The sequence below is a fragment of the Nymphaea colorata genome, chromosome 6 (assembly GCF_008831285.2).
Source record: "Nymphaea colorata isolate Beijing-Zhang1983 chromosome 6, ASM883128v2, whole genome shotgun sequence".
In the NCBI taxonomy this organism is placed as follows: domain Eukaryota; kingdom Viridiplantae; phylum Streptophyta; class Magnoliopsida; order Nymphaeales; family Nymphaeaceae; genus Nymphaea; species Nymphaea colorata.
Genome location: NC_045143.1, coordinates 20740386 through 20812474, shown reverse-complemented (window position 1 = coordinate 20812474; position 72089 = coordinate 20740386). Strand labels below are relative to the sequence as shown.

At 37.5% G+C, this 72089-nt stretch overlaps 4 protein-coding genes across 11 annotated transcripts; 3 read left to right on the top strand and 1 right to left on the bottom strand.

Moving 5' to 3' along the window:
- Positions 1 to 3169: 3169 nt before the first annotated feature.
- Positions 3170 to 4693, top strand: LOC116256740 (transcription factor MYB123-like). The gene is made up of 2 exons (XM_031633207.2): positions 3170 to 3865; positions 3976 to 4693. The coding sequence occupies exons 1-2, from the start codon at positions 3534 to 3536 to the stop codon at positions 4691 to 4693; spliced, it is 1050 nt and encodes a 349-aa protein (XP_031489067.1). The 5' UTR covers positions 3170 to 3533.
- Positions 4694 to 26216: 21523 nt separating this feature from the next.
- LOC116256898 (glutathione S-transferase U17-like) lies at positions 26217 to 29087 on the bottom strand. Its single transcript, XM_031633439.2, has 2 exons — positions 28626 to 29087; positions 26217 to 26818 (listed from the first exon to the last, which is right to left on the bottom strand). The coding sequence occupies exons 1-2, from the start codon at positions 28953 to 28955 to the stop codon at positions 26432 to 26434; spliced, it is 717 nt and encodes a 238-aa protein (XP_031489299.1). The 5' UTR covers positions 28956 to 29087; the 3' UTR covers positions 26217 to 26431.
- A 9575-nt stretch (positions 29088 to 38662) lies between these two features.
- LOC116255778 (uncharacterized) lies at positions 38663 to 65775 on the top strand. 8 transcript variants are annotated; one of them, XR_004172960.2, is made up of 6 exons: positions 38663 to 39743; positions 40868 to 40981; positions 57220 to 57504; positions 64975 to 65253; positions 65348 to 65425; positions 65512 to 65775. XR_004172960.2 is itself a non-coding variant. In XM_031631779.2 (5 exons), exons 1-4 carry the CDS (start codon positions 39255 to 39257, stop codon positions 65218 to 65220), a joined length of 1134 nt encoding a protein of 377 aa, XP_031487639.1. In that variant the 5' UTR covers positions 38663 to 39254; the 3' UTR covers positions 65221 to 65253; positions 65348 to 65775. The 8 variants fall into 8 exon arrangements, 4 of the variants coding, with proteins under 4 accessions (XP_031487639.1, XP_031487637.1, XP_031487638.1 ...); XR_004172958.2 differs by having other exon boundaries at positions 65339 to 65425; XR_004172959.2 differs by having other exon boundaries at positions 65320 to 65425.
- Positions 65776 to 68650: 2875 nt separating this feature from the next.
- LOC116256337 (uncharacterized) lies at positions 68651 to 71003 on the top strand. Its single transcript, XM_031632681.2, has one exon. The coding sequence runs from the start codon at positions 68881 to 68883 to the stop codon at positions 70606 to 70608; it is 1728 nt and encodes a 575-aa protein (XP_031488541.1). The 5' UTR covers positions 68651 to 68880; the 3' UTR covers positions 70609 to 71003.
- Positions 71004 to 72089: the final 1086 nt, after the last annotated feature.

Genomic DNA, 72089 nt, shown 5'->3' with positions numbered 1-72089 from the left:
ACATAAGTGCATCAATCATATCATGTTTCCACATGAAAAATGGTTTGATTCCTATGTTTCTTATGATAGATGAACTACCTTTAAGGAAAACAACACTGAATGTAACATTACTGGTAAATGAATTATAAAAAATAAGATGTTTGGAGCAGTGAGGAAGATCAATGAGGCTTAACATGTTCCAGATTCTAAAAAAAAAAAACTTGATATTTTTGTTGTGCTAGCTGATTGCAAGTACACAACATTGAATGGTTCAATTGAAGTCTCAAATGGAGCATTAGTTGTGATCATAGAACAGAGAAAAGACATTTTATACACATTAATATGAAGCACTATGTTAGGCAAAGCTGCAACCGTAGTATTGACTGATGACCAAATGAATGATAGTACTAAAGTATAGCATAAGAGACTCACACATCTAGGAGGAAAAAGTATGCAAGAGATTCACAAACATAAACTATTAAAGGGACACAAAGCTCATGCTTTTATTTCTTGTGAAGGGTGCATACAAGGAAAGTAAGATCAAGTGAGTTGTGAGTATGGGACTCACATAAGCAGAGATGTCTTAAGAATATATCTATATAGATGTCCAGAGCCCAATGCAGCATGCTTCTCTAGTCAGATCACACTATTTCTTAAGCTTCATTGATGATTTTTCTAGAAAGGTTTGGGTTTAACTTATGACACAGAAAAATCTATTTTGAAAATTCAAAGAATGAAAAACCTTTGAAGAAAAGCAAACAAAGCAAGTGTCTATAAAGTGACAATGAAACGAAATTCAAGAACTTAAAGTTCAATGAGTTCTACAAGGCAGAAGGTGTTATAAAGCACTTCACATGTAAAGGAACAACACAATTGAATGGCATGGCAGAAAAGATGAATTTGGCCTTAATAGAGTTTGAATTAATGAGAAGGGCATCAAACTACCCAATTGAATAATTATGAACCTAGCAGACCAAAGAATGAAGATTTCATTCGACCACCCACAATATTAGTGGATTGGCCAAGAAGAGTTAGGAGACCACATCAAAGGTATGGTTACAAGGATTCGATTCATGTGCCTAATTTGGAGATATTGATGAACCAACAAGTTTTGTGGAGACTCTCACTAACAAAGAGAGAAACCACTGATTGATGGCTATGCAAGAAAAATGAACTTGGGATCTAGTGGAGTTTCCCAAGGGCAAGAGATCTATTGGTTGTAAGTGGGTTTATAAGAAAAAAAAAGACAACATCTGACAAAGAAGTTGAGAAATATGAAGTCAAACTTACCACAAAAGGATATGCATAGAGAAAGGGTTAGATTACAATGACATTGTCTCTCACTATATGGGTGATACTTACATTAGTTACATTGCTTAATTTAGAAATACATCAACTTCATGTAAAACAGCTTTTTGTATGAAAAAATAGGAGATCAAATTTATATCTAGCAGCTTAGGCAAAGAAGATTGGGTCTATAAGTTTAAGAAGTCATTCTAAGACCTAAAGCAATCAGTGTGACAATGGTACAAATGTTTTGATTCTTTTATGGTTAGTTCTGATTATTTACATTATGACTATGATTGTTGTGTGTACTTCAAGGTGTTGAAAGACAATTCATACATGTTTTTATCCTTTTACATTGATGACATGCTTGTTGCTGCTGAGAACAAGTATGAATTTACAAGGCTAAAGTCATAGTTAAGTATAGAATTTACTATGAATGATCTTGGAGAAGCAAAGAAGATTCTTGGCAGGGAAAAAGGATAGGATGACAAGTTATGGGTGAATAAGGGAAGTTGTGTGCAAAAGATTCTTTGCAAGTTCAACATGATGATACTCAACCGGTCTCAGTACCATTACCAACTGACCAAAAATTGACCAAAGGTGGCAATCCTCAGTCAAAAGAAGATGTGGAGCAAATGACAAAAGTAACTAGTAAAAATGCTATAAGTTGTGTGTGGTGAGCAGATTCATGAGCAATCCAGATAAGATGTATTGGTTAGCAAGTAAAATATTCTCAGATATCTTGCAGGATCACCAGTTAAGTGCATCATGTTGATCAATCGATATTGGCATGTAAGGTAATCGGTTACTTGGATGCAAATCATGTGGAGATGTAGACACCAAACTATCAATGACTAGATACATGTTTTCCTTGTGTGGTGGACTGATTTCATAAAAGTCTGAACCACAACTCTCTCTATTATAGAACCTACATATATTGCTGTAATAGAAGCTACAAAAGAAGCATTATGATTGAAGGGACTACTACGATAACTTGATTTTAATCAGAAAGGAAAATGCAGCAGATATGTTCAAGAAGTGGTAATTCAAAGTAAATTCAACAAAATGTTTAAACTTGATCAACGTTGTCGATTCTCAAGGTCAATGAGTTAACTCGTGCAAGCCAAGGTAGAGAATGTTGAGATTAGCTTAAACGTGAATGCAGACAGGTCAGTGAAAGAAGCTTGCATAAAGTAGGTGGCAAAGCAAAAGGTGGTGGATCCTTCACAAAGACAAAGAAATCAAGCCCTTAGTGGCATTTTCCTTTTGTTGTTTATCCTGATTATTTTTAATAATGGTTTAAGGGTTTGTCTGATGGAAAGCCTTTACTATAACCTCATAGTGAAGGCTTATATCGTGTGCTTCCAAGAGAGAGAAAGAGAAATAAAAGGTTTTTCTCCTTTTGTTTGATGGTGGATATCGGTGTTTTGAAGGAACCACCGTAATTTTTGTGTGTTTATTTTTCTCTTCTCTTCATTTACCTGTACTTGTTCTTCGGCACTCATATTTTAAGGGATGCATAACAAGAAGGAACATGGGCACTTGTTGGCGGTGGGGCCTTCTCTCTCTCTCTCTCTCTCTCTCTCATTTTTGTTGCTGTTTATGTACTTAAAAAATGTGTCAAACATGCATGCAGGTAAATTTATTACGCTTCACTTGCGATTTTGCGGAAATGTTAGATCTTTCTCACGCTTGTAAAATCCATCTTTGTAGCTTGATGGCGCTCTCGGCTGCTGTCTAGTTCCTCACTACCCAAATAACCTTTCTTTTTTCAGATATATATGTAAAATTTTCCAAGAAATGGGTTAGTTCTTTTTAACATGAATTAACTTTATCGTAAATTGAAATTTATAATGACATAGAACGTTTAAAATATTACGTCCCGCCGTGCCCCCACTCGTATGGAACCCTCGTATCTCGTGTGCGTGCGAGCGTATTTCATATATATATATATATATATATATATATATATATATATATATATATAAAGAAAATGAAATTATCCATGAGCTGAGGCGGGGCCCATTCTCTTGAGGCGATAGAGTGGATCGACGCTAGTTTATGCTCGTACGTGGTCCCCACCCTCCACAAATACAAAAAGGAAGAACTCGCCTTCTCGCTCTTTCTGTCCTTTAACTCTCTCGTTTCTCTCTCTTCGTTTCTCCGTCCAACCTGATCCCTATCTTGCCCTCATCGTCTCCGATCGAGTTGCACCGCGGCCTCAACTGGACTGAACACGGAAGAAAGGTCAACGTCGGTTCCTGTGGATGAGGAATCCGGTGAGATCGGACACCGTCGGCGGAAGTGGCTCCTCTTCCGGCAGAGGAGGAGGCGTGAGCAAGACGACGCCGTGCTGCAGCAAGGAAGGGCTGAAGCGAGGGCCATGGACGCCGGAGGAGGACGAGCTCCTCGCCACCTACATCAAGAAGGAAGGCGAGGGCCGGTGGCGGACTCTCCCCAAGCGTGCCGGCCTCCTCCGCTGCGGAAAGAGCTGCAGACTCCGCTGGATGAACTACCTCCGCCCTTCAGTCAAGCGCGGTCCAATCGCCCCCGACGAGGAGGACCTCATCCTCCGCCTCCACCGCCTCCTCGGAAACAGGTTTGCAGTTTCAGTTTCCGCTCTCTCTCTCTCTGCCTCCCTGCCACCCTCTCTCTCTGTCTCTTTCTCGATTTCCATGAGTGATGGTGGAGTCGTGAAATGAATTTCAGGTGGTCGCTCATCGCCGGAAGAATTCCTGGACGGACTGACAATGAGATCAAGAACTACTGGAACACCCACCTCAGCAAGAAGCTCATAAGCCAAGGGATAGATCCAAGGACTCACAAACCCTTACCAGATGCACCAACAAACTCTAGCCCTAACCCTAATTCCAAGTCAGATGCTCAGCCCACACCTTCGTTCCTCACTCCCATCCCTACCCAACTTCCGTTTCCCCCCACACACCTCCCAGTTCCTTCCAATCTGGTCCTTTCCCCGCCGCAGTCGCCGCTTCCACCTCCTCCTCCACCTCCACCTCCACCTCCTCCTCCTTGTTCTCTTCCCTATGCAGCTTCTCTCCCCCATGATCATCTTCACCAGAACCAAAACATGCATCTGCAGATGAGTGGTGACCATTTCGGATCCGCCCGAGGCGAGATGATGATGCTGATGATGAGTGGTGCCCCTCCTGGAGACAAGAGTGATGACAGAGGAAACAGTGATGATGTTGACGAAGTAGATTACTGCACGGATGACATATTCTCTTCTTTCCTGAACTCGCTCATAAACGAAGACGTGCACATTCAACAGCAGACGCACGGCCATCTGATTGCGCCAGTTGATGATCCTCTAGCTTATCATGCCCAGGATGATAGCGGTGGAAAGAAGTGGTCTCATGGAGATCATAACCACTGTGAGATCCCTCCACGTAGAGATCATGATGTATAAAGAGCTTGGTTCCTGAGAGATTCCTGCACCAAGAGATGATCTTTCAAGAGAAGAAATGAATAGTTCCCCAGTTTTTTGGTTTCATGACAGTCTTCCACTGTTATTGTTGCTTCTATTACTGCTACTGTGATTACTACTACCACCACCACCACCACCACTACTAGTAGTGATGATAATGCTGTTGCTGCTACTATTATGATTGTTGTAGAATAGCATGAGTATGACTTATGCTTTTAATATGGGAAGCAATGCACACGAATTTTCTGTTGTTTGCATTGCAACCTGTATGTAGTTTGTATTGGAATTGCTTCTTTTTTGTTGTTTAATGGGTACTTATTATTAATAAGGAACTTCTGTTGTTAATTACGTGAAGCAAAGAAGAAAAAGAAACTGCATAACCAGTTTCAGGTACCGAACTTGGCATTGAGTTTATGGGATGGTCACCCAGAATTGTTTCTTCCATTCATCCTTCCTCTATCGACGAAGAAGAAAAGAAATATAACATCGTAAGAGAAGACGAAACATGAATATCTAAAATTTCCCCTCGATTTGTACATCAACGGAGCTGTTTTTCTTGTCTTCTGCCTTCATTTTGTTCGAAATCATGGTATCAGCAACATGCAATAAGTCAAGTTGCACGTGTACCTGTGCTACAAAGGAACGAACAGCCTAGTAACATGAAATCTCATGTAGAGTAATCCCATCGCTTTCACTGTCAAAAATTTCCATATAGATGCACACTGACTTGCTTCTTTTGAACTGAAATCCCTCGAAGAAAGGTTGTTTTGAAAGTGAATTTTAACTAATCAGAAAAAAATTGCTCTTCAATTGAAACTTCCAACGATCTGTGGGACAAAACAAATAGGATGGTTGTTTGTCCACTGCCGTGAGATTTGTTACTACTACTAATTAGAATTCTATGTGAAGTGAATTTCTCTTTGTGAACATAATTGGCATAACAGTTAGCTCTACATTAAAATCTTGCATTATATGGGAAACGACCTTCGGCAACAATGCATCCGGCAATAATAGACAGCGCCCCAAAGTGATTTTCGGTTGACAAGTACTCAGGGAATGTTCTTTGTGAAATTTAACTTGTGAAGTTAGAGCAACCCCTAATCACTCCAAGAATAATTCATGCGTGGATGTTTACTATATTATACAACAAAAATGTGTTAATTATATTATACAATAAAAATGATAGTCAAATTCTATGCAGTCTAAACACCCATTGCAACATTGATTCACATAAGATCCCTTTTTTTATACAGTCGGATCGAATGTACTTCACTAAAGACATAGGAAGGCAGATCTAGGAGTAAAGTTTTGGAATGAAGAAAGAACAAAGGAGATCTTTTACATGTTCTTGTTCGTATGGATAGGATATCTTAATGTGGTAAAGATCGTGACAATGAAGTATCTTGACCATGGTTACCTATGTTAGCTGCAGTTGATAAAATGCTCTTCTAATTACATATGCATGAGAAAGCAAGATAACGTGCACTTGACTATGAAATATTTGCCTCAATGACATTATTACTCATGAAAGGTTGTTAGAAAAATCGTGTAGAATGCAAGCATTATTTGAAAGCTGACGTTTTGATCTACAATAAGTATGTTCTCAACTCATCAACACTGAATAAGCACAAAACATTTTGATGGATTTTCATGTTGATCTTATGGTATGATACAAGAAATAGCACATTAAATGGAATACCTCATGAATCCTGGTGGGTTATACATGGATTGCAGGATGTCTTACTCTACTTTTCACATATCTACACCTTGTAAAGACTCCTTTTTACAGTTGACAGTCCCTCACATTAATGCCTTTTGTTGTAAAGAATGTACTTATGTAAAAAGTAAATTAAACTAATCAAACACGAGACAACAAGTTTCACATCAGTTCATTGAAAAGCTTCCATAAAAGTCACAAACTCAAAGTACAAACATTTTCAGTGCCATGTTGTCTACAACTAAAATTGAACATTAAATTAACAACATACTAATTCACTCTAGGGCTTGACTATTAATATATCATAGTTTACAATGCTTTAGAAAATCTAAAATTGCAAGTACATGGTGTAAGATATGTTGGCTGCAATGGATCTAATGGGAGCTATCCATGTACAACTATTAGTGATCATCTAATTCTTAAGCTTGTTATCCGTGTTGGGTTTCTCTAGGTGAGCTTTTACAAAATCATCTAATGTTCTTAAAAGAGTGTTTTATATTGGTATCTAGTCGTAACCATGATGGTTGTGAGAATGTTTGAGAACAAACTCGAAGATATGGTATTAGCACTTGACCTGGGGCAAAACTACCCACTGACCAGGCTTTAAAATGAAATCAATCTGAAAAGGGAACATATGGTTACGACTGAATGTTGACCTGGGTGATTTCTTTGTGTAGGCTCCAAAATAGACTGACAGAATCTAAAAAAAAAAAAAAAACTCAAGTCACGGCTAAGTTGAAGAATTCGAGGCCATTAGGATTTAAAAGAAGGCCTTTCATGAAAAAAAAAAACAAACACAACACACATTCATATATACATGGACGATGCAAATTAAATCAGCCTTGTTTTGTGCTATGTTATCTCTAGAGTTCAAATATTTGCTATACTAGTTGGAACTAGTGATATACTAGTTGGAACTAGCAGCATGTGTGAAAGTTTATGTAAGAATATTACTCAAGAAGTGTCATATTGTAGTTTATGTGCCAAGTAATCTTGCTATATGCTCCTGTGGTCACTGGTAGCATAAGAGTACTCTTGCAAGAAGCAGCCACAACTCTAGTGCTAAGTTGGGAGTCGTTTTGGGCTTAAGTTGGCTATTAGGTGTGTTTTATATATTAGGTCTATTGAAATGCAAAAAAAGGAAGTGATAAGATTATCAATGCTAATTTTCGCACAATGAAAATATTGGAAAGGAGTAATTCCTCCACAGTATATTGATTCATAAAAGAATAAATGCATCAAAAGTAATCAAAGTTATCTTAATTTATGCAACTTTATATGTGTGGTCATCATTGACATGATAACCAAAAGTCAAGAAGAATGTATAATTTCTTCAACATATTCTTGTCTTCAACTTGAAGTTAAAAAGAACATAAACTACTCTGGTTGTATATTGAATTTCCAATTCACCATCCAGAAGTGTATGTATGTGCCTATGTGTGTGGCGGTTTGGAATGTGTAGTTGCTAATCAAAACTAGTAAAAACCATGATTGTATTTCAAAAGTTATTGGTAATTTTGGTAAAATTCCTCATCCAAAGAAACAGATTACCAAAATTATGATATGTAAGTACTACATCCTTATCCATTTTTCCAATGACAACTAGTGATCAAGTATCTTATAGTCTATTCCTTGTAAATGATGAGAGAGTCACCTAAAAGTCCTAAATTAGAGGATTCTCAAGAATCATTAATTCCATAGTGAATTACTTTCCATAAGATACATAAAACATCATATATAAAGCTCTGAGTCACCAAAGATCCACAATTTTAGGCTAGTGTCCCTTAGTAATTCCAGAGAAGTATACTTTTTCCTCTCTTAGCATGCCTTCCAAAGGATGAAATCCTGAAAAAGGTCACACTATTGATATAATTCTTGACAGTTAAATGTCTAGTTTCTTCTTTTAAAAATCAAACAACCCTCAATCTCTTTATGAATTGGCAAAGGAACATATATATGATCTAGATAAATTCTGGTTTGTTTATATCTTCCAAATTGATGTAGTTAAGTGTGACAATGATATTGCCAAATATATATGTTGTGAAAACGCATGCATTTTACATTGACAAGACAATTCATCATCAAGTTCACCTTACTTAAAGAAAGTATAAAGTGCAAGTCATCTTGGGCTTGTCTACTAGACCATTTGTCTAGATATGAAAGCCCTTGCTCAATGTTGATAATCTCATTAATAGAGTTTGTAGTCTCACAATGTGCTCAAGTCTAGTAGATGAAGTGGTGTCTGTAGCTCATAGAGCTTGGGAGCAATTTGTGTGACTTCATGCGAAAGAGAATGAATAAGGAAATAGATTTTATGGTTTTTGTAGATCATCTCCATGTCAAGACATTCAAGTAGTTATTTATTCATAAACAATTGAAATTGTGCACGCAAGTATAAATCACAATAATTCTTCTCCTTTTAAAAATCAAACAACAACTCTTAATCTCTTTATGAAATGGCAAAGGAACATATATATGATCTAAATGCTGGGTTTTTTTATATCTTTCAAATTAATGTGCCAAATGTTGCTAAGTATGGCAATGATATTGACCACATATATATGTTCTGAAAACATATGCATTTTACATTGACAAGAAAATTCATCATCAAGCTCATCCTACTCAAAGAAACTATAAGTGCAAGTCATCTTCAGCTTGTCTGCTAAACCCTTTGTCTAGATATAGAAGCCCTTGGTCAAAGTTGATAATCTCCTTAATAGAGTTTGTGGTCTTACAATGTGCTCAAGTCTAGTAGATGACATGGTGTGCTTAGCTCATAGAGCCTAGGAGCAATTTGCGTGACTTCATGCGGAAGAAAATGAATATGATAACAAATTTTATGGTTTTTGTATATCATCTCCATGTCAAGACATTCAAGTAGTTATTTATTCATAAACAATTGAAATTGTGTAGGCAAGTATAAATCACAATAATTCATCATAGCATAAATGCCTGAAAAGGAAAAGTAGTAGATACAGTCACTACTCATGCATCTTCAATCATAATGGTTGAGCCAATCTTAATTTGCTAATGAAAAAATAAAAATTGACATAAAAGCCTTTGAAATTTATCCCTTTGGCTACAAGCTTCCTTCATCTCCTTGTTTGTTAGATGTGAATGCCTTTTGTGATTGAGATCTAGTGTTCACCACTATCTTCATTTACTACAACCTCTTTCATTAAACATTGATTTCTATCTTTATATATAAGGTATGAGTCATGGCTAACATATGCTTGTACCTTTGTAGACATGAGTCACGTCATATCGAATGCATGCACTCTTTTATGAGTTTAATATGCAAAACGTGCACTTTAAACTTTAACTGATTGCTACAAGTTTGCTCATGAAGATGTTAGACCTATATTTGGCCTTACTTGATGATTGAAGATGATGTTGGATATTGTAAAGACAAAGGTGTTTGGATAGATAAATCATCATACACATTTGTTTTTATCCTCTCTTCATCTGGTGGTCTGCTTATTCCACCACTTTAAAAGAAGGAATGCATATTAATCAAGAAATATTGTTAATTCGTTCTATGAAAATGGGTCACAATCAACTCACGTGTTATCATTGGTATCTCTTTGTTTTCTCCTCTTCATGTTATCTCAATTGTTAATGATCTCATACATTAATTGTGAGTTGGTCCATCTTATGTTACATGTAACATGGTATGTACTAGAGTATTTGCATCCTTCTCTGAGTGTTTCTTATTTTGTTCTTTTTTTCCCTTTCCATTCTTACGTCTGAAAATCACTTTCCTAATCTACCTAGATGGTTTAAAGCATCCACCAAAAATGGATGTGTAGGAACAAAATAAGTGCACCAAAGTTCACCAGGGTTTCATCCTATGGACCTAACTGCTTGAATTGGGCTAAGGCAGTCAATGGCAAATTGAAACTTGACTGCATCAATGGGAGACTCAAATAGTTAAGCAAAATGACCTAGACTATCGAGGATTTTTGTTTCTTGATATTGTTCTAAAAAAATCTAGGAATCTATAAAGGATGTTTGTGACGAGCAAAACAGCAACTCTAACAAGATATTGCTGCTTCCAAAGTTGAAGCAAAACCATTTAGAGAATACTTTGGAGCATTGCAAGGTAAGTGATCAAATGAGTTATCTCAAACATTTTTCCGTAACCTTTGAAGTTGATGTTCTTTGGTGATGATTGCAAAAGGATCAAATTTTCAAAGTTTTAGCCAGCCAGGGTGAAGATTCAAGTAACATCAAATGCTAGGTATTGATGACTATCTCTCTTATTTCCTTCCCTAACATTTGTTCCATTATGTAATGTGAAGAACTGGGTCACAAAGTGACAAGGAGGGAAGACACATGACTGGTCATGAATTAACAAGGTTATGTTCTGTACTGTCTTGTCTTCTAAGCAAGTATTAATAGCCAATGACAAAAAGGACAACACGCTTTTGATAAAACTAAGCACTAGCTAGGCTATATACTTGGCCACACGAGCAAGAAATGTTATGAACTTACGTGGCATCCAACACATGACAAAAAAGCAGAACTCCAAAACATAAAGGTGCTCATGCTGTCTCTATGGATGATCAAATAAAGTTCTCTTAAGCAAAATCAGCAAAAATATATATGGTTTCTGATGATTCTTCTAATGACACTAACATATAGTCATCATGCCCTTATCTCCAGAAATACTAATGATAGTTGGGCTTTTGATACAGGACCAACCAACCATATGACCTAAAATCCAAAACAGGTTACATATTTAAACCACCGTGAAAATCTCCATCTACATAGCTAACAGCTTACCACAAGGAATGGATGCTGGATACTACCTTTCCAATTAAGCAATACCCAGAGTTTATTGTGTGCCTAAGTTGCCATATATCCTTGCTAATTATAGAATTGAAGTCGAGAATTAAAGAACCTCTATAATCGATTGTTAGCATCTTCCATATATATTTGTTTCTATTATTTCATATCGTCATATAGGGCTGGTGTTTCAGGTACTTTCACAGAGTACTGCACAAATATAGGTTTAGGCCTCCTCATAATTAATTTGCCTTTAGTCATACTATGCAAGCATCTGAAGAAGAAGCGAAACCCATTGAGAAAGAGCAAATTAAGTACCCTTCTTCAGTTCATTCGATTCACATGCTAAACTAAGTGTGATCACAGAGTGTCCAATGAATTCCCTAATATCATGTTCCCTTTAATATGGGCATTCCATGAGACCAACCGCGCAATTTGAACTTATAGTTGTTTTCAGCGTTTGTATATGAAAAATATTTCGAGCTTACTCATCAGAAATCACGGCCATTGTTGGCATTCAAGACTGAGGCTTCATACGTGTGGGATGGGCCAAGACAGATTACTAGCTTACTAATTGGTCGAGTACATAGGGTCGTTTATTTTTATTTGTTGGGAACAAAGATACATGTACATGTACATATACTTTCAGTATATAAACTTGAAATTAATTAAGAGTTAAAAGTTTTACAATATAGTAGTAATATGTAAGACAGAACATGAGTGTTTTATATATAAAGCAAGTAACAATTTATAGTTTCCTATGAAACATGGCTAGTCAATCAGGCTGATCAGTGCACATGATAAGTTAAGGCCTTTTGGCTAGGCCAAGTCACTACAAAAAACTGAGGAATCACCGATGCCCCAAACCCGAAACCATCAGTAAAACTTGAAGACGCGTCAGTAAAAGTTTTACTGACATCTGTGTTGGTAGTGAGTGAAAAAAGTATTGGTAGAACCTATCAGCGACATTCAAACGCGTGTTTCGCTCCACGCGTCGGTGTAGACGCCTTCACAATAGTCTAAATATTGATTCGGATGTTTTTGGTTCTAATTAACTTGAGCCGTCTTGGGTGAGTCACAGGTTGAATCAAGGTAAGTTCAATCATGGACTTGACCCGGTGACCATATATTATTGGGCTTTTCATGAGAAAGAAACTCTGCTCCACAAAAAACCGTGCCATGTTCCGTTCGAACTCGGACCAGCCAGTACATAACAAAATCGGTAAGTCCAAGTTGAACACAGAACTACACAAAAGTAACGTAGATGTAGGAGAAACCGGTGTTTTCAGCACTCTCTTTGGAAGGCATGGATAATTTGCTTAGCTGCTCTACCATTCCTACTTGTGGCCATGGCTATGAAGCTTGGTTATTGGTGCCCATATTTTCATATTCCGGTTCTTGGGAAGGTAGACCGTTTGGTGGGACGAGCAGTTTGGGCGTCTTCCATGGATGCTTTAATTGTTTGGTAAGACTTTTCCTTCTCCCCAAATAACATAAGGACTGGTGCTCCTTTTTTTCTAATCAACCTCAGTCTCTTTTATCTACATAGAGGTACGCAGACGTGAAAACAGCATATATATATATATATATATATATATATATATATATATATAATTTGTGTACAGTTTCTTATATTTCAAGAAGTGTAATGACTAAAATACCCATGATCAGTGAAAATGATTTAGACGTAGGGAAAAAGTTAGAAGTTTAATCAAAACTGTTTTTTTTTTAGACATCCCAAACTCCCTTTTTTTCACGTGCATATCTGTTGACTGCTAGGTAACGAGCAAAACTGAGACGGTTTAACGGTGATTATTACGGGTCTTTTTTTTTCAATCAAACTAAGAAAACCAATACGCAGGCATCGGCCCGTATTGGATTTTATTGGGTCGGTTTCTGAACCGATCCACCGAGTCAGCAACCTCGCCGATCCGGTTTCTGAACCCATTTTAATAACATATATTTACTATGTTCTTTCACATGTCAGATTTTATTTTCATTGGAGCCCGCCTATTGTGATTGTGACCTGGCACCGTCAACCTTAGTAGTGGAAACGAGAAATCTAAGGCTCACGTTTGTTTCAAAGATCTAGGGTCTTGAATCAACGGTCTCGATCCGCCTTACACGATTCTGTTGCCCCACCATTTCAGAAGGGACGGAGCCAGAAATTTTTGACTGATAAATTTTTTAAAATTTTAAGGCACGTCAATATATAAATGAAAAAATTTCTCAAAAACATCAATACAAAAAATTAGTATTTTTTGTAGCCCGGTGTAGACTGCCTGCTGGATGTCCTACCTCTATATGGCCGCTGGAAGTAGAGAAGCCACCATATTTGAGAAAATCTCATTCAAAACCTAATATAGTGATACCTTGAACTTCAATTTTTATGGGAAATTGAAAAAGGAGGGCTGTGAAAGTCAATGACTTTCTGGTCGATAATGTAAAAACTGTAAGACAAAATGCTATCTATACCCACTTTATTGTAAGAACATACAGTTGAAATAATCACGCTGCTTCTCGTTGCAAGAGTTGTATTTCCATTATGAACAAGAAAAATAGAACGAAATCCATCAAGGCTCCACTCAGTAAGTTCAAGTTTCAATGGGAATTGCCCTTTGCCAAAGCAATGCATAAGAACTTTGGTGGCGAGAAAATGGCTTTGGGGGTTTTAAAATAACGATTGACTTTTGCAAAAATACAACATTGAAAAGAAAAATATGAAGAGAATGAAAATTTAAAGAAGGGAAAAGAAAAAAAAAAGAGATAAAAACCTGCAAGTCCTTCTCACGAAAGACTTAGAAGTGGGTCCCAAAAAAAAGAAAAATGGAAAAAGTTGTAGATGGAACCTTCCTCTTCAACATGTTGCACCTTCTCTAACTAAGCTTTACAAAAATTTCAAACGCCACTTCTTATTACCAATTTGGTTTTTAAAGGGCTGAAAAATTTAAGAACCAAAGAAGGAAACCAGTTCATTGTTCTTGATTTCTTGTTCACGGTTATTACATTAATGAGACTCACAAATTTTGTCAAAGATGTTAGCTCTACTTAACAAGGCGATTTTAGAAGAGGTTGAAGTTTTTCTTTTCTTTCTTCAGATGCAGGGCTGCTATGAAATCTGAGTAATAAGTGGTATCAATTAGAGTGTCGTGCATCTACCATCTTTAATACAATACAAAGGAATTTCACTTGTACTTAAATTGTACAGCAAAAGGCCTAAAGACGAGGCCCTTGCCAAATGAAAAGTTGCCTGTACTCTCGATGGCGAAGACCGATCGCCGTCCCCACCTAATCAGACCGGCGCTCTTCTCCTTCTGTTGGTAGGACGCGCTTATGGTCCTACCCACAAAAAATGGCGCTCCGATCATCCGCCATCTTCAACGATGAACGGTGAAGATGGGCCCTAAACGCGCATTGCTCCTTTGCAGTTGAATCGAAATATAGAGTACAGAATAACTACTCCTGAGAACCAAACATATCAGGAATATAGACACAGGATACATAATACGCATATATTTCAACGTATAAATACTCGTAAGCCAGCCATCTCACCAGGGGCGGAGGCGGGGGCTTGTGTGTGGGCAATTGCCCACACAAACCTACACAAATTGCATATTTTGTTTGTTAGTACTTCGTAAAGATTTTAGTTATTTGCATGCTGCTTGCCCTTTAATAGACAATTTGAAATATTGCTGCTCCCCAGACTTCACTACCAGGCTTTTAATTTGCCTTGCGAAAATCAACGACATATTTTCTCTTGTTAGAGCAAGATAAACTGGTAAGCTACCATCTTCATGAAATTAAAACGATTGTCGGTCAAGCCGTGAAAGCAAAAGCCACGTTTTAATGAACCAGAAGCACATGTCGACATCATACCAAGAAGCCAGAAATGGAATTTCGTGATATGCAGTCGAGAGATTTTACTTACCGGTCCGGCGACTCGCCTGACTCCGGCAGCCTTCAAGGCTGCAGCATCCGACGACGGCATACTCCGCAGCACCGCCGGCAGCTGCATTGCACAAGCTTGGTGCAGAAGAAGAGGCAGAGAGTTCAGCGGGTGATTGGAGGCCTCCATGGAATCAGGGCTGAAGCAGGGGGAGGAGGGAATTGCGCAGAGAAAGAGAGAGAGAGTGGTTGTGCGTTTTTAGTTGAGGGAGTGTTCGCCATCGTTAACGCAAAGAAGTTTGAAAAATGGTGTTCTTCTTCCCCGTTTGTTTGTTTGTTGGATTGACCGGTAGATCCAGTGAGAACGAGTCCCTGCTGGGGGCTCTGTTTGCTTGACCAGTTGGGCCTGTTACCGGACCGGTCGACCAAACATTCCACCTGGTCCGACCAAACTTTCTTCCTTATTCACCATCACCCCTCTTTCAACTCCTCTAATTGATGATCAGTTACGTCACAGCGACACGACGTGTCCTGTAGTCGTTATTGTCGAGACGAGCAACGACACGGCAATGCGATTCGTGTCAACATTTTAAAAAAAAATTAACACAAACGATAGTTTTTATTTAAAAAAAAGAAAAAACAAGAAATTCTATAATTTCTACATACACCTGTTCTTTTTGTCTTTTACGCTCAATTGCTGATTGAACTGCCCCAGTGTCGTGTTGGAAGTCATTGGTATGTCAACGGATATGGATCTGAGTCTGATATCTGGTAGAAACTAAACCTGTTTGCAGTAGATTAAGAACCGATGTGCAGGAATATCCATATGATAAAAGCGATCACTTCTTTTATACTTTTTTGGATCTAGTAGATGTTTAATTGTCGATATTGGTCTATATGGGTCTGGTTGGAATCTAATATCGTATCCAAGTCCATTCTGCGAGAGCCGGACCCCTTCTCCTCTCCATTCTTTCTTTTTGTCTCATGGTTCAGGGCTGCGGCGGGACCTGAAGATTCTGACTCACTTAGATTCTGAATGTTGGTTATTGTTTCATTATAAACTTTTCATTCTTCCAATGCACATGTTTGGTTCGGTTCTTTCAGATTGTGGGAAGGGGTATGCTGATTAACTATCGAATTTTGTTGAACCTGAAGGTCCGGAGCTAGCCCACCTACCATTAGAAGTGATTTATTTTTTATATCGTTTCTTTGATGTCACATATATCTGTCGGTCCTAAGAGAGGGTTAGGACCGACAAGCTGCAAATGTCCTTTAATTGAGATTCATGAGTTGTTGGATCTGGATATAGTTACGATCAACAAATTCAAGATCCTGTAATTATATTGAAACGTTTGAAATTCTTTCATGAAACTTGCTTTTGTAAATTATCCTATAAATTCAAGCTGTATCACGTTTCAAACATTGAGCAGTTATATATGAAAACCTAAAAAGTCGAGCGGTTATTTACAAATTTTGACATTTCTAATTCAACAAAATTATGCCTAGCTTTTGATCATACCTTGCACGGAGCGTGGGGTGATTTGAAACCACGAAGGCCCACAAATCAAAGGTACCTTTGAGGTCAGACTTTCTTCCCATCTAAGGATGATGGACTGGATTTGAATCGCGTATACTCTTAAAGATATCGGTCTTTTTGGATGTTTACATGTTCTGATTCAAATTCATATTCAAATATGAACGAAGAAAAATCGTACGTGAATCTGAACCCAAAATTGATTTCACAATTTGGATCCAATCTGAATCTGATTTTTGCATTCACATCTAAATCCAGATCCAAATGTTGTACCGAATCTGGTCAATTCTTAAAACACAAAAGGTGTGTTGGATATAAGATATTTGTCTGAAACTAAATCTCATGTGAATCCGAATCTGATGTTGGATACTTGTGTATAGCGGAATTTGAATCCAAAACTGATCATATGTCATTTCTTAAATCGAATCTGATCTGATTCCTTAATTGGATTTCAAATTTTTTTTCTACATCCATCTTTTTCCGATGGTTTGGTAGGATATCTGGTCTAAATTAGATTGGTCTAAATTAGATATGTTGACATCCCTATTCTCATCCAACCACAAGTCTGGTGCTTTAGTTACATGATAAAGATTTCTGCAAATACCAGCTGGAGGTTTTGCCTTCCAACGTTTGTTGCAAAAAATTGAACTCTAAAAATTAACAAATCAACACAACAGGATCAAAACTTGCATATTCTAAGGATCCCAAACTCTCTTTATTATACAGTGGTAAAATACGGTATTTATTTACTCTGTAGGTCTCGTATAATTAAAAGGAATTTTTGGTCAATTTTAGGTCTAAAATCTGAGACTATCAAACGTACCATGTGGACCAGTTTGTGTCAACATGATTGAGATCTCCTGCTCATTTGAAAGGACCTATTGTTTAAACAAACATTAGATTTTGTCACTTAGTAAAAACTTTGTGTAGTTATATTAAGGGTGCAGGGGCCATGCTTCCTAAGAGTGATGATGCGACCAAAAGGCAGAAGATCGGCCCACAGACCTAATGAGGTAAACAAACATTTCCTAAAAGAATCTCGATCCAAAGGTTCATAACCAGTTTCAATTATCCGCCACTTCCAAGTTTTTTTTTTCTTTTCTTTTATTTTCTTAGGAACTTTGAGGTTTGCCGCGAATGTAATGCTTTTTCTAATGAAATTTTGTTGTAGGTGGGAACAGTTAATAACGGTAAGGCTGGACCGTGCAGCTTAAGGCTTGACAAAGTCCCAAAGCCCTTGGCAGCAGTCCAAGCCCGGCCAGCTTAGTTATCGGTTTGGGCTTGTCCGTCAACATCATGCATGTTGGATACCCGGTTTAGAAGTCTACCCTTATTTGAAACTCTTAACATTTTATTTTTTTAATATATTAAAAACAGATATCAATGTATCAAGTGTTTTTAATAGGAACCATGCACCAAAAGTTTGTATATATATATATATATATATATATATATATATATATATATATAAAATCTCTCCACTTCTTTTATTTTGTTTTCTCTTTTCTTATCTCTCTTTCTCAACACGTAACGGGCCCATTGCCCACCCTTAGTTAAGGGTGGGCATTGGGCCGAGCCGGCCAGCCTCACTTTATTTTTAATAAAAAAACAAAAAATATATATTATATATATTCATAAAGAAATCTATATATATATATATATATAGTTAAAAAATTATAGCACCCAAGCCCCGCCCAATTTAATTTGGAGCACAGGCTGGGAGCCTGAAAGCCCAACAGGCCTCCAGTACCGCCTACCCTTGAGAACAGTTGTAGAAAATGCCTCATGTTTGTCTCACGGATAAAATTTTAATTTGAAAAAAAAAAAAAGAGTCTGCAGTTTTAGTTGAAAATTTTAAAGGCCAACCTTAACATACAGGAAAATATTTTTAATAATTTGTAATAGTTTAAGCACACGGATGAAATATTTTTCATAAACCTCGTGGTAAATTTTCATTTTCCTATCAAACACTCCCCAAGAGGACAGTTTCGTAAGATGCACATTGTCTTCTTAAGCACGTGTTCTTATTCCAAGAACACCTTCTTGTTGTTCTTTCAGGAACCATGATTTAATTATATTATGTGTTTAATTGTTGGACTTAAAGGCAACATCTATTATTACCTGAAACGGAAACATGCTTCTTAACTATCATACGCTTATCTATTATTACCTGAAACGGAAACATGCTTCTTAACTATCATACGCTTTGAGAATCTATGGTCCTACCCTCTAAAATTTGTAATTGTAGTTTACCTTGGTCCTCGCACAATTCTTGACCCCGAGGAAAGGGACAGCTTTGGTTTTTTACTTGGGTAGTAGAATTCCCTCCGTTCACTCCCAATAGGGGTGAACAACCTCGGCTTATAAACAAGTTTGAGCTGAGTCATTTGCTTAACGAGTCGAGTTTGCGTTCATGAGTCGACTCGTTCAAATAATCCAATTGAGTTCGAGCTCAATACGTAACTGCCGAGTCGAGCTCAAGCCTTAATCAAGTCAATATATTTAAACGAGTTTATGAGTTTGTCGAACCTTAATTGAATCGAGTTCAAACTCAACACGTTGTTATGTCAATTCTATTCAAACAAGTTTGTCAAGCAATTGGGAAAAACTCATTAGCCCCAATACTATATTTACCGGCTGATAAGCTCCGATAAAAATGATAGCGTGGTGTGGTAACCGCTCCCAAGCATGGAATGGTAGAGATGAGAGTAGGTGGCAATCTCCAAATTTAGATTATTCAAATACATTAAAAATCAGACGCGGTAGAATTAAGTTTGGTGAAAAGCATCTCAGCCCACGTTGCCACACACACGAACACATGAATCATTTCTCAGGGGTTCGATTGGTGGGCTTTGTCTATTCCTGCCCAATCATTAGACTGGACCAGCAGAGTTTACGATAAAATAATCAAAGACGAAGATTCCGATACCCCACACAAGGGCCTTTCCCTTCATCCCCACAGGCGTTTAGAACTTTAGGTTTAGTTCTTCCTTTCTTAGAAGCACAAAGAGAACTGTTACCAAAATGAAGAACACGCCAATTAGTTTTGTTTAGAAGTCGGTACTTTCAAAAACTAATATCTTGGGAAAACAAGGTTTTGTGAAATCTGGTTTTTTTTTAACCAGTTTTTGAAACTAAGTTTGTATATTTGATAGACGAGTGACAAAAAAAAAAAAAGGACATTCCCTTGATGATGTTCATGGAAATTATTTTGTTTAAACCAATATTTAACCATCACCCAAACACACTTAAATGTCATGTTAAAATTAAAATGATATTTTTGCCTCCAAAACAACATTTAAATGTATCGCACCGATATATCAATCATGTATCAGATTCACAAATACTCACAAGCACATCTTTAAGAAACTTAAGTAAGACATGAACAAGCCCTAATGAGGTAATAATCAAATTAGGGTAAAACCTTGAAACTCACTTAAGTTTCAAGAGAAACAATCCTACAAATTATATTATTTTCTTGTTTCAAACATCAAATCTTTACTTTTTTCCAACATACTATTTTCAAAACTTTTTCAATATTCGAAAGTCATTTCTTGTTGGGCTATGATGAATCCATCTAATTCAAAAACTTATTCTTCCAAAACAAAGTTTGGAAAACTTGTTTTTACAAAGCATAACAAATTAAATTCATGTTTTGTAAAACAAGTAATTTACAAATATATTTCAATCATATTTTTTCAAATAAGTTGAAAACTATGACTTTCAAGCTATCTTCTAGCATAAATTATCTCTTTACATTTGAGCTCTAATCACAATATTCTAATAACTCAAATGATCTTAAAGTATATCTCTTTGAACAATTTATTTTCTAAATTATTTGTACATTTCATTCTTGACTTTCTAAAGTAGCTATCATTTGAGGTTCATTAAATATCCCTAATACCACAGTTCTAAACCTAATGCCACTATATTTCAAAACAAACTCACATTTTAATCCTTCAAAATCTCTCTTAGACTTTTGAAAATGTTACTTAAACTTGAGCACACATGCATTTAAATTTAGAACAACACTTTCAAATATTTGAATGTGCAAAGCAAAAGACTAGTTCTTGGTTTGGTTACCCCCTAATAGAGGTGTTGAGAACAGTCAAACCTCACATCAACGGGCGAGTCCCTTCCTCTCTTTAAAACAAAAATCTTTTTTTTTTTCCTAAAACACTCCAAAAACAATTTTGGAATGCAAACACTAAGTTTGATTGTGTTAGGACTAGTCTTAGCCATGGAATAAATATAGTGCTAGCAAAGTTTATTTTATAGTTAATAATTTGAGTTAGAAACTATCAGATTTTCATGAGGAGGATGTGATTGGATACTTTTTTTTTTTTTAATTCAAACTCATGAGGAAATAAGACTGCAATTACAAGCAATTTAAGCATAAGAAATTATGCTGAAACAAAATCTCATATTTACTAGTTGAGAGAATGAAATGGTATTAACTCATTTTGTCATCAGTCAATTAAAAGTAGGTAGCACAAGAATAACATCAGTCGAATAGCAATAGATGAAAGCAGATTTGAATATCTAATTGAAATGCAAACTACTTATATGAGGCATTTCAAACGAAATTCTAAAGATTACTCTTCTAGCTACAATCCAACATGCATATGGGAACGCTCGAAAGTTTCAATTCCTCAAAAAAATATTTGATAGTGAAATGGGGCACCAATAAGGTGATCCTTTTTAACTATACTTGTTTTTGGTGATTATTGAGATCTTTCATAAGAAACCCTTTCAACAATCATGAATTGATGCATTGAAGTGCCAATATTAGGCAAGAATGTAGCTGGTTTTCCTATGTTAGGATATGCAGGTAATGTTTTGTTCTTTTAAGAAAATTTTGACAAGATTTCAACAGGTTGTGACTGATTTTATGGAATCCTTTGACTTGCAAACTAATGAAGAAAATCACATTGTTTTCCTTTTTATTTGGATGACTTTCTTGTTCAATGGATTGTAAGACAAGTGAGCTTGTCCAAAGATTTATTTCTCTCTTAGTATTTGGGGCTTCCATTTTCACCTTGACATGAAATTATTATAAGGGTCCAAAATAGTCTAAACCATTGGAAATGAACGTTATTATTTTTTGTAGGGAGACTTTTTCTCAAAAAACCAGAATGCTATGTCTTCCTATTGGATTATGGTTTTAAAATGTCTTGTCAAATTATCTAATATTTTGTAAGACTTGTTTGGTAAACTTATGTGGAGGATGGATCTCGTAAGGCCCATGTCATTTTATGCAAGACTTTATCAACATCCATTGAGGAAGGAGGGTAGGTGTCAAGGAAAAATCATGAATCAAATGTCGCATACTTGTATTTCCTTTGATGCAAATGCTAATTAAAGGGCTTTTGGTTGCATATGAAAGTATTTTGGCCATCTTAGTGCTTGGGAAGGGAAATTTGAAAGCAATATGCCTCCATTATATAAGGGTATTATGAAATATTGAACATGATTGGGCGATGATATATGTTGGCTTGCAATGCAAGATTTTGAGTGGGTTCATAGTCTGGGAATGCCTTGAGCAATGAACTTCCAATTAAAAAGCTGCATTTAATGAAAGCTGATATTGAGTTATCAATTAGTTAAGGAATAGCCAAATATATAGATAATCCAAGGATTCAAACCAATGGTAGGTGTACAACAAAGATGTAGATACCAATCGTGTCAAGGTAATGATAGGTTGATATGAAAAGCTGATGGCTGAATTGTTAACTTTAGAGCTCAATTGTAGCAAAAAAGTTAAAGGTAGAGGTACTATGGACAAATGGGGTAGGGGGCTTTGGAATTCTCATTCAGTTCCAAAGGGCACGTTGATTTTCTTACATTATGAGTGTCAATTGACTTCCAACTAAAGTCAAATCTCAATGATTGGGATTACTCTTGCGTCAAGGTATGATTTATGTAGAAAAGGTGTTGACAGTCAGCGACATCTTTTCTTTACATGGTCTTTGGTTGCAAATATTTGGATTTGTGGTTTCAACTGGTTTGGTGGCTAAAGAACTTGCTGTGATGATTTTTGTTTAGAGTTTTTGAGATAAAATACAAGAAAATTTCAATGTGAAGAGCATAAAAGATGTTGGACCCTTTATTTTAACATTGTATTATGAAAATTAATCTTTTTTTAACCAAACTATTTCATAAATGAGTGTCAAGTTTGCCCCAATATGATTAATCTAAAATATGACACGTTGCTCTGAGTTTGTCCTGAAATAGGAGTGGTATAATAACATGAAGAGAGCTATTCAATTGTGGTTGAAACCGTACATCTTTTAACTTTTTTGACAATTCAAACCTGGCCTGGTTTTACTATGGAGGTGGCTACTATGGTTTGGAAACAAGTTGTCAAATGTGCTCCAATTTTATCATTGAATGGTGAGATTCAAGTGGAAAGATGCCTTCGGGGGAGGTATTGTTCAATGGATCTTCTTTATTGAATTTTGTTTTGTCTCATTCTTTGATTGTAATTAGAACAAACAATGGGAAATGGAAGAGTTGTTTGTGTCATTGCACTGATATCCCCTAGCTTTGTGCAAGGAAATTTTCTCACATCTTTGTTAACATTAGGCATGTGTTAGTTTCCAATGATGTGTCTTTGAGGAGATCAGTGCGGGGGGCTCATAGGCCATGACCTATTTCATATTTTACATGTCAAAAACAACCACAAATTAATACAAATTTCAATAGGTCCCTTCCAAGTTTCTTTGCCCTTTCAAAATGATCACATTTTGATTCTTCATTCAAAAATTTCAAATGACCAATAATCTAATAAAATAACACCTACAACTTGTGATTTTCAGCATGATTTGGAGGACAGAAAGAAAGGTAACACAAAATAATTCCTTAAATGCTAAAATCAAACTTTATAGCTTGAAACAACTTGAAATCCAAAAGAGTCATAGTGCTGAAGACCCTCTGTTTGAACCCACTACTTCCTTAACTTTTGAAGCACCCTTTAAGAAACGGGTTTTTTATCGAGCTTCCCAAACAAGACGTTGTATCTACCATACCCTTATCTTGGCCATCCTGTCATTAGTGTTCTTTGTCCACTCTTTGATGGTTTTAAGAACAAAACAACAAGTTCTTTCTATCCAACATTTGTTTTCTCTGCTATTTGTCCTATTTGTTCTATTTTTTCTATCCGAAGTTTGATTTATGTCATGTTCATTATGTATGTTTTGTCATGTGTTTGTAACTTGTACAGTTTGTTTTGTCTGTTGTTTATAGCATGAACACTTTATTTGTTGGTTTTACTTGTTTTGTCTACTATTTTTAGAGTCTAGAGACATCTACAATGTTAATGCTTTTAAAATCATTCAACCATACTTATGTTCAATAAAACAAGAACATATTATATCAGTACTGTTGCAAAATTTATAATAAAAACCAATTATGAAAAAGCAACATCAAAACCAATCCTTCTGTTCTCGCTGATCCACCTAGAAAAAGCAATATCAAAGAATTGAAATTTGATTGTCCTTTGCCAATAGGAATCCTTAAGTATAAAGTGCTTTTTTTGGTTTTGATTTCTTCATCTGCAACTATGGAGGTGTCTAACAGAACTTTCTTTGCCTCCATCAACAATGGTCACCATGAAGACTGCACTTTCTCATCTGAAAAAACCCCAATGAATCAAGGTTTTTTTATGTCCTTTTTTCATTTGATGTTGAACGTCTTCTAAGAGCAGCTTCCACCGTCTCTATTGCATGATCAACCAACATCAATGAAAAGAACCAGCGGTGCCAACAAGAGAAGGTACATAACCCTCCCTTCATCTGCCTTCCCTAGGTCTGAAATTAAAGTTTGCTTGAGGGACTTCAATTGCAATACTGAATTAAACAATATTCAAGTTAAGTGTCCTTGTGTCTAAAACATAAAATCCTCAAGTGTTCAACAATTGTATTCACAATTTTATACAAAATGAGTCAGCAACATAGTTCCAAAAAACAAGCAATTCTTGATTAATGAAGCATAAATAAGCAATGGCTTGCTAGCCCCTTCATCAACAAAAGCACCGTCCAACTGAATCCACCCCGGTAACTAGAAGAAGATTTTTTCCATTTTTAGATGAACTAGTGAAAAAAAGAGGGGAACAAAAAAGAGGGAGAGAGATGCACCAATTCACATAACACATAAATTGTGAAAACCAATTATGAAAAAGCAACATCAATTATTAAGGGAGAGTCTTTGTGTAAACAAAAAGAAAAAATGATGCAGGAAACATGATTTGACTTGTAAAATCAAGTGCTTATTTTGTGTTTATGCAATTTTTTCTCGAGCATGCCTACGATGACAAATTAAAAGCAAAACAAATGAGAATAAAAACTTCAAACAAGTTTCTCAGCTATACTAGCTAACAGAAGAATGAAGGCTTGAGCAAAGAAGAGATTGATAATGGGTGAAGCAGGTCATGCAAATGGGAAGGAGAACGCCGTTAAGAAATAAGGTATATGTATGCATATATTACTTATGTTTATGCATAAACAATACATATATAAATATAAGTTAATATATGTGTTAATAATGTATTATTGATAGGATGTTTTTTTTAGGTTTTATTTTTTACTTTATTTTTATTTTTATTTTTTACTTTTTGATCTAGCCGTTGGGAATAGCCAACGGCTCTTTTATCAGTCATTGGAACTAGCCCAATGGCTCGTTCAGTCCACTCTTTCCTTTCTTCTCTTGTATAAATATTTAAACTATTCATTGTACAAAGTCTGTTGTGGTGTACAATAGTTCTCCATTCATTTGACTGAAGATTATTTTTTTACTTGGCCTTAATGTTTATTTCTGCTGCATGTTTATTTAGTGACTATTGCAGTCACTTTTTCATGGTATCAGAGGGAGGTTGGGCTGGTTATTTTGTTGGAATTATGACGTTGTGTTGTTTTATCTTTGAAGACTGAATCATCAAACGTCTACATGTTCATTGCTATCATTTCTAAAGTGGCACCACCTGTCTATGGAATTGTCTCAATGACTGTCTATGCTAAGTGATCTTTCATTCCTTTCTGTTATACTTTCGAGAAAAGATATTTATCTTAAAACAACATTTCAATATTCAGTTGTTTTAATATTGGTTTACTGTTGTACTCTAAACTCATCAAACAACTGTTTGGTAAAACGTCCAAAAGTATCACCTAGTCTTCCAAAGCAGATTTCATGGAGAACTCCAAAATTTTGATCAAGGGAGTATCATGCTCCATACAAGCTTAATGGAACTAACTATACATTATGGACTAAATCTTTGGATATGCTCATCAAAGGAAAATACTTATGGGACTTTATAAGAGGTACGTTCATTCCTCCATCTCTCAAGCTAATTAAAGTAGAAAATGAGATTGCAAAAGAATTAGAAGAGAAAGAAAGATAAAATGCTATGAATGAATATTATAAGAAAATAGATGATTGGGAAGCCAATAACTCAAGGATTAAAGAATGGATTTATGAAAGGATCAAACATATAATTGCTCACAATATTTCTCTACAATATTTCTCTACATAGAATGCAGTAATTCTATTATCGAACACCCTCTGAGTAGTACCATTTTCACCCACAGTTCACAGATAACAGCACCAACTTTTATTTCATTTAATGTCCTTTTACGTTACACAACAAACTCAAGCCCCAGATGTGAAGTGACAAGCTAAAAGAGACTTCTAGTAACACATACAAGGAAAGAACCGCAGATGGCACTTGGGAGGGCATAGAGATATGGACGTCCCTGACTTGGGAGGGCATAGAGATATGGACGTCCCTGACACTGAAGAGGCACTAGGAAGGGGGAGGGGCAGCCGCCTTGGCCGCTCTCATCCTTTCCCGGATGACCATGGCAAACTCGGCTAGCCTTTCGTGTTCCGGCATCACTTCCTTAACAGGCTCGGCTTCGCAGAAGGCCTCAGACCAGGCCGCCAGTTTCGGAAACTTGGTCTCGTCCAAGAGCTTCACCCCCATAGCTCCGTCGAACACCTTCATCAGGGCCAGAATGCTGCCAAGTGCGATGTCCAAGAACCCAATGGTCTCGCCCCCGAAGAATTTCCCTCCCTTCCAGCACTTCCCGAATGCGTCTTCCAACAGCCCCAGCCCCGACATTACCTGCTCTAATAGAGCCTTCCGCTGCTCGTCTTCTGCTGCCATTGTTCCCCGCATCGCCGGAAAAAGCTGCATCAACAAAGATTCCAGTAGTCCCAGCTCAGAGATGGCACATTATATCAGTGTTGCCGAACATAATCAGTCTCAATTACAATCTTTTCGACCCAGTAATATTGATTCTGATTCTTCAGCTCATTCTCTCAGACTTTCCGTTGAACGATCAGATTCAGAAACTGTTGATTTTAACAACATCGGTTGGGAACTAGAAATAAGTTAATAACCATGTGTGTGTACAAGAGAAACGAAAAGTTGCCTGATCCGTAAAAAAAAAAAAAAACGTCCCCACGATATTAATTAGTTGCAGACTTGCAGGTTGCTTAGTGGCAATCATGGTGGAAACTAAATACTCGCTCCCATCATCTTTCGATGTCCTATCGTTTTCCATTTCCAAGATTTCCTAGCTTGTGGGAAACTTGTGGAGAAAAATATTCTTTCTCCTCTTTACTGTTATTTCAGTTTGAGTTAGAATAATAAAGAAACTATTTTGCCACTCATGGCAGCAGAAGAGGAAGGATAATCTCCCAAGTGGAGGCATGTACTTGTTCTTGTTTGTGTTTTAAAATTATGCATGTGAATATATCCTAGATCTGAAAGTGGAACGAACAATTTAAAAAACAAAAGTTGCGTATAAAAAACATTTAATATGCGATAAAAAATTGAGCTCGTATTTGGATTTAAGAATGATATGTGATTGGGTTTGGACTCGGATTCATATTCAGATTCCGATACATAAATATTCGATGATATTCAGGTTCAGATTCAAACCAAATTTAGTTTTAAGTCAATATCACATATCCCCAATGAACTTATACTCTTGAAAGTCATCTGGATTTGGCTTAAAATTAAGATTCAGATCCAGATAAAAATTGACAAATCAGATTCAACTTGTGTAATCGAATTTCAAATTTGGATTCGGACATACCTTTTCCATCCAAATTCAACGCCTAAAATCCATGGTTATGGCCGGTAAGAATATATCTGATCAATCTTATATCCCTATCTAACACTAAACCATAGCAACTTACAATCACATCCTAACCGTTTTCATCCCTATTTTAAGTGAAAGAGTGGCGTGTTTGACAAGGGACGAAAATTGTCCCACTTTCGACGGGATCCGGTCGGGTCAGCCACTCATGTCTGCATCTGGATTGCAAAGCAGGGCATAGCGCATAGCGCATAAGCACAACAGCAACGGTAAGGACCAACTTCCCCGTGCAGTCCATAGGTAACTTAACCTGAGTCTCGCAACATCACTTTTCTGTACCCTAGTTCATGCATGCAGTGCAGTAGGATGATTCAGATCTATGTAGCTTTATATATCTATAGATTCCCTAATCGAACATTTTCAATTAAAGACAAATATTGGATTTCAGCTGCGTTTTTTTTTTTTGTTTCTGCAATTATTCAGTTGATTTAGGGGGTGTTTGATGATTTTGGAATTTTGATTCAAGAATGATAATTATAAAATCATAATTTCTCTTCAAACTGTAATAGAATCAAAATTCCAGGTTTCAATTTCTAAATCTTACAAACAAAATACCTCATTTGTTTAATGATTCTAATTTATTTAAAATTAAGCATTTTGATGATACTAAAATTCCATTATTCTGGGTATATCAAACTCTAGTGTCCTTTCTATCTAGAGACACTCTTTTATTTTCTTTGTTCACAATATCAGACCATGGAGTTCAAGATCAAAACTCTGCGTTAGCCACCCAGATCAAACTATGATCTGGACTACACCTCTATCTCCTCTAGCTGATCTTCATCCTTCAAGATGAGAAAAACAAAAAGACACAAGAGGATTTAATTTTACCTTTTCATCGATGTAGGATGCCCAAAAACGGGCAACGGCGCGTTCATAGGGATCGCGGGGAAGGATGGCCGGAAGTCCGGCGGATGCCCAAACCTCGTCTATGTACTCTACGATGATCAAAGATTCGCAGACGGGCTTGCCGTCGTGGAGGAGAACGGGCACCTTCTTGTGGACGGGGTTGGAGTCGAGAAGGAGCTGGCTCTTGCTGAAGGGCAGCTGCTCCTCCAGGGACTCGTAGGGAACGCCCTTGATGTTGAGGGCTACCTTCACTCGAAGCACAAAGGGGCTCGACCACATGCCTATCAGCTTCACCTCTCCTTGCTTTTCCATCTTCTCTTTTCCTGCCTTCCCCTTCTCTTCTTCTCCCTTCTTTCTCTTCTCTGCTCGCTTGCAAAACTCTTCTTCTCCCTTCTTTCTCTTCTCTGCTCGCTTGCTTTTGCTCTATGTAATCTCAGAGGCACCTCCCTTCCTTTTCATTTATAGAGGCGAAAAGCCCTCCACTTTACCCTATTCCTTTGTTTTTTTTTTCCTCTCTTTTTTGATAAAACTTAGAAAAACATGCCTTCCACTACCTACGTACTTAATGCGCCGGTTGAAATAAGTGTCACTGAAATGAATGTGAGCCGACCTATTTGAATCACAGGCCAATAAAGTGTGCCACCTGTTATATATATTATTAGTTTTTCATTTTTTATGTTGTTTATTTATTCTCAAAAAATAAATATGATAATATTTTTTGGCTGCCAATAACTGAATTTTTGATTTTTTTTTTTTTTTTGCAGTACCCACAAGCCAGCTTTTGGAAGTAAAACCTGGTTTTTACCTCAAAATGTTATTTCATTTAGATGACATCAAAACTGCACTAACATTGTGGTTTACAATTTCGATTTAAAAACCAAAATTCTAAAAGCATAATTCCTCTTTAAATTGAAATGGACAGTTTCCTAATTTCTAAAACAAAAATACCTTATTAGTTTAACAATTCTAATTTCTTAAACATTGACTGTTTTGATTCTAACATTCTATGATTTTAGAAATATCAAACGCCACCTAAAAGACCTTCCTATCTCTAGATTTTCAGTAAAATTGATTTTTGCTCCTAAATTAAGAGTGTGTTGGGATACACAGGCATTTGGAGCAAAATGCAGTTTTTTGCTTCCAAATTATCCTAGCATGTTTGGATGTTTGGATGGTTTGAAACCAGAGTTTAAAAAAAAAAAAAAAAAACTAGTTTTTAAAATATTGTTTTTATAACTACTTACTTTACGTCGCTTGCCGGCGCCAACTGGGACTGTTCCATCTAGAATAGTTGATTGATTAATAATGAAGCAGGGCTCTTGATATTCGCCATTATAGTACCTTCTTCCTCAAGTTTTTAATTTTTATTTTATTTCTGCCACATCTTCTCCGATTCACTCGCTAGATATCTTGCATCCCAAGCCATTAACGTTCAGCCACACTGACTGACTGATCCAGAGAATTCGCTGTATCTTGCCCCCTAAGCCATTAACGTTCAGCCACAGGACTGACTGGTCCAGAGAACTCACTGTCCTCCTACATGTACATGGCCTTCCATGTCAACTAATCAGATTTAAATTGGATATACTTTTAACTTAATTAGTTTTTGGGATTTTTTGAATTCAGATTCAAATATGAAAAAGAAAAAGTCATATCGCAATTGCAATTTTGTTTTTTTGTTGTTATTTGCAGCATGCGTATTTCCATTATTTGGTTGTACATTTATGAAAATAATTTTTTAAAAAAATATAACTTATTACCAGCGTTCTGCTCACATAAGTAATTATGAGTTATTGTTGATGTGTAAAGAATGTGTCGGTAATACTTGAACATTTACTGATGTTAACGCTGCCATTAGTAAATCAAGTGTTATCGACTGCCTTTGGCCATCGATAATACTTTCAAATATGACTGACTATACTTCTCGTTGGTACACATTTAACTTTTTACCGACAAAAAATGGGTGTCAGTAAAACTCGATATTTACTGATGTGTGTTTGATGTCATTCAAAAATGACAATACACTGACGAATGAATCCATCAGTATAACTTCACGTATACTGATGGTTTCCGCTACACGTCAATGAACACAATAGGGACACCAGTTTTATTAATGGATTGATGTTCCCGTCAATAATACTTTTATGGACGGCAAACTTGTCTTTTTTCTTTATGTCTTTTTCCTGTCAGTATATCTACACTTTTGTAGTGACCTCAAATTGAAGCTCTTTCTGTATAGAAAAGAGGTGTACCAAATATTTGGGCCTCCCATTGTCTCCAAGTGGTCTTGCTTCGATAGATTGGGAATCCTTTGTTCTTAAGACCTAAAATAAGTTGAGTCCTTGGAAGGACATATCATTTTTTGTCTTTAACTAGTAGTTGATTCTTATTAATCTTGCAGCTCTCCCTACGTTTCAGTTACTTGCCTTGAAATGTCTTGCTTCATTTATTAAAACTTTAGAGGATCTAATCTAAATTTCCATGGGTGATTCCAAGGATTGTCATGTACCCTCATCTTATCTAATGCAGAGTTTTATAATTGCTTGCAAATACTGGTGGTGTTGGTATCAAGAAGGTACCTAAAGTAAATATTGCATGTCTAACTTGTTTGGGTCATATGGCCTTGATAGATGATGAATTATGGGTCTATATGTAGACTTACATATTTGAGAGAATCAAGTGCATGGGTATCAAGGCGGCAAGGAGTTCTTCCCATCGTAGAAAGACATCTTTAAATGTCATAAGAAAATTGCTAAAGATATTTATTGGAAGGTCAGGAATGGGAGTTACCTAAATTTTAGTTGAACCCTTGGAGAGGTGGTCCTTCATGTATTGCTTTATAGAGGGACATATGGAGAGTGTATAGGAGATTTGTCTCCACCCATTAAATTGGTAATCCAGAAATCAAATGGCAAGATAAAAGGGAGCCCTTTGAGTGTTGTAATGCTACTATTTGCCAAGGTAAGATGAACTAATTTGGATTTTTAGTAATTGTACAAGTCAAAGAAATAGGTTTGGGATAATATAAAAATCAATTAGGGTTCTAACATTATGTGAAGGAAGCTATTGTGAAGTTCCAAGGTAGAGACTGTTGGTTTTCTTATGTAGCTAGCTTTGGAAGGCTTCCTATAGACAGTAAAGAGGTATATCATCAGTGTCTAGATGCACCTTGTGCAAGAGGGATTTTGAATGCCAACATCATGTGTTATTTTTTTTGTTCTTTCTCTTATGCAATTTGGAAAAATGTTCTGTCATGGTTTGGGGTTGCAAGGCTATTTAGATCTAATTTTTTACTCAAAATTTCAATGTTGGTCAAAAAAGGCTTTGTTGTAGGGAGTTTAAAATATGTTGGACCCTCTGTTTTGGTGGTGTTGTTTGGAAGTTATGCAGATTTCAAAATTTGGTGATCCACCAAGGAGTTGATAAATCTGTTCGAGAGGCTAAAAGAGGTGTTTGGCATGCTTGTGTTGAAGTGGTTTTTAAACAAGAATGATATGAGTTTACTATGAAGGCATTGACATTATGGCTTAAATATTGATATTATTTCCATGGTTTCAACTCCTATAGAGGCAATGAAATGGTATTTGGAAGTTGTTGTTTCAAGGACAAATGGTTCTTGTTCTTTTGCCATCATTCTTTGACACAAAGGCTTGGTTTTGTTGAAGCATGAATCTTATTTTTCAGCAAAGAAATTTTCATGCAAAACTATGAATTGCTGGTCTTTTGGGGCCTGCCATATTGAGGGTAAGGTTAAAATGGAGGATAGATCCAATTATGCTCGGTGAAAGAAATGGTTGCATGGGGTGTTGAACAGTTTGCCTGCTATTTTATGCTCTCCTCCAAGGGTGATACCAGACAAATTAATAATAGGAAATACTTCAGAAAGTGTGATTAGTTTACTTCTTGACTAACTTTTGTGTTAGTCTTTTTGTTTGATATTCTTTCTATATATTTTTGTACTGTTTCATTATTTTGAAACATATAGAAGAGGGTCTACCTCAAAATTTTTTGCTTATTTACTTTCAACCTTTATTTTCTTGCAGTATATGTTTAATTTCTATTTTTTTTGAAGTTAATTTGCAGCTACAGTGAGTTTAGGATACCATAAGCTCATCGAGTCTAGCTTTCTTTTGTAGTTGTCAATATATTACAATCTAGGTACATACATTTTATTTAATTTTTAGAGTTAAATTTGTTTGTCATCCAACAGTCCTAATTTGGTATATTTCTGTTGGTTTCAATGGCTAGCTAATTTAGCTTGATGTTTAGTTTTATTAGTCAAGTTAGAGAGGTCTTGTGTTCTTATTTCTGAGTTGTTTGAAGGCTATTTGAGTGATATAGAGCCTTTGTCCTAGTTTGGGCAAAGGATGACTAAGCCGAACTATGTTTAGTTTAGGTGTCAGGTGAATCCTATGATAGATCTAGTTTGTGTTAATGCAAATGAGCTAGAAAGCGTTATCCTTGGTTGGATGGGTCGAGCCAACTCAGGCTTGACTTGAACTCATTTAATTAAACTCGACTCATTTAATAATGAATTGAGTTCAAGTTAAGAAATGAACTCGATTAAGATGGTGGCAAGAGAATATGTATGAGACATTTCACTAGAAAATTTATGGTTCCGATCAAATTCAAATCTCTAAGTTACCATTTTTTAGTTTAGGTGTTAGGTGAACTTTATGTTAGACCTAGTTTGTGCTAATATGCAAGTGAGCTAGAAAGCATTATCCCTAGGTCAAAGTGTTCAATGAGTCAAGCAACTCCAGCTGGACTCAAACTCATTCTATTAAACTCGATTAGAGCTTGACTCATTTAATAAGGGGTTGAGTTCAAGTTAAGAAATGAACTTCGTTAAGTAAAAGAATTGAGCTTGAGCTACATAGGCTCTGATAATTTAAACTCGATTAAGCTCATGGCAAGAGAATATGTATGAGACATTTCACTAGTAAATTTATGGTTCGAATCGAGTTCAAATCTCTGAGTCACCATTCCATGTTAAAAAGTACATTTTTTAACAAATGGCTTATCTAAACCCAAGCCAAATCTTGGCTCGAGCCCAACAGAGCTGGGTTTGAGATTTTTGGCTCAAGCTCGCGTTGTGGCATCAGGTGCATGAGCCAAGTTCAAGCTGGTCTAGCTTGGCTCATAAACAACCCTATGCTTAGGAGGTCAAGCCATTCATAAACCATGTAGGAGTACTTAATGCAATCACTTGGAAGAAAAAGACTCCAGTTTGAGGCATTAGGCTTTTTGATCATTGGGTGGTAAATGTTTATTATTTTCATTTCAGCTAAAATTTTGTAGTATGTCCATGTATTGACATTGCTTTGGATTTTTATTTTAAGGCAATAAAGAATTTGGCATTTGTTTTATATAATATTTTATTTTGCTACTTGTGTTGCTCCCCATAAGAACTAGTTTTTGTTAATTTTTTTGCACAATCTTTTCTTGATTTTTATGGAAAATCTCATTTTTAAGTCTACAAAAATTTTATATCAATTTGCAAGGCAGAACTACGTGAGTTGGTATGCAACGTTCTCCTACCATTAAATTGTCAACACCTTTGTCAAGTTGATGATTGCTTAGAAATGTTGGTTGCATTCTTTGTCGCCTACCTGTCTTGTATCATTTGAGACCATTTGGCAATGAGAAAAACTTGTCTTTGTTCCATGAATGGAACTGCATCAAAGATTGGCATAATTGCTACAAGTAGTGGCGGAACCAGAAATTTTTGGCTATGGGGCACTAGTACATGGTATGTGAAAAAAAAATTCAAATAAAGTATATGTTATTTTAAAATTAAAGCAAATAATCACAGTCATGAAAAATTTTTCAAAATCAGAGAACATGATCCTCAAATGTATCTTTTTTCAGTAGCCAAGCATATTAGGCCATACTATAAATTAAGTTGCAATAGTAACCTATCTAAGATGGCAGAAGCACAACCAAGTAGTTGCAAAACTAAATAAATTTTATATCTCCTAATAGCACCAGTAGTCTACCCATAAGTGCCAAAACTATGTTATGGTAATGGTAGATAAAAGTTTTTGCTATATTAAGAAAAGAAAAAAGAAAGACAGATTTAACAACAAAAATTACCATCATGCGACTAAAGCATGATCAAGATTGCATTTAAGAAGTGTCAAATGAACAATCATAATATAAATTTAGAAAGCAAACCTCAAATTCTGCAGGCTTTGAAAACTTATTGCTATCAGTGTTCAACCCATACAGCCATACAAAAGATACAGCATTGGTTTGCCAGGTCCCCGATAATGATTTTTCAGTACTGGACCAATTTCATCGGCATAGCAGACTAAGCTTACCATATATCTTTCCTGCATTAGAATAATAGTTATAGTCAACAATCTTAGGCAATGTCCATACACAAGATTAGAGACATGACAGAAGGAAAAACAGTCATTACAATTATACAATGTAACAACAGTATAAACAAATTAGGAACCTTCATATATACAACATACAGACACAACAACATATAATAGAAAGCATTAACGCAATTAAATTACAATACAAACTTTTTACGACTATCAGTGACCTCTGATGGGCTCGATTCAATCAAAACAAGGCTGGATTTCATCCAATCTGGCTACTGTTGCAATCCATGTGTTGCAAATTTATATATAACCCCTTAACAAATTTGAGAATATGTATCTATAAACATCATGCATTCCATAACAAATCAATGATCTATCATATGCAAAGTTTGCAATGCAGCATAATAAACATTAAATACAAATAGTGAAGCTCTCATTCTTCCCCGCAATAAGAAAACAATACCCATCATAGGATTCCATTCCAGAGGCTACCTCCAAATTGTATAACACAACAAGAACAGAAAACTCCCTTGTTCATGGTACTAACATCAATAATGGTTCACTTGGCAACCTTCGTCTTACAACCAACAGGACAAAACAACACACTAAAGTGATTTAACCAATGCTAAATAAATGTTGAAGAACGAGCAGGAGAAAGGCGATCCAGTTTTGCCTCAATACTTTCAGAAATGGAATCTCAATGAACGCCCACAGAGAAACATCAAAAGGGGAGAGACAACGAAGAAGGAGGAGGAGAAGAAGGGCGGTGCCTGCAATGATGTATGAATGTATCGCCTGCCACCTGCTGGCTGCCCGCTGCCGGCCTTCGGCCCTTGGCCCTTGCCCTTTGCCGCTTCACGGTTTCGCCCCTTTGGTCTTCCCCTTTTTGGTGAATTTGGGCACAATGGGCAGGAAAAAAATTGCGACTGCTTTATGTTTTCTGGAGCTGGATCGCTGGAGCCAGACCCAATCTATTTCTGGCATGGGCAACACGGGCATGAAGCTCCTTTTCGCACGGACCATTCTTGGGCTGGTGTGGGCTGGCGCCCACGCGTGCCCCCACGATGGCTCCACTACTGGCTACAAGTCTACCTCAATCTTTATGGCAGATTCATTTGATAGTAAAAATTGTTAACTTCTGCAAAGAACCTCTTTATGCCATACTTTTCACAATGTTGTCACCCAACAACATAAAAGCCTTGATATAACAACTTTCATTGTACTTAAGTTGTGACAGATCTATTGGCAAAGTTGCTATACAATCAGATAGCAAATTACTAAAGGTATTATATCTACCCACACCATTATTTCCTTTATCCATATAAGCATGATTCTCTCTTGAACCATGCCAACTTGGAAATATAGTTCCTCTCAAATCATTTCTCACTGGAACGTCCTTTTTCAGGTTGAGCATCACGTACTCTACTTGTCCCAAGTGAACAACTTCACTAGGTATTCTTTATTAGCAGCAATTTTTATTGATGTCCAATTACTATCATCCATAACATGGCACAAGGAGTCTCCAGTCACCAACAATACTAGCGCCACTTTTCACCAAATGCTCACTAGATTCACCTTGCACTTGACAGACAAATCAAAACAAGTTCAAGGTGATGAACAATTTGCTTAATTCAAAGGTTCAGCACACGGGCAGAAACAGAAATCTTTTTTCCATGGGGCACTAAATATATAATTAACAAATTTTCAATTCACCATGAGGCCGTGAGCCGGATCTTGTAGGGATACTCCATATAACTGGACATAAGTTCACTTAAGTTTCAATACTAAATTAACATTTTAAAGGGTGAGCTCCGTGGCACGTATGCCCCATAGAGACCACACCTCTCTCACCCTGGTTCAACGTTTATCTTTTTTTCTAAGTCATTATTGATGCAATTTTGTAATTCCTTGGCATGCAGCTCTTCTTTACGATGAAGAACTCATCTGGACTCCATAACCTTTCTAGCATGTAGGGTTTACCTAGTTGTCAAAACTAGGTAACTGCTCCTACATCATTCACATGAGAGTAAGTTGTTTGCTCCATGGTGGAAGATGTGCACCAATAAGGGGGAAGTCGGGGTATTTTGGAGATTTTTTAAAAATAAGCTTTTTTTTTTTACTTTTTCACTACCTTTTTTTTTGTCCTTGTAGGGGACTGCCCTTTTTATTGACCAAGGGTATTCTGGTCACTATACCACCCGTTTCTCAATGTTTTTGTACACCCTGGGCCATGCATAAAAGCAGCTTCACATTCACCTAGGCTTGACAGACTCCATTTGCAACAACCAAAGCAATGAATGAAAGAATTGAATAAGGGGCTTCAATATTATTATCCAAGACTGGCTTGTGTTCGAACTTGATGAGTTTGATGGATTAAATTGTCCCTTGGCCATGAGACAAGCTCATGGTTTCCTGTTCTAATATGCAAAACACCAAAAACATGCTGAAAATTTTGAAAAGACAAAACATCTTGTACATACAACATTCTAGGATAACAGCGCATGCATAGATCACTTTTTCTAAATAATGGGAAAGAGGACCGAAATATGCCATTGAAAGGCTCTACTCAAACAAAGATGGGCTGTAAGAATGTTGAAAATATGATATGGATAGTACATGGACAATAGTTGAAGTCAGCGGCGCGGCTCTCAGAGGGTTACCTCATGTAGGATCCCTAGGGAAGAGAATCAAGTTGGCTCTTGCAGCCAGCTTGATCCACTATTTCCCTTCCAAGGAAGGAAAATCCATGTGTGCAATTTTAAGATATCAGTAGCTACAAAATTGTGTGTTTGTGTGTGTATATATATATATGTGTGTGTGCTAAATTACGGTAATATGTAAGCAGAAGTTTAACAGAATATGCATTTGAGAGCTGCTGAAGTTGAAGGGCAGACCAAACAAGGCATATGATCCGGAGTTCTCCCAAATCAAAGGGCATTCAAGATTTTGCTGCCATCGACTCCTACTGTTGATTAGAACCAAACGAGCCATAGACTAATTGATATATCTTAGCTCAGATGCGGTGCTATAAACAACACGTTCAAGCTTAGGATGTCAATATATCAGGTATCCAACTTAATTCTTTTGAAAAAATCGAATATAAAAAAAAACTTAATTTCCGACTAGGAAATCAAATGGGATTCAGATTTAAGAAATGACATCTGGTGGATCCGGATTTGGATGCAGATATACATAAGTATCTAATCGGATTCGGCTATGGATTCAAATCAAATTTATTTTTAAACAAATTATCACATATCCAATTATCTTATATTTTTAAAAATTACCGAATTTGGATTCAAATTCAGATATGAATGTAAAAATCAGGTTCAGATCATATTGTGAAACTAGATTCTGAATTCGAATTCCAATATAACTTTTCTTTTTTTTGCATTCAAATCCAAATTCAAATATGAATATATAGATACCTAAAAAACAGATATGGCTAAGAAAATATTTGATTTAAATCCAATCGGTTGGCATCCCTGGTCCAAGAACCATGTGCATCATTAGAAGACAACTCCGACCAAAATGACACCATCTGCATTTAGCTTGTGCTATTATATGGTAACGAGGAGAAAGGGCAACCATGTGGAAGACTCTGTGCCCCGCAAACAATTTCTCTTTTCTTTTTAATGCAATCCACTTCCTACCTGCTATTGATATATATCTGCCAACGCTTTTCGAATCCCGCAAAATTTTTCAGGGACTTGGAAAAGGGTAGGCATGAGAATAGATCATACAGAGAGACTTCAAAAAGAGCGGTTGTTGACCGCCATGGAATGACGTATGAACCGCTTCCGAAGTTAGCACAAAGCCTCCGGTAATGAGCGAGTAGCTGCTGAGAGGGATTAAAATCGAATTTTCTGTGAAGCTCAGAATGAATTCTCTCCATCTCTCGTTAAAGGTACCATCGGCTTCTGAAATATTCGCGATAAAGCATAGCTAACTTTCTTGTATTGCCGATGTCTATCGACGCGTAAGGCTCGAGAACGAACTCCCTCCATTCCACGGCTTAACCATCGCCGGCCTCTGCGATAATCGAGATGCCCAGCAGGGATCTCTTCTCGATAAGCAAGTGAAAGAGAGAACATAAGGCTCACTCGCCATTGTCTGGCGCAATCGGCTAGAGCAGCGTTAGAGACGTTCTCCCCCCTTCATCTTTTGTTCCATTCAAGTCTTTCAGGTTCTTCCGGCGGAACCCATTAACCAGCAGGCCGGCTGCAAGAGGGCATAGACGGAGGCGGAGAAGAATTGTGGTGGTGGGCGACGAGAGATGGTGGCTATATCGCTTTACAGGGGGAACCTCCACAAGGTGCCGGAAGCACCTAGGATGTGGGTGATGCCCAAGCACCGCCTCTCCCTCCGCCAATTCAGAGCCCTCCTGGCCAGGCGAGACCGAGCCCTTCATACCCTGATGGCTTCCTCCTCCGAACCCCCTCCTCTCCTCGACGCCCCCGCCCGAGCCAATGAATCGGCCTGCCCTAATCAAGATTCCCTTCATGCCACATCTTCCGAAAATAAACCGCAGAAAGGCACTGCAGAAGGAGGAGGTAGTGGAGGTGTTGATAAAGCTGAAGAAGAAGCTGGGGCTGCTGATATGGTGATTGATGCCAAGGATGTCGTCCGACAAGAAGATGATGCTGCTGTGTCGGAAGGAGGAGGTTCAAGGCTCATGGGTCATGGTAAAGAGGAGCAGGATGTTAACGGTGGTGGAAAAGATTACCTTGTTGTGGCAGGAGACAAGACCGAAATGGCGGTTCAGGTACTTGCTTCCAAATTTTTTCCCCCATTTCCCCTTCTCCTTTTTCTTCATTGTGAAGTTGTTTCTGCTGCATCCGTAGTGAAAACGTTCTCGAGTTAGCAAAAAAATCGAACACTGATCGTTCTCGAGTTAGCAAAAAATCGAACACTGATCAGCCCGCGTTTGTTGTTGTGAATATAATCGCATCTCTTGCATGGTTCGAGGAGTTGGAGCTTGTGAATTTTGAATCGGATTTGTCCAAGCATGCTAGAGGTGGCAGAGAGATTGGCATCTGGTTATTTATGGTTTATTAAGGCACTATTTAACGTGATCCTTTATTTGCATATTTTGTGTTGATCGCTGCAACTACATGCATATGGCTTGGGCTCTGGTATTTACTTCATGGGAATTGTGTATTTGGAGTAAACTGATGCGTCTTTGGAGTAGAAATGAGAGGGGGTAAAGGGAGAGTTACTGATCCCGAAAGATCATTTACTGGCCTTGGACTAGGTTGCTTTTTTTTGCCACAGCCATTTTCCATCGGATAGATCACTAGTCCTCAACTGTAGTAATATCGCATAAGTTATGCTGGAAGCCTCAAATAAAACATTCGGCACGTTGTACATCTAAAATCTTTTGCCAAGGCATTTATCATTGAACCGCACGTTGCAGCAATTGGTTGTATACATGGAAGAAATATAAAGTGGCTGTTCTGGATAAAGGATGACATGTGCATCTATTCGTTATCTTAGCTAACCTTTAGCTTTGTACTGATTAACCTTTTACATCTTTTGTTTTCAAGATGTGATTCGTTTTTATCCATAGTTACGTCTTTTTTTTTGTGGCACTAAATGAGTACTTGTAGTTCTCTAAATCTGGAGAAAAGACACAACTTACATGCAGCCTTTAGGTTTCCCTTGCCTAGTCAACTGAAAGGCCTGAATGTTTCATTCTTGGCTTCTAGCTATGTAAGCTTTGACTGTCCAACTTGGGAGAACATCATCTTTTGCTTCAGTGCTGGATACTTTTTCTTGTGATTTGGTCATTATTTTGTGCTCTTTATACATTGGTTTCCTTCCTTTTGTAAATATCAAGTCATGGATTTGATTAGCGTAACCTATGAGTGAGTTTTTTTGTTGATGCAGGAGAGCAGGGCTCCTGATGCCCTTGGTGATCGAGGGAGCAGAAAAAGTGACTTGGAACAGAAATTGGAGAATTTGAACAAGGAGAAGCATCATTTGGTTCAAATGCTCAAGCAGGTTAGAGAGACGGTTACAATTATTCAGTGATTCTTATATATTCTCCCTCTCTCTCCCCTGAAAGAGCAACTGGATTACCTGTATTTTTATATTTTTATACTTTTTCCTTGAGAATCGCTTCCATTGAAAGGTTCAACTGACTCCCTATGACAGAAAATATTGCCCAAGTTGTAAATGTCCAGTTTCGAGACCATGAACAACTAGCTAGATAATATATGATACCCCACTTACAAATTGTTGTCAAAATTTGAGGCTTTTTCAGGAATGGTCCATGTCGAAGTTGGATAGAGGTAACTTTGTTTTGCTTTTGAAATCCTTCTAAACAGGCCTCATTGTCATTCCCTTCTACTGTGTGTTGTTTAAGTAGTAAAGAATGGGAAACTTACATTCGCCGGACTACCTGTTGACTATAATGCCAAGTACAGGACTCAAATTTATGGCTTCAATGTCACTTAGAAGGAAAAATTATGAAATCATAACTTTTCATGTGTTCCAGCACTAGATGACTTAGCTATGCATATTCACACCAAACAGGGCCAGAACAGGCTAAGAACAAAAGATTTATTTCTCAAGCAATAATAACTCACCAAGCTTGTGATGGCTTTTCACAACAAGTACACAAAGACACTACAAAAGTAAATTATTTTCTTCACATACTATAAATAGAAAAACATAAGAAACAAAGAGGGAATAATCCCTATACACACACACACACATATACACCAAAAGTGAATAGGGCTAGCAATTGGCTAATCTCCAACAGTTTCTTCTTGGTTGGAGCCAGCTAACAGTTAGTCTAACCCTGGTCCAAATGTAAATTTGACCCAAGAATGGAAAACATAAAAAGGTGCAAAAAATTCAAAGAACACATTTTATTCATAATATATCTAATATGCACAACAACGTACACATACATGTACAAAAGTATGCTGATATATATATTATATAGGTAAATGCATATGCATTGGCCTAAATTCTAGCAACCTTCCTTAGACTTATGGTGCTACGACCAAAAAGTTTGATAAAAGGAAAAATGAACTTTGAAGAGAACAAAACCTTAGTAAAGAAGTCTGCCAATTGGTATTTAGGAAGTAACATAAGAAAGAACAATGACATTCTTTAAGTACTACTCTCAAACGAAATGACAATTCATCTTAATATGTTTTAGTATGTTTACAAAAGATGTGATTTTGTGCCATATATATAGCACTCTTCAACACAATTCCCATATCTTTTATCAGTTGTTCGTGCCTTAGGATATCCATGGTTGTAGTAGCTCTTCTCCGGTATTATGCTTCCCATGGATGATGAATATACTTTCTGTTGTTCTTTTATGCACCCAATATATCAGCAACTTTTGTGATGTTGGAGACTTGGAGTGTTTGGCACTAGTATAGACAATTAAGTCTAACAGAGAACTAGGAGATAAAATGGTAACCTAGGCTCTTGATTAAGGTTGTTTTGATATATCTGATGATGCAAAGAACGACACCTATGTAAGTAGATGTAGGAACATGTTGATATTGAATAGCCACGCAAAATTCATGAGATATATGTTGTAAAAGATGGAGAAAAGAGAGGGAACACAAGGGCACGAGAGGGAGAGAGAGAGAGAGAGAGAGAGTGAGAATAAACTATCATTTCTTCATTGCTAACCCTAATCTCTTACTTAAAGAGAGAATAGGGGTTGGCTATAGTCTTTACACAAGAGAGACACATAAAGATATAAATGACTAAATAAGACTCTTAACTTTTAAATAATCAGAAAACTACCACACTTAAATATAAACTTTATAATTTCAACACCCTCCCTCAAGCTGGAGCATAGATATCAATCATGCTCAGCTTGTTACAACATCTAGAGAAATCACCAATGGAAAGAGCCTTAGTAAACATATCTGCCGCCTGATCTTCAGAAGCTACATGAACTATAGACACAACACCTCCTTGTATAAGATCCCGAATATAATGACAATCGACCTCTATGTGCTTTGTTCTCTTATGAAATACTGGATTATTTGCAATGTAAGTGGCAGCCTTGTTATCACAGTACATTTTCATAGGAAGAGGAACTTGAATACTCATATTTGTTAGCATAGACTTAACCCAAGTCATCTCAGTAGCCGTTTGAGCCATTGCTCTATATTCAGATTCTGCACTTGATCTCGAAACTACATTTTGTTTCTTGCTTCTCCATGATATTAGGTTGCCCCCAACAAAGATACAGAAGCCTGTGGTGGATTTTCTGTCATCAACAGACCCTGCATAGTCAGCATCACTGTAGGCAACAATTTCTAGAGATTCCCCTTTCTTGAAAAAGAGGCCCCTGCCCGGAGATGACTTTAGATATTTCAAAACCATCAATGCAACATCCCAATGGACTTTTCTAGGTTTTTTCATAAACTAACTTAGTTTTCCAACAACAAAGCTAATGTCTGGTCTAGTCACAGTGACATACAGAAGCTTGCCAATAAGTGACCTGTAAGATCGTGAATCCACTAGGTCCGATTGATCATCATGAAGATGAAGACGTGGATTCATAGGAAGATTAGCCGGCTTGGCTCCTAACATCCCTGTATCCTGCAGTAGGTCAAGTACATATTTCCTCTGAGACAACACTACACCTTCTTTGTTATGTGCAACCTCAATCCCAAGAAAATATCGCAAGTGACCAAGATCTTTCATGACAAAGTGTTTCTGAAGGAAAGTCTTTGTGACCAAAATTTCTTTATCACAATTACCTGTCAGAATAATGTCATCAACATAAACTACCATAACCACTATACCTTTGGAGCTCTTCTTGATGAATAGAGAATGGTCCAAAGGAGATCTTTCAAATCCACACTGTGAAACGACCTCAGATAATTTGTGAAACCACACCCTAAGACTTTGTTTAAGTCCATAAATTGCCTTCTTGAGACAACACACTTTTCTACACTCCCCCTGTCGCTCGAACCCTGGGGGCTGCTGCATATATACAGTCTCTTGAAGATCACCATAGAGAAAGACATTCTTTACGTTCAGCTGATACATAGGCCAATTAGAGTGTACAACAACAGAGATAATGAGCTGAATAGTACCCAACCTGGCCACAGGAGAGAAAGTCTCAAAGAAGTCAACTCCATATGTCTGAGTATAACCCTTAGCCACTAATCGAGCCTTATATCTCTCTACAGGCCCATCTGAATGGTACTTGACTGTAAAGACCCATTTAGAGCCAACAATATCACAATTTGAAGGAGGATCAACCAATTCCTAGGTACCATGCTGTAAGAGAGCATCCATCTCATCTTGCATGGCTTTTCGCCATTTACAGTCTAGTAGTGCTTGTTGATGACTAGTCGGTACAGTATGGACTGTCATAGCATGAAGAAACTGCTGTAAGTTGTCATCAAGGTGGTCAGTGGAAACAAATTGTGAGATAGAATGCATAGTACACTGTCTCTTGCCTTTGTGCAAGGCTATAGGCAAGTCCTGAGAAGGATCAATGTCAGGTATACTTACTTCAATGGAGTTCACATCCTGAGAAGATTCTGATGGTCGACCATGAGAGGGATCCTGCCGACGCGTGTATACCAATGGAGGGTCCTAGAATCTATTCATAGTCGGAGTAGGAGAGGGAAAAGACTGCAACGGGACTGGAGGAATAGGTAGAGGAATAGGACATGGCATCTCAAATGACACAGAAGTAGGACTAAAGTAGGACTGAGACTCGAAGAAAGTGACATCCGCACTGATATACTCTTTGTGAGTTACCGGATCAAAGCACTTGTACCCTTTTTGGTTTCGAGGATAGCCAATGAACACACACTTAATGGCTTGAGCAGCAAGTTTATCACGTTTAGGCCCAAGGATGTGAACAAAACAAGTACAGCCAAATACTTTTGGTGCAATAGAAAATAAGTTTCGATTGGGATAAACAAGTTTAATCGGTACTTTGTTGTCAATGGAGGATGATAGTAAACAATTTGTCTGTGAGTATGGCATGACCCCATAAGTATGTAGGTACATGATTATGAAGCATTAGGGTAGGAGCAACAGTTAGAAGTTGTCTATGTTTTCGTTCGGCAACTCCATTCTGTTGTGAGGTGTGAGGACATGTAAATTTGGGAGAGATACCATTTTCAGCATAAAAGGTCATTAAGGTAGATGATTTGAACTCAAGAGCATTATCAGTGCGAATACACTTAACCAGAGAACCAAACTGAGTTTTTATTTCAGTAATCAAGTTTTTAAGAATAGGTACTACTTCAGACATTTCTTTCAAAAGAAATACTCAACTAACTCAAGAGTAATCATCAACAACAACCAGAAAATACCTAAACTTAGATCGGCTAGCAACCCTGCTAGGACCCCACACATCAACATGAAGAAGATCAAACAACCCTTGACTTGATGGACTAAGATTCGAAGGAAAACTACTACGAGTATGCTTGCCAAGTTGACAGGCCTGACACTGAAATGACTCTGGGACTGAAAAGTGAGGTAGGATGGAACGAAGCTTGGACCCCGAAGGATGACCGAGCCTGAGATGCCACTGAAAGGGTGTAGAATCTGATGTAGAAGAGGTAGCAGCAAGACCCACAGGGACCGACAGGATGTAGACGCCCCCTTTTTCATAGCCACCACCAATAGTCTTCCCAGTTTGTGAGTCCTGAAATGAGCATGCACCAGGGTAAAAAATAATGCGACAGTGTAAATCAGTAGTCAACTGTTTAACAAAGAGCAAATTGGAGGGAAACTCAGGAGCGTATAAGACATGTGGAATGGTCATAGACTGAGAAAGCTTCACATCTCCATAACCCAATATAGGTGACATTTTGCCATCTGCAATTTTAACATGACGTGGCTGAGAAAATCTATGCTACATGGTGAACAAACCAGGTCTACTGGAGAAATGTCTCAATGCTCCTGAGTCAATAATCCAAGAGATACTTGAATCAAGCGTGGATGTACCCGTAGAGAGAGCTCGATCAATCAAAGTAGTGGAAGTTGAAGCTTGTGAGGCTTTGTGTGCCAAAAACTGCTCATACTCAGATCTGTCAATGCTAACTGTGACTGTAGATCCAAAAAAGAAAGGATTCCCAATTCCTTTATAATCATTATCACCATCTGGTTTGATAATCTCAGCCATAATAAACACAGAAGGGAGCACCAAAACAATTTTGTAGCAGTTTGAACACACAAAAGAACGTCCAACTTATAATTAATTAGTCAGGTAAGGGGCTGATCAACAACAAAGAATTCAACACTATCACTCGCAATCGCAGCACCACTGTCGCACGTCAAGGGGCTGTCCAGCAAAGTGGAAATCAACAATATCACGCGCAGCACCACTGCCACATGCCACTAATGTCACAGCAATGATTATGTCAACATCTTCTAAGTATATGTATACTTTTTCAAAGTCAAACGTAAGTAGTAATATCATAAATTGTGCACAGACTTAACGACACCCAACAAAAACTTATTTTCAGATTGCAGAACTTCCAACGTAACCTCAGACTTCAGCGACATAAGAAAACAGTGTTGTGCATCATTCCACGACTTCTACCAAAAAAAAAACCAGACTTGCCTGCACGACATTGGTTTCCTCCGCATGACTTCAAGAATGCATCGACCTAGGTTTTTAAGAAACCCTAGCTTGAGCAAACGAATCTGCCCAAGATGTGAGCAGACTTGCTCACAGAAGTCTGCACTAGAAAATCAGACGTGAGAGAGTCGAAAGGAAGTACCAATAGATTGTGTAGGTCCCCAAATGTTCATGTTATAGCCGACGGTCTTGAGAGAGAAACGTCCTTAAGGCATTAACCAATGTAGGCTCCCTCACCACTGTGCATATAAATTTCTGTTGATGTCCACAGCTTCAATGTATCGATGTCCAGAAATTGATATATATATATATATTTTTATCAGATCTGATATGATCCACATTTTAGAACTGATCTTGTCGTCTCCCACACAGCAACGTCCAATGTGATCTGGCCTGAACTTCTTCTTCAACAGCAGCAACCAAAAAAAAGAAAACTTCTGATACAACCCTTTGCAGTCACGTACCAGATCAGGAAAAAAAACTGTTCCACAGCAACTCCCACCCGCAACTTCCACGTAGTTGCTTATGCTGCACTACATCCATGTTAGGGACCTAATCACACATACCTCTCACGTGTGATTAGGTTCCCCTTCCACGCTGTCCACCTATGTCACACGGATATGGGTATGGGTGTCCTATGGATATGGGTACGGGTACGCAGACACGGTAATTTCAAAAGTTTAGGATACGTGGACACGGCGAATATTATATTTAAAAAATAAAAAATGATAATGAAATAAATAAACATGAAATTTATAATAAAAAGACTAACGCCCCTCTTTCTTTGTCCATACTTTGTCTGTCCTCAGAGCCACAGCCAAAGAAAAACCCACTTTTATTTTAAAATATTAAAACAATTTAATTTTTAAATATATTTATAAAATAATGTTGATAGAAAATGAGGTTACGATGAGTTTGCAAACAATTTAAAATTATAACCGTTTTTGTTTAAATAACACAAAATTTAGGGCCATTTTGAAATTTGTTCAAATGAAAGCTATAAAAGGCCCCTTTCGCTCGAAACCCTCATTTTCACCCTTCGTTTCTTTCTCTCTTCACTCATCCTTCTCTCCCAAATCGCGACCTCCACGATCCTTCTTCTCCGGAGGCCAGCATGCCACCAGCGGCTCCAAGGCCGGCGACGTGGTAAGTATGATGCAGCTGACCGGCTGGTGACCCGCCATGGTAGCAGGATGGGTCCTGAGCCATGAAATGGTGAGTTTTTTTTATTTCGAATCTTTATTTCTTAATTTATTTGTTCTTTTCTCTCTAGGTTTTCCCTCTAGGCTGCGGGTTGAGGGTTCTGGTGGAGGGAGACAGAATTCGGTGGATGAGATGGAATGCACCTCAAACTAAAACAGAAGACGTAAAAGAAATCGAGGTTAGAACGGATTATAAAAGTGGTTCGGATCGGTCTGGGTCAGACCCGATCCAAAACGTATCCAGCCGTATCGCCGTGTCGGGATCCCCGTGTCGACGCCGGTACTCAACCCAATCTGCCGTATCCGTGTGACGTAGCTGTCCACTATTTCTCGATCAGCAAAGAGAAGAGAGAAAGGAAGGGTAGAGAAAGAAAAGGAAAGAAATAGGAAGAGATAGAATAGGAGAAGAGGTCGCCGGAAAATCACGTCAACCGTCACCGGAGAAGGATGGAGATATCCGGCTCTGATACCATGTTGTAAAAGATGGAGAAAAGAGAGGGAACACAAGAGCACAAGAGGGAGAGAGAGAGAGAGAGAGTGTGAGAATAAACTATCATTTCTTCATTGCTAACCCTAATCCCTTACTTAAAGAGAGAATAGTGTTAGCGTATGGGGATCGGGTCTATTCAGACCCGATCCATTCTCTTTATATCCACACGCCTAAGGTCACTAAGCGGTGGCTTCCTTGTAATATTTTATATTTTTATGTACAAATCTGTTGTAACCTAATTAGGGTTACGTTTTAATGAAAGATTAAGGAACGCAGGGGCTGTGTTTGGCCGACTGTTCTTCCTTTCCTCCATCGTCCTCTCTTTCACTCTTTTACTCTTTCTTCTCTATTCTCAATCTATCAGATTTTTAGACGGAGAGACATGTTTATGTGAAGATTCTTACATGGTATCAGAGCCAGGTTACATCGTCCTCCGGTGAGTGATTTCAGTTTGATGTGATTAGTACTAATCTGCCCTAAATACCATTTTTTTGGCGTGGATATCCCTCTTTTCAGTTTTGTGCCCTAATCCTGCGTGATTTACCCTAATCGATTTCCCTAAATCGACTTGCCCTAATTTCTGTTGCTGCCCTAATTTTTGCCTCACGTCGTCTGCCCTAATCATATCTTTACAATCATGGATCAGCCGACTCCTTCTCTTCTATCCTCTAGCTTTCTCTCCCAACTTATTTCTCAAAAACTGAATCATAGTAACTATTTGACTTGGAAACGTCAAATTGTTCCATTTATTAAAAGCCATAAACTCTATGGGCATGTCGATGGGACTACTCCAGCACCTCCAAAGTATATTATCCGTGAAGTGAAGAAGACCGTGGTGGGAGATGAAGCTGCTGGGGCTTCGGCTGGGAGTGAAGTTCGAATTGAGTATGAGACTCTTACTGAAAACAATCCTGAATATGAACTTTGGCTGGCTCACGATCAGTCCCTTGTTGCGTATATTACTTCTACCTTGTCAGAGGAGGTATTAGGAAGCATTGATGATGATTTGACAGCCCTGGAGTTGTGGACTACCCTTGCCACAACATATTCTCAAGTATTTGAAGCACGATTTCTGCAATTAAGGAGGCAATTTCAGGATATAAAGCGTGGGACGCGTACAGTTTTGGAATACTTGAATGAAATAAAAAATGTAAGTGATCAGCTTGCAGCCATTGGACATCCCATCAGCGATAAGGACAAGGTGCAACAAGCCTTGAGTGGCCTGGGAACAGAGTTTGACATTTTTTGCACAGCCTTGGAAGTCCTACCTGTCCTTCCATCTTTTGAAGATCTGAAAGCTAAGCTATTTCAATACAAAGCTAGTTGTGTTCAGCGGCAGAATTTAATCCCTTGCAACAGCCACAATGTATTGATCACAGGGACGCATGCACTGCAAGGGAATCGCACTCGTCCTTGGACTTCTCAGACAGGAATGGGAAGAGGGATTCTTCCGATACCACCAGGCATGAATGCTACGTCTGCCACATCTAGAAGGGTTCCAACTTGCTTCTATTGCAACAAGAAAGGACATGTAAAATCAGAATGTTGGCACAATCCTCAGAACAAACATAATCAAGTCAGGCGTGAAAACAAGGCAGCCGCAGGGTCAGTTTCATCATCATCTGGCTCAAATCCGACATCAAATGTTTCAGCAGACGTGCATCAACTTCTCATGACAGCCTTATCTAAGCTCCACTTGAAGCAAAATGAGCAAGGAGAGTGGTATGTGGACTCTGGAGCAGCAGCCTATGTTACTGGTGACACAGGTAATCTCTCTAGTGTTTTCCCTTATTTAGATCAAGGTTTAGTTGTCACGGGAGATGGTTCCCATCACACAATATCACACGTTGGAAATGCACAAATATCTATGGGCTCTTCTTCCATTCCATTAAAGAATATCCTTGTCGTTCCAAGTGTCAAGAAGAATATTATCTCAGTGTCCAAACTTATAGATGATACTCACTCTTCTGTTGAATTCACGCTATCTTCTGTTTATGTCAAGGATGCTCGAACCAAGAAGACATTCGCTGAGGGCACTCGCAAAGGAAATATGTATGTCCTTGAAGAAGCTCCAAAGTTGTCAACACCTCACATCTCAGATTCATGTCTTCCAAGTCATAGTGAAGTCAATGTCGCAGAGTATAATAAGCCATCCATTTGGCATGGTCGATTAGCTCATTGTAGTCAATCTTTTGTTTGAAGTCTTGTTGCAGACGGGCTCTTAGATAAGTCCAGTCTGAGTTCAGTTAATGAGTCCAGCATGTCCTCGAGTTGTCATATCTGTAAGAGCCATGCTCTTCCTTTTCAATTAATCAATAAAAGAGCTTCAAAGGTTTTTTATACTATATATTCCGATGTTTGGGGGCCTGCTCCAATTCCTTCTTCTTCTGGGAGTAGATACTATGTCATTTTTATTGATTCATATTCCCGCTATACTTGGATCCATTTCATGAAACACAAATCTGAAGTTTTCCGCTTGTTTACTCAATTTCATGCCTTGGTTCGAAATAAATATTCTAGTAATATTGTGCATTTTCAGTGTGATGGTGGTGGTGAATTTATTTCTAATGAATTTACTGAGTACCTGCTAGATAATGGGATCACTAGACAAATCTCATGTCCACATACACCTCAGCAAAATGGAATTGCTGAAAGAAAACATAGGCATATTGTTGAAAGAGCGCTCAACATGATGCATGACACAAACTTACCCATGACATTATGGACCGAGGCTTTTCACACGACTGTCCATGTTATAAACCGACTGCCATTGGCCTTGCTTGATGGAAAATCACCATTTTTTCTATTACATCAATATCAGCCAAGTTATGAAGAATTGCGTGTTTTTGGATGTGTGTGCTATGTGCATGTTGATGTTTCCTTATGAAACAAATTTCAAGATCGTGCTATTTTGTGCAGATTTATTGGGTATGCAGATAACTACAAGGGTTATAGGTGTTACAACCCTAAAACTGGGCGTGTACATATTTCACGGCATGTTGTTTTTGATGAAAGCAGGTTACAGGATCCCAAGGCTCCTCTTGTGACACTCAAGGACAAAAATGAGGTTTATGATACTTGGCTACATGCTGAAATCTTAAGACAAGGAGCAGAAATGTTAACTGAGCACAAGGTGTAAGATGTTAATGAGCCCGAGACAGTTGTAAGTAGTTCCTTGAACAACACTACTTCCTTGGACAGTATGCCTTCATCTTCTCAGCCCAGTGGTCCACCTATGCATAATCGGTTCTCAGGCCTGGTGTATTCTAGGCGATCAGTTCCTACTGCAGCTCCACGCAAATCACAACGCGTGCGACATCCTATTGATAGATGGGTGAGCTATAACAACTTTTCTTTGGATTTTCAGCTATTCATGACAGAAGTCAGCAAAAAGGTGGAACCAAAATCTTATCTTCATGCGAGTAAGGAAAAATGTTGGGTTGAAGCTATGAATGAGAAAATGGCAGCCTTGCATGAATGTCAGACTTGGCAGATTGTCCCTCGTCCAGCTGATAAGAATGTTGTGGGATCCAAATGAGTTTATAAACTGAAATATAAGCCAGATGGTGGCATTGATCGGCATAAAGCACGACTTGTTGCGCGCGGTTTCACTCAGCAATATGGGGAAGATTATGATGAAACATTTAGTCCAGTCATCAAGATGGGAACAATCCATGTGTTTATTTCTCTTGCAGTCTCATATGGATGGCCTCTTTATCAGTTAGACGTCAAAAATGTCTTTCTTCATGGAATTCTTAAGGAAGAGGTATACATGGAGCAACCTCCCGGCTATACTACTCATGATCCTCAAAAATGGGTTTGCAAATTACACAAGTCTTTATATGGGTTGAAGCAAGCTTCTAGATCATGGTTTGATCGTTTTTCTCATCATATACAACAAGTTGGTTTTCTCCGAAGCTCTCTCGATCATTCTTTGTTTATCTATCATACTGGAGAAGCTACCACCTGGTTACTTATCTATGTTGATGATATTGTTATAATTGGGAATTCTCCTTCACATATATCTTATGTTAAAGGTATGTTGAAGCAAGAATTCAAGATGAAGGATCTGGGCGAACTACGATATTTTTTGGGTGTTGAACTTGACAGGACAAATGAAAGTTTAACTCTTACCCAGCACAAGTATACTCTTGATGTTTTGGACATGGCAGGTATGATTAACTGCAAACCCATCACTACCCCCAGTGTTCTGAATACTAAATTGATTGCATCTGATGGAACTGCTGCATATTCCAATCCTACATTCTATCGCAGCATTGTTGGTATGTTACAATACCTTACTTTTACTCGCCTAGACATAGTATATGCTATAAATCAATCTCTTTCATGCATGCACCCACTGAAGGTCATATGGATGCCTCTAAGCGGATCCTACGGTATCTCAAAGCTACTCTTGGCGATGGACTAGTCTACACGAAATGTCCAAATGTTTCTCTTGGACACAACATATATACATATACTGATGCAGACTGGGCAGGCGATCCCGATGACCGACGATCAGTTTCAGGTTTCTGTCTCTTCCTTGATTCTAATCTCATTTGTTGGAGCAGTAAAAAGCAGCGTGCTGTTGCACGATCTAGCACTGAGGCAGAGTATAGAGCAATGGCTGCAGGGACGGCTAAAGCATCATGGTTACGTCATTTACTTGGAGAGCTCAATCTCCCTATTGCTCGATCATCATTACTATGTGACAATCAGAGTGCAATAAAAATTGCTTTCAATCCCATTTTGCATAATCGTACCAAGCATATAAAGGTTGATCAACACTTCATTCGTCAAAAAGTTGAAGAAGCCGAGATCTTGCCTACTTATATATCCACACATGCACAGATAACTGATCTTTTTACCAAAGGTCTCACAGGGCAGCATTTTTGGGATTTGAAGAACAAGTTGTGCATGATCAAATCTAATGCACAACTTGAGGGGGGCTGTTAGCGTATGGGGATTGGGTCTATTCAGACCCGATCCATTCTCTTTATATCCACACGCCTAAGGTCACTAAGCGGTGGCTTCCTTGTAATATTTTATATTTTTATGTACAAATCTGTTGTAACCTAATTAGGGTTACGTTTTAATGAAAGATTAAGGAACGCAGGGGCTGTGTTTGGCCGACTGTTCTTCCTTTCCTCCATCGTCCTCTCTTTCACTCTTTTACTCTTTCTTCTCTATTCTCAATCTATCAGATTTTCAGACGGAGAGACATGTTTATGTGAAGATTCTTACAAATAGGGGTCGGCTAGAGTCTTTACACAAGAGAGACACATAAAGATATAAATGACTAAAGAAGACTCTTAACTTTTAAATAATCAGAAAACTACCACACTTAAATATAAACTTTCTAATTTCAACAATATATTAGGCTTAGTCTTACTAAGATACATAAGTGATCCAACAAGTTGTCCATATGGGATCAGATTTTCTGTACGCACTCTACCATCAGCTTGTATCTTTGTTCCAAAAAGGAGACTCTTTGATCTTCAAACATTTTGAATTTCTAAAGGTTGATTTCTATGTTGATATTGATTCTCTAAAGGTAGCACTCTATTCCTTTAATGTAGACAATAGGATCATTGGATGTTTATTCCTGAATATGAGTCATGAGATTCCAAATTATCTTCATTGGTCAATTCATGTTTATCATTTTCCATGATAATTCATGCTAGCAAGAAAATAAGTAAAATAAAAGAGAAAAATTTACAAATGAATATCCTCCCCTTGAATCGGTTATCCAAATCTTTATATTGGATGCAAGTCAATTGCTTAACTATACTATGAAAGTTTTTGAAGAAAGCAAACATTTCTAATTTGAGCTTGGAAAATATATTCTAGAAATTGACTGTAATCATAAACAAAAAAAAACTTAATAAACGATCCTACCGTTACAGTTTAGACATAATTGGAGAAAGACCCAAAATTCCAAATGAACGAAAGACAACTTGGATAAGAAAGTTTCTTTTCTAGAGCAATGCTTTCGATTTTCTCAAACATGTAATTGTTACATTCAAATTTGATCCTTACGAAAATCTTTTGTAGGAGACGAGGAGGCAAGAAAAATAACTTGGTTACATTCGAACGGGTTAATATATGGTGCCAAAAATTGATATTTTCAGTGTGTGGATAATATTTTAAAATGAATTTCTTGGTAAGCATAAAAAATCCATATATTAGAGGTCTTCTCTTTCTAAATCCTTTCTCAATCAATTTCTTAGACCTGTGATCTTACACCTAAACCACTTATGCGATGAGCATACAACATGGTATCCATGTTCCGGAATTTGAGAGAGAAAAAAGGAAAAAGAAAGCTTAAGTTCAGTTTAGGAATATATCTGTTTCTTGGTACATAAATTGTTTGTTCTTTCTAGAATCATTTTTCAAAATTTCTTATGCTTTTATCCATGGTTGAGACAAAAGATACACAAGAGTTTGTTTCAGATAAAATATATTCAGGTTATGTGAAGTGAGGCTCCAAAATCCAAATCAAGAATTCATATTCCAGGAGCTGATGTAGCTGAGATGGTTGCTCCCAAAATTGATCCTTTAAGCCAAGGTTGAAAGCCTCTACAAGTTGATTCAAGGACATTGACCAAATGGAGTAATCCTTCTTCTTAATTGGTTGATGAATTTATAAGTTTATAACTACTTTCTTTTCATTATGTGTAACATCTTTTGATAAACTTAAGACATTGAAGGTTGATGTGTCCGGGTTCATGACGAAAGTGATATACTGCCTTGAATCTCTTTCATTCTGATGTTTATTGCAGACTGCAGTTATTATTAAAATGTGGTCGACTATAACGTTTGATATAGTTTTTTGGTTTAGATGCTGCAGGTGTCTTGTCCTCTCCAATTTTTTATATGATATGGCAAACACATTATCCACGCTCTTGTTCATATCATGTCTTTTTTTTTTTTTTTGTATGTTTGTCAAGAGTCTCCTGAATAGTTGGAGGAACAAGGAGAAACAGAAGAGGAATCCTTGCTTAAACTCGGCCTCATTCACTGCAAAAGGATAAAAATCTATCTTTCTCGATTTAAACTCTTCTCATTCATTACAAATTTCAATTTGAACTCCACAAGCCTTAGCTTTTGACATAGGTTTTCAAATGTCCACACATACACTGTAATTGCTTCCATCAAGCCTGAAGACAAGAATAAAGTTGAAGTTGTTGGAATAATTTGGAGAGCCATGTGGATGGATTTGTACTCTTGGAAGAAAAACAAAAGTTCAAAAAATCCTTTAAAACAATCTGCCTTCAATCATTGCAAGTTCTGCAAATGGCACACACTTCAATGCAAGAATTGACTCTTCAAGTGCGGAACAGACTGAGCTTTGATACCCTTGGTTGTCAAAAGTTGAAAGTTGGACTCAGGTTGGTCAAAGCCCTAAAAAACTAGTAGGGACTTATTAGTTTGAGTCGGTCCAAGTTGATTGACTTAAATAAACTTAACAAGGAGGCAAATACAGTCCCCTTGTTGTACTAATTTTTTCACCTTGTCTTTTTTTGCTCATAGCCTCAGATTGCCTCTCCTTTTTTTTCCTCATAAGACCATCCTTCTAAGAACCCCCACCCTTAGTCCGTTAAATGGTTCCAGCTGACTTGGAGTTAAGGGTTAACCGGCTGACCAGCACCTAGCCCTATTTGGCAACCAGTGGGGACCGACTACTTGCTATTTTAACAACTAAACTGACACGTGTTAAATTTACACTAATCAGGCTCAAAACGGTCAAGAACAAAGGATTAATCACTTAAGAAATAATGACTCTCATAAAGCCTATAATGGCTTTTCATAACTGCTGCACAAAGGCACCACAAAAACATAAAAATAAATTCACAGTTCACATAAATATGCTTTGAAAATAATAAGAAACGAAGAGGGAATAATCCCTTTGCATACACACCAAAAGTGAGTTGGCTAAGCTCCAATGTTAGTCCAACCATGGTCAAAAGGTAAATCTGACTTAGACCAGAAAAAAAAAAGAAAGTAAAAAAGACAGGAAACAGCAAAATATGCTTTAACCTATACCCATAACATATATACCAAAATATATATATACATACATATACATATACATATATATGCATGTAGTTGCAAATATGTATCATAGGTAAATACATAATATTTACATAAATTCTAACATTAATTTCCTCTTTTGCCAGTTGTCAGCAAAAGGAAGCCTGACCATTAGAAAGTTAGAAACATTACGCCTTTACCAATTCAGGATTTAATAAATTGTTGTTTTACAAGGACGGATCCCCTAAATAGAGACACAAATACCTACTTGTGACTGACCTCTTTGCAGAACTTCAGGCCTGGATAGTTTTTCTGCTGCATCCTGTTGGAATGCCATGAAATAACCTACTGAGGAAAGGTGTCTGGATAATGTTTTTTTTTTTGCTTAGAGCACAAACATTTGTTCAGTTGTTTCCTATACAGAAGGCGCCTACACAGAACAATTGCCAAAAGGATAAAAACAAGGATTTTTCTTTGAAATCACTGTGAAGTAATTTTCTTGCTTTTGTGCCTTACCTTTGAAAAATGTCCTTGAATTCTCTTTGCCACTACTTGATGCTGCAGTGGCAGCATGATTTACATGCTCCTAGACTGCTCTTAGAGCTACAGAGCAACATGGTCTGTATAATAATGTGAACTCCAAGTAAGATTTTTGTTTATTTTTACTGTCATACCTTTTCTTTTTTTGGTGTACAGGTCTGCATGTGTGTGACCGCTTGTTCCTCTGTAGTGAATTGAGTAGATTGCCGTACCAAGTACCAACCCCTTGTCTAGGATTTTTGTTTCCCCTATTATGTCACCTCAATCTGGTTTGCTTTCTCCTGTTGTCTTCCTGTAAGTGCATGTTATGTTTTGAATTGCTTTCAAGCTATCCAAAGGGGCTAATTGTTGACTGGTCCTATGTTTAAACTTTAAATAGATCCTAAATGCAGAAGAGGAAATAAAGAGGCGCCATAGCATGCAAGCATCACAAATCCAGGTGCCTGGTTTGGCACAATTTGAAGTTTCAACCATGGCTGGAACTGTAATGAGGCAACCTGTGCATAGACCGGGATGTGATATAAATTCTACTGGTGATTTGGAAGGAGAATTGGAAGATGCTTCTAATCCTCACATGCGCAGCATGTATCAAGCACCCGCTACCTCTCCTTCAGCAGTTTCTCCCCTTGCAAGACCTACATATGATTCTACACAAAGTAATGTGGTAAGTTTGTGAACTCTGAATTTGTAGATGCATGAACAGCATATCAAAAACCTTCCTCATAGGATACTTTACGATATAGCCATGATGCATCATGAAGTGTCTACCGGCTCTCAAGCTGATGATGCCTTCTCAATGCAACTTTATGAATGTCACAGTTTCTGTTCTATGGATGGCTTGAGATATTTTATGGTTTTACCATGTGAAAATGCTACATGCATGTCTTAATTTACCATAGTAGCATATTCCATGCTATGTCACATAGGTACGGGTACGGGTACGGGTACTGACCATTTTCAAAAAACTTGGGTGCGGGGGTACGGCCGTATATATATATAAACAATAAGAAATACTTAGAAAATATGTATCAAAATAAAGAATATACATCAACATAAACAAATAAATAACATAGAAAGTAAGCAGTTTGGATCTATAGGTACCCAAGTGTCAAAGTACCCATTTTGGGTACGGGTACGGCGACACGGGTACGTGGACTTTACTGCAGTACCCATGTGACTTAGATTCCATGTGAGGCCATTTTTTATTTGTCTGGTCACTGTCAGAGACTCTTTTCGATAACCTGCCTATCTGACTCTTGTTTAAGCTACAAAGTTGCTAGAGAAGTAGTTTTGTTTCAGTAGTGTAAATCTGGTCTACTGGTTTGATTTCTGTACAGGTCAGGTAAGAGCCAGAATGTTGGTAACAGGTTAACTCTTTTCTATTTGGTCAACCTAGCATTTAGGGCAACTATTGTCACATATATCGTGTACGGGTATAATACGACAAAGTTGTATATCTCGAGAAAATCTCGTCAAATTATAAAAAATTTAATAAAAATTTTTGAAAATTATATAAAAATAAATGAATGATAAATAAAAAAACATTGAAAAATGACTAGTTAAGCAAAGATTAAAATTAGAAAAATGAAAACTAACAGTCTGCAGAGCCTGTTACTGCACAATTATTTTTCCTAGCTGTTACAGCTTGTTACTGCACGATTCTAACATAATAAAACAGAGGTAGCTTATGTCCCAGCAACATATAAGATTAAAATTTTAAAACCTCAAAGGCTCAAACAGATCATAACGTATACAGCTGCAGCTGAAAGCCTATACGGCTTGCATAGAAGATTTAAATTTTAAAACCTCAAACAAATCCTGACCAGCAAACAGATTATAAATTTATAACAAGCTAGCTTATGTCCCACATTGCATAAAAGTGAGCAAGATGAAATATACAGCAGTATATAAGATTTAAAACCAGCAAACAGACTATAAGATCAAAATAAGAGAGCACGATGAAATATAGAGCAGCATATTAGGTATTGGATGAATAAAACAGTAACCATCAATGAACACAACAAAACGTGATTAAAAATGAAGAGACGAACCGTTGAAGTGATGAACATAAAGTTTTGAAACTTGAACATAATAAAAATATTTGTAGAATATACAACAGCATATTAGTTATTACTTATTAGAGGAAGAACCTACCTTCTGTCCGACGACTCCTATGGCTGTGTCTGCTTGCAGGATTCAAGCCTTCAATGGTTCAACCTAGCTAACGTCCAACAACAATTTACCTTCAGTCCGGTGACTCTTGTCGATGCTCGCAGGTTGCAAGCTTCAAATTCTCACGGTCCGCCTCCATTGTCGACCCATCTCAGCTTTCGTCCATCCAGTGACTCCCCTCTCAACTTCAAAATTCAAAACCCCTTTCACCTGAACTATTTTTTATTTTAACCTAATCTCTCTTTTCTACCTAAAAGTACCTTTAACCATTAAAAGGGAAGGTCAAGTTTAAAAAGAACCAACTTTTCTTCAATATTACAAGCAGTGCCATTGTTTAAAAAACAGACCTCGCGCTTAAAAAATAAAAATTTGTGGTAGTTTAAAATAAAAAATATGGGTCTAATTGCCGTTTAATTTGGCTGACTTTTTTTGCGTATTTAACGCGTTTTTTGTCGACTAATACACGTTTTCTATGACAATGAGGTCAACTATGGAAGCCATTGAAGTATATTTTATCAATAATGAATGCTTAAAATAGATGACCTCACAGCTTCGATACTTGCTGTATTCTAAAAAGACTATTTGGGAGTATTTGGCACTACTTGGTTCGAGTCAGTCCAAGTAAGAAATGTTGTATTTGACTAGCCGAGTCCTATTGGCTAGTTAAGAATGTCATGAAATGACAACTGCTGATTCCTGATTCAGTTTGCCATGGAACTGCTTGAGAACTTCACATGTGAAAGCACTTTGAAATTTGAAGATGGCTTGTTTAGTTTTTCCTCTAAATTACGGAAATTATCTCATGATTTCCTTCTAAATCTCATGGATGAGCATAGATTTTCTAAAGACAAAAACATGTAGGAATCCAGACTATATGCAAAAGTATATTTTGTAAATGGTTCATTGACTTTTACAAAAAAATGATAGATGTCGATACAGAAAAATGATTAGTATTTTTTTTCCTCTGCTGCTTATGAGAGAAATGTGCTATGCTGCCATCGTTGAACGAAAAATATAGTAAGGTGTTGTGATAGAGAAGAATTACAGCAAGTTAAATGGTTCAAATCTCTGTTTTTGATATGCATATGCAGGTCAAAAATAGCAAATACTGAACTGCACTGCAAAAATCACTAGCTAAAAATACAAAAAGCAACAACAACAGCAACAATGAAACTCAATCAAAGGGGAGAAATGAATCCATAGACCCTTACAAAACCAGTGTCATATCACGAGATTTTCCAAAAATCTCATTGTATTTACGAGAAAATAAAATAAAACGAAAGAAATGGGAAAAAATCATGAGATTTTGAAAATCTCACCGAAAATGAAAATCTCACCATTTTATCCCGATTTTTCCTAATATTTTGATATTTTTAATTTTTTAAAAAATTTTAAGGTTCTTTATGAATGTTATTGTTTTTTAAATTTTTAAAAAATTGTTGAGGTTTTCTTGAGATTTACTCGAGAAGAACCAATTCACCAAAAAATACCCAAGAAAAACCTCGCAAAGATTTCCCCGAGAACGATATTTGTGGCATTGTCAAAAACAGAAAAATAGGTAGTAAGTACTTACCTCACTACTGATTGCTGCCATGATCCACTAGTGCGCCGCTTTCTTATGTCACATAGGCACTACCCAAATGGAACATACTCATACAAAACCAGTACGGCCTTTGGTACGATTAGGATACAGTCAAAAGTCATACTAGGTAGTGATTTATGTTGTTAAGGCCTCGCCTAGGCGTGGACTAAACTTGAGTCCACACCCATCGCTTAAGTCCACCACTTAGGCAACGATATCTGTGTTGGCCCCTAGGCTCACCTAGGTGCCAACACGCTGAGCCTAGGCGCCAACATGCTTAGTCCATGGGAAAGTGAAAAGTCACATTCCTTTTCAATTAAAGTTTCTTAATTGAGTACATATTGTTACGTACTTTATTTTGTATTGATTACATATTTCTTTATGTATTGTAATGTTGACTATGTTGTTATATGTATACTGTTATATGTATATAGTATGTACAGTTAGTCACTTGGTCTGTTAAATAGTATTGTGATGCCTCATGTCTATTATATGTATACATTAATCTGGTTATGTTACGTACTTATGTCATATAGATATTTGTATTGTTACTGTTGCGTGAGACCAGAAGGGAGAAGTGAAGAGGTCGATAGAGAGAGAGAGAGAGAGAGAGAGAGAGAGAGAGAAACCAATTCGATACTCATGAATTTGCCCTAATCTCATGTTAAAAGAGAATTAGGGTGAAACCAACACATTACAAAATAAGTCCAAGACTAAAACAAATATTAATAAAGAGATGTTCTTAAAACTACTAAATATTCAAAACACCACCTAACATAAATGTTATACAGCACTCCCCCTCAAGCTGACATAGATGTTAATCATGCTCATCTTGTCACAACATCTAGAAAACTCCGCAATAGGCAAAGCTTTAGTAAAGATATCAGCTGCTTGATCTTCTAAGGCTACATGTATGGTCAAGATGATTCTCCCTTGAACCATGTCATAGATGTAATGACAATCTGCTTCTATGTGTTTTGTCCTCTCATGAAATACGAGATTATTTGCGATGTAGGTGGTAATGCAGTTATCACAATATATTTTCATAGGTGTAGAAGTAGAAATACCAAGGCTCTCAAGGACCAAGTCATTTCAGCAGCAGTTTGAGCCATAGCGCGATACTCCGACTCCGCATTGGACCTAGCAACAACATTTTGTTTCTCACTTCTCCAAGATATAAGATTTCCTTCCACAAACACACAAAACCTCGTGGTATACTTCTTGTGATCAACTGAGCCTGCATAATATGCATCACTATAAGCTTCAACATCAAGAAATGTACCTTTTTTGAAGAAAAGGCCTTTGCTAGAGGAGGACTTTAAATACTTGAATTGGCTTTTTTGCCAGTGACAATCATCTTAGTTGCATCTCAATGTGGCTTTTTTGGTCTTTTCATGAATTGACTTAGTTTTTCCACAACAAAGCTAATGTCTGGCCAAGTCACTGTCACATAAAGAAACTTACCAATCAACGATCTGTAGGATCATGAAGCTATCTCTTTGGAGTTATCATCATATAGATGTAGTTGTGGGTTCATAGGAAGAGTTGCAAATTTAGCTCCTAGCATCCTGTGTTCTGTAAATTATTAAGAACATACTTCCTTTCAACTTCAATGCCAAGAAAATACCGTAGCTAGCCAAGACCCTTGGTAACAAAGTGTCTTTGTAGAAATTCCTTTGTTAGTGCTACCTTCTGCTCACATTCACCTATTAAATTGTATTGTAATACTTGTTATTCCTGTTATATATATTATATATATTGTAATACATGTTATATGTATATATTGTTATGTACAGTCTGTTATGTATATATTGTTAGCTTGTTGTATAATATGTAATATTATGATACCCGTTGTATGTATACGTTGGCATGGTTATGTACTTATATGTATTGTTACTGTTATGTACTTATATGTATATTATTGTGCACTATTAGTCTTTTTTATTATATTATGCCTTTCTTTAAGTATAGATGGATTAAAGCCTTCTACAGATTTACATTCCTTCTTCTAGAGATTAGATTCAGTTTTTTTGTTGCTTGTATTAGATTACATTTAATGAGTAGTGTTAAACTTCTTCTATTGATTTTGCATATTCAATGAAGTCAACAATTAGTTTTTTATTGTTTAAGTTGTTTATGTTTGTTATATTAGTACTCTCGATTCTCCACATTTCAAGTATTAGTAATATTAACATAACTAAAAAAAAAAAATTGGTCTCCTTTTTTGCCTAGGTTCGCCTAGGCTAGGCCCGCCTAGGCGCTAGGCTCTGCCTGGCACCCGGGCACCTTGACAACATAGGTAGTGATGGGTATGGTCAACATACCGATGACCGTACTCGTCCATTTTCAAACTTACTCAAAGTTGGCCTAGTCTTTTGTGTAGGCTTTCTTTTCTTTTTCTTTTAACTCATATATACACAATTTCTTATTTTTTTAATGGTTTGTTATATCTTTTGAATGTTATTAATGCTATAATCTGTATGTTAATGTTGTAATGAAGGTTATCCAAAAACAGGCATAATAAAGGGGAGGGAAGACAAATAGACTGCTAGACAAACAACCCAATTACGAAACCCTAATCCTTCTCATTAACTCCCTCAATAATACAAGCTTTATATAGTGTGGCTGAGTAAAATGGGTTGGTAGCGTTGGGACCCGACTAAATTTATCACATCATACCCTTATTATATTCTGACACTTATTATTTTTCACATACCGTATTGTTCGTGCTTTTTATCTTTTTTTCTATATCTTGATTTTTACTTGTTTATGACTTATGCGAAATTTGGCCTTTATGACGGAAGTTTATATATATATATATATGGCAGTACTCCCATAACCAAATGCTTCCCCGTATTGTACGCTACAGTGATAAAATGAATTTTCATGTTTTTTTTTATGAACCCCTCCCTCCCTTCTCCTAAACATGTCTAAGAGTTGTGGAATGGGGAAGTTTGCCAGTTTTCTAGAGAAGTCATCAATTTAAGCAATAAATCGCTAATTTAGGGGAAAACTTGTTGGTGGAGAAGGTTTGCTTATGGCCCCATGGGGACGATGGGACCTTGGTTGATGATAATCATGATATATTATATGTTGTGAACTTGTAATGTAATCTAACACACTTTAAATTTATGATGGATGCTTTTTCTGTTATTATGAATATCTGATTGTTCATTTTGAAATGTGTTGTTAATATATTATGGCTTATGAATGATGTGATGAGTATTTTGTATGGGATACATTTTTCTTGATTTTTTCTATACTTTTCTTTATTTTTCTTGATCTTACCAATTTGTGAAATCTCTTCTTCATTTGATTTACTCTACAAAAAGAAGAATACATAGAGTTGAACATAGCAAAATAAGTGCAAGGGTCAGCAGTGAAATAAAATAACGAAACGTTAAGGAGATAACTCAACAAATCTGGTTTTTGAGGGAAAAAACAGAGGTTATGAAACTTGGCCTTATTGCCCACAATTTGCTGAGACTTGATTTCTTTGCTACTCAAGAATTGTAGAAAGTGAAATTAATACATTAAGCCATTGACATTATAAAACATTAACTGTGGTTTGCCAGAATTTTTCAGTAAGGCAAACTTTTTATTTGTTCAAACCTAAGTGTTTCCCATTTTTGTGATCTGGAGCATTGGTTGCAAAGATTCACAACTTCACCTTGTGTATCTTCTAATTTTTTTCCCTTTTTTTCTTTTCATTTTTTGTCTTCTCACCAGTTATTTGATTGACGTCAGAGGCAGTTATCCTACCATGTACTTGTCTGTCTCGTCTTGTTGATCTTTTTAAGTTTTATCTGTTGGTAAATATGCATGTTAAACATGATCCCCATGAAATGGGCCACACCGTAATAAAGGTGATAGAGAACATTCAAGGTTTTACTTCCTTGAGTTGATGGGCAGATGGTCTCTAGGGATAGGAGCAATCTCTCCATCACAGTCTGTATATTGGCAGCCCCCCAATTGGCAAAACTCTTGAGCTCCCTATCCATCAAAGAGTACAGCCAGCTGGTATCTTATGGCAGCGGATACCCTTATTTGTTTCCAACTGGTTATGCTCCAACATTCATAAAGTACGCTGACCAGATGAGAGGTTGTGGTAGGCTTCGGAATCTCTTCCGGGTCCTTTCCTGTTATCTGGTTTAAAAAAGGTCCTTGATCTATCATTTTCTTTTTTCACATAAAAGTTTGAAGATATCATGGTAATTTGCTTCCTATTCCATGTAAATGGTTAGGATACTCTATATATATATATATATTTACTTGAACTTAGTTAATGAACTTTCAGCATCTTCAAGCATGCATCAATGCCTATGGATATATCCATTAACAAGATCTATCTGATCTAATGTAATTCTGTTTTTAATGCAGATGGCCCACACGAACAGGGTGGGCTATACAACAGTTGCACATTGTCAGACAACTAACTGGCCATCCAGCGTCTCAGCTAGTCCATCACGTTTTGCTCCTAGTGCAGGACAGGGGCATCCTGCAAATCTGCCACCTCTCTCCATGTCAGGTGTACAATTCACAGCTTCTACACCATCTCCTGCAGCATCAACCGGTACTCCTACATTTAGAGACACCCGACCCAATCAATCATGGAGCCAAAGGTGATTGGTTGTGCATGGATTTTTATTCTATGATGAGGTACAGAGAACAAACTCCATTTTCGTGCATGATTTATCAAAAAATGGCCAACTAATGGGAATTCAGGTGCTAACGTCTCCTCTAGGGCCTACAGGCTGATTGTTGAGTACTGGGGGCTCGCTTAACATAGTGGTTGTGAAAGCTCAGAGTGATATTGGAGAAAGTGTTTAATGTAAGTATTTTCTACTTGCATTTGTCACATGTATCAATGCTATTTTATATCCTAGCATCTGCAACTATTTCAGTTCTGTTGTATAGGCATACAGAAGCGACCTATTCTGCTCTGTGGCGTCTACAGTAATTCTATGAGCGTGGTGTTTGAGGTTTTAGCAATAACCAAAAGTCTTTGTAATATTATCAAATGAAGAGAAGTTGCCATCGAGACGACAAATATGAGAGTGAAGAATTTTGTGCAGATGGTGTGAAAGTTGAGCTGAGCAGATGCATGTATTGAAGCATGTCTAATGTGGAGGCTGCCAACTTTACTGAACACGCTATATGTTGGTTTTTTTTATTACTTAATCTTTCTTTCCATCGACCAATTTTTTTCAATAGCAAATAAGAGGAGAGTGAGAGATCAAATTTAATCGGCTCCAAGCTTCATCAAAGGTGTCCTGTTCAGATCCAGATATCCTAAGGAGGATGTTTGATTCCTCTCCTGGAGAACACATGGTCCAGGGAATACCTTCCAATGCTCCTGCACCTTCCAGGGACGGGAGTTCACAAGGTGCCTCACTCTGCAGATTGTTTGCATCGAGCGGGACAGCAGACCGGATGCTCCACCATAACTTGGAAGCGCTGAACCCGACCATTCCTTGAAATGCCATGCTCACCGGAATCAAACACCCTTTGATTGGCTTACAGCTTCATTAAAACTGCATAGTTTAGATCTGGATTTCATTGAGATAGGGCAGGCATTAGATTTACAACCACTCCCGTTGAACTTATCATGTAAGAAAGGCCACAGTAAAGTCTATTCAAAGAAAAGATGACTGTAAACATCACTCATTCCGTAAAATGATAAATTCAACAGACGGGGATATCGTCATGGGTACAATATTCTTAGGGGCATTGAGATCAAGAGAGGTGTTGAGCTTATCGCGAGACGAGATGAAAGCCTTGAAGCGTGAGTCTTAAATCAAATTAACGAAACATACAAAATAAAAAAAATCAAGAAATGATTGATGTAGAAAGTATATGACTAAACATCAATATAAAAAATATTTAACCACTTTAACAAATATCTAATAATTTAACTAATATAAAAGAATCATATGTAACACAATATATCACTCACAAGTCACAAAACACCACCGCCACGTAACCTATTGAATAACTAGATAAAAATGCAAGCAAAACAATACACACATATATATATATATACTCCGTTCAGGATTAAACAGGGAAATCATTATCGCCTCATGCATTGCATTCGATGGTGTGCCTAATCACATATGTCCGGTACGTTGTGGGTGGTAGTGATTGGACTAATGGCAGGATAGCCGCGTGATTTTACTTTTGGTTGAGGAGGGTGAGGGGGAAACTTGGATCTATATATATATATATATATATATATATATATATATATATATATATATATATATATATATATATATATATATATATATATATATATATATATATAGAGAGAGAGAGAGAGAGAGAGAGAGAGAGAGAGATGGTGAAATAGCTATAACCAGAAAAGGGTAATTAAAGAAAAATACTTTTTAAAAAACTGAAAAAACTGGAAACATGTTCTTAGCATATAAAGTGTGCATTTCGCCATGGTGAAACGTATATTTCATGCAAGGAGACACTTTGTCTTAGCAAGCGAATGCACACTTTGCCTTGAGACATACGCTTCCAGGCATGAAGCATACGCTGTTAACAAGAACGCTGCATGAACATGCTTTCACGGTGTAAACGTCTCACTCCAATGCTTGATTTTTTGTTATTGTTTATTTTTCCTTTTTTTTTAAAAAAAATGAATGATCTAATCAAATTCTATATGTAATATACATGCTTCATACTAATTAGGTCCTAAACATCTGACGCAACTACTTAACTACATATCTTTGTTTTATATTGATCCCCATCGGATCCTGGGCTTGTGACAACTCGCACAGTTAGTTTCTCAGGGAGACCTTATCAGTCACTTGGGTGGAAGCAAGGCACCAACAAGAAATTAAAACTTTACTTTATCTTCACTGAACATATTATTGTTGTTTCATCTCAATCACCCTCACATTAGAAAACTCCAATGAAAAAATGGAACTCTTTTTCTTGAATTATGATCAGAAGGTAGCGTTAGACAGAAATTTTTTATAAGAGAAACAAACAAAATGAGGAACACGCAATCTAAAGTCCACACCGGCAGGTGAATCTCTTCTAGAAAGGAGCACAATTTTTTTTTTTAATTTTCAGATTTTAAAATATTAGGCAAGTCGATTTTGTTAAATAAGAGATGTATAATGATAATGTAAAGTACCATTTATGTATCACTATCACTACATTGAGGTTTTTTTTTCTAATGCATACTGGCTATGTACATTAGCCGGTACTGGCAATGAAAAGGTTTAAAAATTAAAATTAATTAAAATGATGTTTTTACTAATAACATACATATTCTTAAAATTATTAAAGATATTTTGATTACTTTATATTTAAAATCAGAATCTGATATGATTCATATTTAAAATCTCTAGCTTTAAAGTAGTTATGATATGACATGCTTTTGCTGATGTGATCACGGTAAAAAATCATGGCTCTTCAAACCAAGATTTTATAACAGACATAACATCATGCGAAAATCAACTTTTGTGACAACATAATTTTTTAATCAAATTTTGAAACCAGATTTACGTGTTTTTATATTGTAGCACAAAAAACCATGTTCCCACAGTTTAAACTCAAGGAATAAAGGTATTTCATTCTTTTTTATTGGGGGCTTTTTTTTAATCAAATCATTTTTGCCATTGTAAGATGAGTTTTCCATTTAGTAGAAAGGGACATTTTGATCATTTCTAGTTTATAACACATGTTTTCTTCGACCATAGCATACAACCTGCTGCTCTGTTACTCAAACACAGGTAAATCACTATTTTGAAAGTAAAAATGAATGTTTTGTTTCAAAAACATTATTTAAGAGTATCAATCAAACACGCCTTATATCGATATACAATAACCAAATATAAAACATGGACGAAAACCTATATTCTTTTCCTAATAATTCTCCTGGGTTTGGATTCAGCACCATTGAGTCATATAATGCTCTTGAAAATTTCCCATTTCACCGGAGTTTTCAGGCAAATTCAAACAAAATTTTCCCCGTTCTTGTCCAGACTCTCAAACGCAGGGTCAGATAAAATATCAGATCGTCACCCTCCAACCACTGTGGCCCCTCTCACTCTCTCTCATCACTACCGCTCGCTCAGCAAACCACTGTACAGAAAGCGATCCCGCTGAACCCACCGACTCCCTCCCTGCCTCTTCCTGAGAGAGGGAAAAAGAAGCAGAAGCAAGAAGCAGGAAGCAAAAGGGCAAGCCTCTCTCTCTCTCTCTCTTTCTCTGAAAGCTGCCTTGCATTCTTCCATTTGAGTCCTCCCGTGCCTTTGATCCGAGAGAAATATGGCGGATTCGAACCCGTCGGCGGAGCCGCTGGGACAGAATCTGATAAAGATGATCAGCAACGCCTGCTTCTCGCTTTTCGTGATGATGGTGTTGGTCTTCACCGTCATTGCCATCACCTACCAGCCGCCCGACCCCTGGCTGGAGTCCTCCAAGGCCATCACGAAGGTTTTCTCTGACGTTGAGAACGCCACCTTCAAGCAGGACGACTCCGTGCTCAGAACCGGCGAGGATCTCAACATCTCCACTCTTGCCCCTTCCCCTTCTCCTCAACCCATAACCCTTCAGTCTGTCGAGCGCCAGGCCGAGAAGATCAATTCGTCCGTCTCTGCGTGCGCGGACAACGGTGGTATCACTGACGACGGCTTCGTTAATTGCTCCGACCCTCGGGTTTTGATCGCGATCGAACGGTTTAACCTTAGGATTTTCTCTGGGATCCAGTTCTTCGAGTACCAGAAGCCCGTAAATGGATCGAGGCCGGATGAATGTGACGTTAGCTGGAGGTTCAGATCTAAGAAGGAGAAGTCGTGGAGGAAGTACAGGGACTTCAGGAGGTTCACATTGAGGGTTGGGGATAATTGCAGTTACTACGAGATCGTGAAGGCCGGACGGTGGCATTCGGGGAAGAATGCGAGGCCGGTGAGCGTCCAAAAGAGTGCTCCGGTGAAGAAACCTCACTGGCGGCGATCCCCGCCGACCTCTCCTTCCTTGACGAATTCTTCGTCTTCTTCTTCCGTCTTTGTGGTTGAAGATGGTATCAACGACACAGTGCCGAACTTGCCCTATCAAATGGCATTCAGGAAGGGGATGAAGTATCTGTACTATTCGAGGGGAGGGGATTACTGCAAGGGGATGAATCACTACCTATGGAGTTTCCTGTGTGCTCTGGGGGAGGCGCAGTTTCTGAACAGGACCCTGGTGATGGATATGAGCATCTGCCTGGCTTCGATGTACCGTTGGAATGGAACAGATGAAGAAGGAAAGGACTTTAGATTCTACTTTGATCTGGAGCATCTGAAAGAGTCGGTTCCGATTGTGGAAGAAGGCCAGTTCCTTAATGACTGGAAGACGTGGAACCGGATGCACAAGAAGGACAAAGTGCCAGTGAGAAAGGTTAATAGCTACAAGGTAGCACCAATGCAGCTGAAGAAAGAGAAGAGCACCATCGTCTGGAGGCAGTTCGATGGGCCGGAGCCGGAGAACTACTGGTATAGGGTCTGTGACGGGCAGGCTTCGAAGTTCGTTCAGAGGCCGTGGCATGCTATCTGGAAGTCGAAAAGGCTGATGAATATAGTTTCTGAGATCAGTGGCAGGTTGGATTGGGATTTCGACGCTGTTCATGTGGTAAGGGGGGAGAAGGCACAGAACAAGGAATTGTGGCCTAAGCTTGATGCCGATACATCTCCAGGAGCACTGCTTGAGAAACTGAAACAGAGAATTCAGCCTGGAAGAAAAGTATATATAGCTACAAATGAGCCTTTCTATAATTATTTCGACCATCTCAGATCTGATTATAAGATCTACCTACTCAATGACTTCAGCGAACTGTGGGGGGTAAGCAGTGAATGGTATAACGAGACGAGGCTGTTGAATCGCGGGGATCCTGTTACTTTTGATGGCTATATGCGAGTGGAAGTAGACACTGAGGTTCTATACAGGGCAAAGAAACGGATAGAGACGTTTGGGGACCTTACAAAGGATTGCAAGGATGGTATCAATACCTGCTAGACTCGGGAGTAGAAAAAGATGGGAGATAGCATGTTCTTTTCAAAGGCGGGTGAGGGGTGTTGTAGATGAATTGGTATCCTTCGTGCCATTTTGTGCGGCCTGCTTCAACCATTGAATTTCGCTGTAATTGTTCTCGTTATTATGATTAGTTTATTGCTTTCAGCGGCTGTGGCATTTGTAAGCTTTGTATTGTTTTTTATTTTTATTTTTATTTTCCCATTTCACATCTTTGTTGTACTAATCAGAGTTGGCCCAATTCTATTTTAAGATGTCGTTGCCACATGCCTTACATATGGGCCAACTGCTTTAGTTTTCAGATTGCCCTTGGATTATATTTGTGGATATTTCAGTAAGATGATGCAAGTGCACTATGAACATTTAAATATGCTTTTCAATGCCTTTGCAAGGAACCAATCTAGTGTGTCAAATGCTTCCACACTCAAGGGTGCTGAGGATGCACATTGTTGGAGGATTCTTACTTGTGTGCTTCTCGTGCATAAAAAGCATTCCAGGAAATGGACACATTGTCGACTTGAAATCGCCACCTTCTAATCTTGAATATGTGTCTGGACACTAACAGCTCGAGCACTTAAATCTGCAGCAGGTGATGGCTTTCTTCTTTACAGCTTCAATGATTGGGTTTTTTTGCTTGTGACACCCTTGGATTATTTATTCACCTCTGATCTGCAAAGTTGCAAACTGTTGACTCCATTTATGCGGAAGAGTTAAAATGTATTACAACAGTTGGTCCATGCAAGAACTATGAGATGCATCAGAACAATTTTCTATTAGCGGCCGGTGGGCACATTTCATCAAATATAAGAAACATTTTGAAAATAAAACATTATTGGAAAAGAAGAAAAAATGTTGTGCATAGTTGGTTGTTAAGTAGATATCGTCCTTCTGAATCATGATTAAGAGTTTTATACTGGTTCTCTTTCAAATATGTTGATAAAGATTTAACTTTGTTTTAAAGGTTTTGTGATAAACCAAAACTGGAAAGATATACTAAGACAAGTTTGATGGCTGGAAGTATATCTTATCCATGATATAGAAATAATGGATTTTTAAATCAAGGTGACGTGTTTATAAGTGATTTATCCAGGGTGTATTATGTATTGTTTGATTATCTGGGTGACATTATTCATGGTTTCTTCTTATCATTTCATTACTTGGATGCCTGTATCCAATATTCACATTGCATGGTGATGTGTACCTTGATTTCTTTTCTCTTGATGCCTTGATTCCATCTATGCTTTATTTTCTTTGGTTACCATGGACTCAGGAAAGCAATCAATACACATTCAGAAGGTCCTACTGACAATTCTGAAGTTCAACATATGCTACTCATTACATTAGCCAAAACAAGGTCTTCCCTTTCTTAAACAGGTACAGTACCTCGTGCCTCTCATATGTTTACTTTAGACAGAGTAAAAGATACAGATTTGCCCTTTCTTTGCAGGAAGCATTTCCATGATCCC

Bases quoted from the DNA above. Each gene is read 5' to 3' on its own strand.
- LOC116256740 (XM_031633207.2), top strand. From the start codon at position 3,534: ATGAGGAATCCGGTGAGATCGGACACCGTCGGCGGAAGTGGCTCCTCT. The intron at 3,866-3,975 runs GTTTGCAGTTTC...AATGAATTTCAG, and splicing joins CACCGCCTCCTCGGAAACAG to GTGGTCGCTCATCGCCGGAA.
- LOC116256898 (XM_031633439.2), bottom strand. From the start codon at position 28,955: ATGGAAAAGCAAGGAGAGGTGAAGCTGATAGGCATGTGGTCGAGCCCC. The intron at 26,819-28,625 runs GTAAAATTAAAT...TTGTTGATGCAG, and splicing joins CATCCTACATCGATGAAAAG to CTTTTTCCGGCGATGCGGGG.
- LOC116255778 (XM_031631779.2), top strand. From the start codon at position 39,255: ATGGTGGCTATATCGCTTTACAGGGGGAACCTCCACAAGGTGCCGGAA. The intron at 40,982-57,219 runs GTTAGAGAGACG...AACTTTAAATAG, and splicing joins TGGTTCAAATGCTCAAGCAG to ATCCTAAATGCAGAAGAGGA. The intron at 57,505-64,974 runs GTAAGTTTGTGA...TTTTTAATGCAG, and splicing joins ATTCTACACAAAGTAATGTG to ATGGCCCACACGAACAGGGT.
- LOC116256337 (XM_031632681.2), top strand. From the start codon at position 68,881: ATGGCGGATTCGAACCCGTCGGCGGAGCCGCTGGGACAGAATCTGATA.